At 38.6% G+C, this 60,948-nt stretch overlaps 1 protein-coding gene across 6 annotated transcripts; it reads left to right on the top strand.

Moving 5' to 3' along the window:
* The first annotated feature begins 329 nt into the window (after nt 1-329).
* Nucleotides 330-53,154, top strand: arnt (aryl hydrocarbon receptor nuclear translocator). 6 transcript variants are annotated; one of them, XM_079837964.1, is made up of 21 exons: nt 330-667; nt 9,650-9,749; nt 11,698-11,736; nt 11,846-11,893; nt 14,828-15,041; nt 16,963-17,176; nt 17,259-17,361; nt 19,693-19,758; nt 19,831-19,916; nt 20,048-20,124; nt 20,675-20,809; nt 33,522-33,596; nt 35,902-36,053; nt 40,249-40,371; nt 40,591-40,672; nt 42,423-42,462; nt 43,248-43,344; nt 44,684-44,870; nt 45,078-45,255; nt 45,338-45,483; nt 52,044-53,154. In XM_079837964.1, the coding sequence occupies exons 1-21, from the start codon at nt 649-651 to the stop codon at nt 52,128-52,130; spliced, it is 2,268 nt and encodes a 755-aa protein (XP_079694090.1). In that variant the 5' UTR covers nt 330-648; the 3' UTR covers nt 52,131-53,154. The 6 variants fall into 6 exon arrangements, with proteins under 6 accessions (XP_079694090.1, XP_079694089.1, XP_079694092.1 ...); XM_079837963.1 differs by having other exon boundaries at nt 45,075-45,255; XM_079837966.1 differs by lacking the exon at nt 40,249-40,371.
* Nucleotides 53,155-60,948: the final 7,794 nt, after the last annotated feature.

The raw sequence follows: 60,948 nt of genomic DNA, 5'->3' as shown, positions 1-60,948 counted from the left end.
TTCTTTCATCAATTTCCAGGGCTTGTTTTGTTTATTCAAAGGATTGCTCAGCTAAACAGGCTAATAAGAGACTCTTAACTGCTATTATACCCTTTAATCATAATAATGTCTAATCAAAACGTATACACAAGTATAAAACTGATCGGAGATTGAAATTTCGAAACGTTTCGAAACAGTTATGACGTAAAGAAGCCTCGTTTACTGAAATCACGTGACTTTGGCAGTTTGATTCAAAACAAAAGATTCGAACAGGGTTCGAAGCTTCACGCTCGCTCGTTTGTTTCAGAGTGGCGCGTCTGGCTCGCGCAGAGTCTCTAGTTTCCTCCTCTGACGCGCTTCTGCTGCTCACTGGAAGATTACATGCGCCATCTTGGATCTGGGGAGGTTTTTAAACAGGAAAAAGTAAAAGAACAGAAAAGAACAACAACTATTAAACATGTGGAAATCCGTCCGTTCGGGCCAGCGGTGAAAATGACACTCGGATTAAAGTCATGACATCGGTTTTAAAGTACTTTTAAAAGACTCGGACGAAGGAAAACCCCACTGGAAAAAGAAACAAACAGTGGGCAGGGAGATTTTTTTTCTCTGCAGCTGGGAAACTTGTTTTGTATTTGTTCGCTCGCAAGAGAACACCTTTACCTGTAGGATATGACATCAGCTAATCCAGGTAACGTATAAAACACGATTTGACACGGTTATGCTGTTAAATGTCTGAGTTGTGCTCGTTTTGGACCATTATAAGCAGTTGGGCTGGTTAGCTCGACTCTTGTGCTATAGCTAATAACACAAGCCGATGGAGTAAAAACTGGACTAACATTTTCCGTTCGGGTTCTTTGCTGTGAGGATAAGGGCATGTTTTTCAGTAGCAAAGAGCATCAAGATTGGTGACAGTTTGTCTGACACTTGTGGCAGTGTGTGTGTGTGTGTGTGTGTGTGTGTGTGTGTGTGTGCGCGCGCGCTTAAACTGTCATTCACACAGGCCCAAAACACTTTCACATGCTCATAATGGACTGAAGTACAGAGACATTTGTGTTGATCTGGATTCAGGTCAGTTTTGCTTATGAAGAGATTTATTGATCTGTCCTGCATATATACACTAGAACAGCATCAGAGTGTGGTAAACAGTTATGTTTTTTTTTTTTTTTTTTGTAAAAAGAACAGCAATTATTTTAAATAGGAATCTTTTGTAACAGCATAAATGCCTTGTCTTAAACTTAATGCATTCTGAATAAAATAATTTCTATCATGACAACTCTTTTTTTTAAAGCTATTTAGCACGGCTGCAGAGCAAGTACAGGAACTTGTTACTGCCAACATATGCTGATATGCTGCTGTTGAGTATGTAAGACATGATGCTGCTGCTGCACAAATACCAGTTACCAAAAAAAAAAAGGCTGAAACTATGGCTGTACAATTAATCATATTTTGTTTTCGGCTTCCAACATATTGTAATAAATGTGAAAAGCTTTCCTGTAGCTCAAACAATAGAGCGTGGCGCTAGCAACGCCAAGGTCATGGGTTCGATTCCCAGGGAAAGCAAGAACTGACAAAAATGTAAAATGTGTACCTTGAATGCAATGTAAGTCGCTTTGGATAAAAGCGTCTGCCAAATGCATAAATGTAAATGTGAAAAGACGTATGCGACAGCTTGAGCAGACTCACAAATGTGCTCTGAAAACACACATAGTGAAAATATATACTATTACATAAATTACCATTGGTTTTACAATGAACAAAACAAACAATCATAATAATAAATAAATAACAGGGTTGTTTTAGTTATTCAATGGTAACCACAAATTAACCATTATTTTGCTTAAAATCCATAGTTTAACTATATGGTATTTTTGTGGTCATACAAATGGTTATCAATACTGCATAATTTTTATAAGGGTATGTTTGTGCTATACATTATGTACAAAAAAAGCAAATCCCTACTTTAAAATGAAAAAAAATACAAACTCCGTGTTACCGCATAAGAGGAATGTTCTGCAGGAACACACACACACACACACACACACACACACACACACACACACACACACACACACACACACACACACACACACACACACTCTCTATGGACACAGTACCTGTTACTGTCATTTCTTTATCCTGTAGAAATTTCACACGCCGTTATCCCTTTACAGTTACTACTCATAAAATACTTAAATTGCATGTTGACTTTCTAAAACAAAATGTAGCGCCTATATTTAAGCTACATGAAAGTTTTTGCGTTGAATATTAATTGTCTCCCTCGCTAAAGCGTTCTGTCTGTTTGACGCGCCGGCGCTCGTTCAGTGAAGCTACTGTCAGGACCAGGACGATCTTTCGTGCAAAATGGAAATACTTGCGTGAATTAGTAACAATTACAGATGAGGATATAACTGCAGTTCTCTATATAGATCAGTGGATATAACCTGTAAAAGGAACGTTTTGCGCTGAGGCTGCTGACGCACACACACATCTGTCATGACAGGGTATGTTAAACGCTAATGCATTCGCTTGAAGCTTAAAATAAACAATTCTGAGGTTTTGGGCACTTGGATCACGTCCCTTTCCTGCATCAGCTCACTCTGTTTCCACTCCACTATTTCTAGATGCACATTTTGTCCATAAAAATGTGTTATTCACTGCTGTAATTTGACGCGACTGGTGGAAGCTTTGCGTACAGAAAGCAGACCCGACTAATCGATAATGAGAACTCCTGTGCCAGGCCAGTTCAGAAGTGCAGAGTTTACAGGTTACTCTTTTTTTTTTGAAGGCTCAAAGTAAAGTGCTCCCACACTTTGGATGACTTCGTTCGATTAGTTTTATCTTCCGCTTTTTTCTTTTTCTTTCTCGAGCTTACTCCGCTGCCGCCTGAGACGCTGTGCGGGAGGCACGTGACATAAAACGAGGCCAGCTATTGGCTATTCGCTACTTCTCCGGCTGTACTGGCTGAGTAAAACCTCCGGTGGCTCATTACTGCCACACTTGGGTCTAGGGATCGACCGATATGGATTTTTTAGTGCCGATACCGATTTTTTTTCATCAGCCTTAGCCGATGACCGATACGGGCTGCCGATATTTGGAGCCGATACTGCTTTTGCTCCCTCAATTTACAACATAAAAATGAAACAATGATCATGATGATAACAATTTAAAATTTACAATTTAAAAAAGGAACATTTATTGAACTAAAAAAAACCAATATTTAACAAATAGTAAAAACAGGTGAGGTAGAACAAGAAAAAAAAGAGTTCAGTGGTGAAAATAAATTCTGAAAATAAATATTTAAAACTATTTACAACCTAGTCATTTAATGGTTACACTCTAAAAAATGCTGGGTTAAAAATAACCCAAGTTGGGTTGAATATGGACTAACCCAGCGGTTGGGTTAAATATTTGCTTAAAACAACCCAATTGATGGGTTAGTCCATTTTCAACCCAACTTGGGTTATTTTTAACCCAGCATTTTTTAGAGTGTAGGTTCACTTTCCTTAATCTCTTGTAGAGCAACACCAGCGGTAATTCAGGAAAAAATCTCCCAATGCTCCACGTGAAACTTCAGTCTTTCGACCTTTTACCATCGTGTCAATTCTAGGGGTGCACCGATCCGATATTAGGATCGGATATCGGCCGCGATACTGACAAAATAGCTGGATCGGGGATCGGAAAAATGAACAGATCCACAAGCCGATCCAGGTGTTTTTTTCCATCGCAGCAGAACCGACGTCATTCGTCAGCTTCACGTGTGTCGCATGCTAGAAGAGACTCGGCTGTGTGGAGGAGATATTTCACGCTTGCCACGCGAACTAGTTCGCAATGTCTGCAAAGTAACTTAAATGTTTCGAGGGGAGGTGGTATTACTGCAAAGTCAGGGTTTTTCCTGCATTGAACATTTTTTGACGGCCGCCAAAGCCTAATTTGATGAGTTATTGTGATTTACGAGCGATGTAGAACAGATGCTGCGCTTGTGACTGAGTGACAGAGAGACCGATCTGAGAGCTCCTCCCCCGCGCACACTCTCTGGGTCTTCAAAATAATCAGCGTTAGCTCTCTCATATTTCACATATTAATCCAAATCAAAAGGTCGGAAGACCGAAACCATGTTGCACGTGACACATTCGGACAAATTTGTCCTTGAAAAATCGCTGGTTGTGAATTGCGCTCAAAAAACATTGCCTCTTCTCTTACCAGCTGACATAAAGCATACTTTCAATAAACGGGAGAAGTGTTTTCTTTGTGTTGACATCTTTCGCGATGTTCTTACAGACGGGATTCACACACAACGCGTCTGCTAATGTCCGATTCGTGACCTAATGACTCCTTTGAACCGAATCATTTTAACGACTGGTTAGAACAACTGATCTGTCCAACACTGAACTCATGAATCAGATTATTAATTTACTCAGAACGCAACTGAAATGAGAACACAAGTGTGCTTACCCAATTAAGCAAGAGTGGGTAGTAAGAATTATTTTTAATTATCGACAGTATTTCAGCTTATTTCTGTTGACAATGTGTAGTAAAATAAATAGGCCTAGCCTACAATCATTTAGACAGGAGTGAGGTGAAACCAGAACAAAGTTGTTAGCTAGCTGATCATTTTTATTAAATTGCATATGGCAGAAAATTAAGACTATTTGTTAATTTGTAATGCTACTTTTTAATATTGATATGATTATATACCAAAACAATGATCTGTAGTGTAAAAAATGTTTGGTAACTGTCAGATTACTATTGTATGTTTGACTGTTTTTTGTTTCCACTGCTACATTTTATTTATTTAAAGAAGTTTGATTACATTCTATTTTAGATTTGAAAGCACAATTGTTTTTTAAATAAATAAGAATTCAACACTTTACATTCATCTGTTATTTTGTCTTAGTTATGTTTAGTTAGTAAAGTCTGGTGCCTTTAGTCTCTTCAAGGAAGGTATAAGGTGGAAGATATACAGTTTATTATTAATTCAACAATAGTATCGGATCGGTATCGGGTATCGACAGATACACAAAGCCCAGGCATCGGTATCGGTATCGGGACTGAAAAAGTCGGATCGGTGCACCCCTAGTCAATTCTCAATTGATTTTGATTAATATGCGCGAGGGAGAGCAAGACAGTTTGAAGACGGCGAGAGCTGCCCTGTGGACGCCTGTCTGTAAATAATGCAGGGAAAAACATATCGGCGAACGCAGCAGCCTTGTATCGGCCGCTACACGTAAAAATCACAAATATCAGCGCGATATATCGGTCTAACACTACTTTGGTCACCGCAGATTTAAAATATGCACAAAATGAGCCGCTTAAGGCAAATAAAATTTATTTACCAACTAATCAATGACTAAATTAGTTGACAACTATTTTAATAATCGATTAAATCGATTAGTTGTTTCAGCTCTACACGGCACCCCCTTCAATGTTTGAACCATTAGGTGCACATGGTTCTCCAAGAATGGTTCGGTAGTCCTTGGCAGCGTCGCGCCCATAAAGCAAAGTAGGGAATGCTGTGATATTGCAGCCCAGACCATCACTGATCCACCTTCGTGCTTCACTCTGGGCAGCAACAGTCTGGGTGTTAAGTAGGGTTGGGCATCGTTTTGATTTGAACGATTCTGATTCCGATTCCGATTCTTAGTTTCGATTACGGTTCTTTTCGATTCTCGATTCCGATTCTTTGAGGGGTGGAGTCACAACATGTCACAGGCTCATTTCACAGAGGAAATTTGCATTTTGATTCAATAATGAGTTTTAGTTTTGGGACTTTCTCCGCTGGCATTTTCACTTGCTTTGCTGCAAAGCTGAATGGAGTTTCACATGAGTCCCGGTTTAACAATAGCATTAACAGCAGTCATATTAGGACTGCTACTAGCGTGGGCAATTTGCGTATAGCTACATTTATCTACGAGGGGGAAAAATAATTTCAGTAACGTTGTTGTTCACCACAATTCGCAATTTGGTCAAGGGCTTTGTTATTACACTACAATCACTTACCTGATTGATTATGACGAGGTGGGATAATGTTAGTTCACCCTGAAATGAAAATAAAGCCATCTTTTACTCACCCAGCTGTTGTTCAAATGCGCGTGTTCCTGTGTATGCGCACTCCAAGCCGCAGTAGCCTCGTGCAATATTGTCATGACAACCGGTACACAATATTCACTTAAGGAGGATATATTATTAGTATTATTTCTTATCATATACGTTATAGAAAAGACGAGAATCGCGTTTTTTTCTATTGAGCTTGATTTCTCAAAATGGTTATGTGTGTGTGTGTGTGTGTGTGTGTGTGTGTGCTTATCCTGTTTGCAATGACAACAGTGCGAGTTATTATAGTAGGCATGAGCTCCGGCGGCTGCTGACGGCTCATAGTGTACACAGAGGAGCGCGCTCAGAATAACGGCCGAGCTCAGTGTTTTGACTGAATAATAGGGGTGTAACGGTACACAAAACTGACGGTTCGGTACATACCTCGGTTTTGAAGTCACGGTTCGGTACGGATTCGGTACAGCAGTTTTACAAAATTGCTTTTTATTAATTTTTATTCAACAGTGGTTAAATGAGAAAAAAATGTGTCTGTCCTTAAATTAATTCAGTTCGAACTAAAAGTTTCTTAAAGATAATGCTGTAAACTATATAGGGAGCTCTTACTTACATATTGCAATGAAAGATTAACAACAGAGCCCAAACTATTAGCCTAAATTCAGTTGCTATTTATTTTTAGATATAATAATCAACAACACTCATAAGCTTCACATTAGGCAGTTTTTGCATTAACTTCTAAATCTAATTATAATAATTTTTTTCTCCAATTTGTTGTTGAAGTATAATCATTTAGTGGCTGTAATTTTCATGACAGGTTTATTTAAACATACATTAAATAAACAAGACATCACTAACAGGCTAAGTAGTAAATAATGAATATATAGGCTAATATAGTGCATGTATTCAGTGAAAGAGTTAATCTCTCTAGTGAACTCACAGCTGTGGACACTGAATGATTTCTGAGGTAAGCGTGATTCTACACGACATTGTTTACAGCTGTTTTATTGTCTTTCCGCGGTTGTAACACCGATGGAGCGATTACACAACATATGATACGTTTCAGCAAGTTTTAATGTATCCTCAACCTACCTTAAGATATTAATTTATATTTATTCTTTCTCAAGCGGCGGCGCGCCAGTGATTGCAATCATCTCTTCCTGATCGCGTTCACTCGCGCGCCGCGCGCTGCCGCTTGAAGTTGAACTGATGCGCGTCTATCAGTCACGTCATATTATAGAGCGTTAAAACTGCATTTTTCGTTTGAATTTCGTGATAAAATGGACTGAATACTCAATATGTTCGTGTGGGAACTAGGATTGAAGTGTGTTCCGCGCTTTAAACAAGCCGACTGTTAACTGTTAAAGATTGCATTCATAACCGTTCGGTACACGCGCACACCGAACCGAGAGCCCTGTACCGAAACGGTTCAATACGAATACGTGTACCGTTACACCCCTACTGAATAATACGGGTTCGTTCTCGCAAAACCTTATAGTGTGCCCCTGAACACTTTCCATATGGCACGCGTCTCCCTGTATCGTTGCGTGATACATTTGTTTATTTTTTGTAATGTTTTAGCTGATCGCCATTCACTGCCATAATATGAAGGAGCGCGTGCAGGAACAGTATTTTAAATGTCATAGGACATAGGGCACGGGGACAACATCAGGGTAAGAAAAAGAAGGCTTTATTTTCATTTCAGGGTGAACTATCCCTTTAATAGCGTTGGTTAGCGCTGGGTTGCCCGAGGAGGACAGACCTGCGCAGCATTTCAAACACGCTAAACTCGTTAATTTATACACCACATATTTGTAGTACATCCTCCCGTGCAAGAAATAAGTTTGTCATATGTGTTGCACTGTGCCGACCCAGGCTTTTTTTTTTTTTTTTAAGTGAAATAAAGCCACACTTTTGAGCGCCGCTTACCGTGCTCCATGGCTGCAACAGAACAAACGGGCGCGCCAAGCACTTCCGAAAACTTGCGCGTTTGGAACCGATGATCGGAATCGAAAACAAAATTTCTAAACGATTCCAATGGCATCGTTATTTTTTAAACGGTTCCAAGTTGGTTCTCGATGCCCGGTTCTCGATGCCCAACCCTAGTGTTAAGCCTCTTTAGGGGAAAAACAGTGAAGATGGACACATCAGAGAACAATACATATTTCACATGTCCACAGCGCAACATTTGTACTGTGGGAAACTTGGCACATTGAAAGCGACTTTTGCCATTGGCACGAGTGATCAAAGGTTTCTCTGACCGAATATTGACTCCTGACAAACATTTTTGGTGTAAACAGGAGAGTCGAGGTGTGCATAGTTTGAGTTGGGCGGCTATGGTTTTATGTTTTTTTGGATTCAATCTGGGTTAGTACTCGGACATCCCTTTCAGACAGATTCCTCTTGCATCAACAGTTACTCCTGTTGGATGTGGTTCGTCCTTCATGGAGGTATGCCCACATTACCCTGGACACCATAGCTCTCCGTACACCACAAAGACTTGCTGTCTTGGTCACAGATGAGCCAACGAGACACGCATCAACAATTTGTCCTCTTTTGAACTCCGATATGTCTCCCATGATGTTGTGTTGATTGCAATATTTTATGTACAGCTGTGCTACTGCTCTGCTAATTCAACCTTCACACTGCTCTTACTGATGGAATGCAAAATCAGTGAAGATTGGCCACCAGGTTGTGCATATAGGCGTGAAACCTCCAACACTATATTGGCCAGTGTGTCAGTTTCATTGTCCAACCCCTGTACATACAGCATCAGAGTATTTTCGGTTTCTTCCTCATCTCAAATTTAAACATGTTTTGTGGTGCATAGGATAATGTTCGATTAAGACAGGGTTTACGGGGATATACCCAAAAATATAAATTCTTCACCCTCAAGTTGTTCCACCTGTATGAGTTTCTTTGTTCTGTTGAACACAAAAGAAGATATTTTGAAGAATGTTTTTGGACACCAAACTGTTGCTGGTTCCCATTGACTTCCGTAGTATGAAAAAAATAGGTCCAGCAATTGATTATTGTATTATTGATATTTGAGCTTGATAAATGCATTCAACATTACAATGTGTGTAAAATTGACTGGATATCACAATTGTAAGGAATGTTTTTTTTTAATGCAGAAAACAAAATGGAACACGGCTTATGTTTTTAATAATTAATATGACTGTAATTAAAAAAGAACAGCATTTATTTGAAATTGAAATCTTTTGTATCTGTTTGAATGTGTTCATTGTTAAATGCATCCTGAATAAAATACAATAAAAAAACATAGCATAAACTTTTTTGGGGGGGAAAAACATATATAATATATAGGTCGAACACCCCTTATATAGTATATGTAAATACTACACGTTAACATGTCATACAATATATACCACAAAAACGTCATGGGACACAGTCATGGGACACTGGATTACCCTATTTCTTTGAAAATGCCTGGTAGATTTGAAAACTGACACACTAATTAACTAGCCTGACCAATATGTCAGTCTGTCATTTTTCTAAATATCGATGATCTGGAGATGAAGGCACAACTTTGCTTTATCTTTAACCTGTTCTTATTCTGTTTATAGTTATTAGTCTTGCTGTGTGTGTGTGTGCTGTGTTTTAGATATGCCTGAGGTCTCTTCACTGGCCATGGCCACATCAGCTGGATCTCACTCTAACAGTACCAGCATTGTGCCGAAGGCCAACAACAAGCGACAAGCCAGGTAAGTCTGACTGAGCCGTCTCTTTAAAAGATATAAAAGTAGGAATCGGTATTAAATTAGTGCTGAAATATTCAAGAGGATCATTTTGTTGTCATTTTCAGAATTGTTTTTCTTCTTTGGAGCTCAGAGAGAAATAACTTTTAGAGTGTGCAAACAAGCTTTTTTTCCATACAGTGGGATTAAACTGGCACTGTGGCCTTCAAGCTCCAAAAAGGACAGAAAGCAGCATATGCCAATGTCCTGACCACATTAGAAAGAATGATCATTTTATGGTACTTTATTATGGCATTTTTGGAGCTTGACATAGACCCTTTTCACAGACTGTGATGACGCGTTATAACGGTCATCATTATCGTAAATCCTGCAAAGTTTTTTTTTAATGTATGTACATTTATAACACTTAATACTTTGTATTAAGGTCCTTTCACACCGGGCGGGTAACGGAAAAGCGAAGCGGAAAAACGAATATTTTGTGTGCGAATAGTTCGCGTCAGAACCATTCACATCAGCCGTGACACGAATTTGCGACATCTTTGACGTTTCAGAACTCCAACATTACAAAACATTCGCGCCGACACTTCATCATCCAGTGAAGACAAGCTTTTCATTTTAGTTAAAAGACCGAAAAGAAGGTTTTGGGTGCACCCCTTTTTAAAAGAACAGCGAGTCTGAGAGTATGCTAATCTCATACAGGAGCTAAAACTTTATCATGGCCGGTTCCGCACTTACTTTCAAATGACCATGGGCCAATTTGAGGAGCTCCTCCAGAGACAGTAGAACCACATCTGACGAGACAAACACACACTTCAGGGAACCAATCGATCCGGAGCTGCTGTGTTTCCAGCTGAGTCACAATGTAAACATTTCAGTGCCACAGTCGTACTGACGGAAACACATTCGCTTTCTATAGTCGCGGACACAATAAGGTTTAGAAAAAAATCAACGCGTTTTAAGTCAAAAGGTGATGCTATCGGTGTCTGTAGCCTACAGTGGGCAAACGCAGCTGCATCTGTACAGCTGTAACTACAACTTTAGCAGTAATCTCATGAGAAATGCGATACCTGGCAAAGGTTAATGTTGATTGAATAGCTAATGACATCAACTGGACATTTCGTGACCTTTGTATCCTTGTATGTGATTGGTTTAAGCCTTTTCTGTCGCTGCGAGAGTTAAAAAAATCGACATCGAAGCTAAAAAAAATAAACATTGTTTTTCCGCCACAGCACATTCGCGTTCGGTGTGGAGGCACTCATTACACAAACAGCTGATCAAAAAATAAAACCATTGTGCAAATTATTCGCGTGTCAAAATCGCGTCCAGTGTGAAAGGACCTTAATATTACTTTTGCATCAAATTACAAAAAAACTACTTACCGCTGCTGTGAGGGTGTTTCTAATACAGCGTCTATGGGAGTGATGGTAAAAGTAACATATATTTCTCTCTTCTCACTGCCGTTATCAATCTCACTCTTATTTTTTCCCTCTTTTTGAAAGTTGTGAAATCACTATTGTGGAGTTTTTATTTTGCTATTCGAGCAAATGGGGACACAAAAATATATATTTAATGTATACTCTCATTCACCGCTATAAAAGTTAACCCAACTATGACGACTTCCGCTCTGAGAAACCCGGAAATGTGAAAAGGGTCTATTCCTCTTAACATGTTCCATAGTAGAAAGAATGTCATAGGGGTTTGGATGATGACTGTCTCTTAATATGCTTCATGTGTGAATGTGGCTCTGTTAACAGTGGCTTTCCTGAGGCTAATTCACAGGAATTACATTGTGCTTGTTTATTCAGTGTCTAAGGTTGGTTTGATTCAGTCGTCTGTTTGTTTTCCTCTGGCCGTTGATCCGTCTGTCGAGTGGAAGTGAAGAAATACGGGAATGTTTGAATGTCTTTGCAGTTGTGCAATAATTCTGACTAATGTGAATTTTCCTGGTTTCCAGCTCGGACTATGAAGACGATGAGGGAAGCAAATTGTTCAGGTTAGTCATGATCTGTGACTCAAGGGTTCGACCCGGCCTTGAACTTGTGTGTCTTGTGACTGTGTTTAACAATGTGTCTTTCTTTTCCTTCTGGCTTCTCTTTCCTCAGGTGTGATGATGATGGAGGTGGATCGAATGACAAGGAGAGATTTGCCAGGTATTTATTGATTGAAATCAGAGTGCATTAAAAAATATACAACTACGATCATCTGATCTTACGTAGATTCTCAAGAATCTCTTTAGGCAGACGATTATTGCTCAGCGTTGACTGACAATGCCTAGATGTGCTGGTGCTTTATGGGCTTTCAAAGTTTCCAAACACTCTTGCCATCAGCTATTTTTGGCCAATCAGATAGTTCTGACCCAAACTCATGCCTTTGAATGAGCCATCATTGCTAAATCAGCCAATGTTTTTAAACTTGTTCTAAATTTAAATATGTCTTCACTTATTATTTAATTGGACTGCCAAAAGTTAACGACAATTTACACAAAATTGAATGCACAATAACTTTTTATTTGCAAGATGATTACTGGATGCCTGAATTAAACATGCAATATAATTTGTCATGTCACAGGTTATGTGACAATATATGACATCATACTGCTGTTTGACACATTTAAGGCAAGACACTACAGACAAAACCATTGCTTTTTTGTATTCACTCGTCAGTTTTGGGTTATTTAGCTTTTCATTTGTCTTCTTTCAGACTAGTGGAAAGAAAGTCTGATACACATTTAAGTGTTTATTTTAGTACACTTTATCTATTGGTGTCTGTAGATTTTAATTAAAGGGTTAGTTCACCCCATCATTTTTCCATACATTTCAGAGTTCACTCTTCAGCCGGAACTCATCTTGCAGACAGCCGTACCAGAAACCAGTAATTAAAGTTTATAATATGGATATTTCCTTACAAAAATGCATCGATTCACTTCCCCCTGGAGCCGTATGGATTACTTTTATGATAGATTGGTGCACTTTTTAGGGGTTCAAAATCTATTATAATAACATTCACTCACATTATAAAGCTGGGAATAGCCAGGATATTTTTTTAAAATAACTCCATATGTGTTTGGCTAAAAGAAGAAAGTCATGGCTTGAGGGTGAGTAAATTATGAGAGAATTTTCATTTTTGGGTGAACTAACCCTTTAAAGGTGTTTTTTTTTCTTCACGCTGTACACGTTTAGCACTGCTAACAAAAGAGATGCTAACCCTGCTCCGGATCAGGCTTTCATAACCCCGGGTAAAAAAACTGTACTAATGTCCGAGGGTTAAAATGGGGTTTTAGAACGATGATAACCAGGGGTTAAGCATAGAATGAAAAGCTCTATTTTGAGAAAACAGCCTTTAATTGAAAACAGATGAAGTGTAATAAATAAACCCTAATGTGTATTTGATTTTTTTTCATTCCTCTAGTCTGAAAGAAGACAAATTAAAAGCTAAATTGCACAAAATAGTAACCAACATGCGCTTTGGACAGTAAAAAAGTAGAGAAAGTCAAATGGTGATGGAAAATGCGACAATAGGAGTGAAGAAGAGACCGTCTCATTCTTACCTTTTATAGTCTGAAAAGTCCATTCAGGATAAACTTGATACACCAAACAAATTCCTATATATATATACAGAGGGGTTTTTACAGAGGGGTTTGTTCAAATAACATTCGCCTGATTTATAATACTTTACTCCTAAAATTTTGGTGAATTTTTTTTTTTTCTGCCTGTCTAATGCATTTTCTAATGAAAATGACTATGATTACTCAGTTGGGGAAAATAGCTGTTACCACCTTTGAACTGTAATTGGTCCATGAGGATAGAACTTTGAACTTCCTTTTACCCCATGTGCCGGTATCAAATTTTCATGTTGCGATTAATTGCTGAAGCTTTTATCACAGTATACGGTATTATCACGATATTGAAATAAGTTGCAAAAAAAGTGTTGTCATACTACAACAGGTTAAATCACTTTCTTATAACAAAAGAACCAAACATTTAAATACAATAAAGCAATACACAAAAATTTATAAAGTAAACAAATATTTAAAACAGATTAAAGTGCAAAAGAATTATAAAGAACAATAGGTATGCTGAAATGTACATTTAACTAAGATTAATACATGCTTTAGAAGTATTTTTCATTGTCAGTTTGTTAATGAAGGAACTAATGTTAAATACTGGAGCCTTGTAAAGTGTGTGATTGAACAACAGTCAGAACATATTCAAACAATATCTAGGGCATGTAATTTAGTTCAGATTAAAATATAAAATGCAAGTTTGAAAATGAATAGCCTTAAGTCTTTAAGTATTATGTATTAGGTTATGTGATTACTGGGGAAACGGCTGCATTTCTGCTGTTCCGTCAGCGCCCTCTGCTGTCAAAGAATGAATGTGCACTTCAGCGTGTCTCCTCATTCTGCCATGTGCTCGGCTCATGCACGGTCTATTTACATCAGTGCGTTCCTCTTTGACGTGTTGTTCATTTTAAACGGTTGATGGGTAAAGTATTCTTAAAATTCATTCTAAAAATCGGAATAATTCGTAATAAATAATTATTCACGGTATTTTGAAGTGCCCACGATAACAATATTGTGCATGTTCATTATTGCGGTATATCGTATTACCATTTACCGGCACATGTCTACCCCAGATCTTTGCAAAGAGTATATTTGGGCTGCATACGGTTTCACTCAGTATATAATAAAAGAGTACTCAGTATACACTGTGTAGTATGCAGTAAGTTGTAATCTAGTATTTCATTTTGAAAGCAGCCCATGAGTCTGTCACTTTATTTCAGTTTCCCTTGAGCATTTCTTCTATCCCTCTCTTCTTTTCTCAGGCCGTTTGAAGAGTCTTTTTCTTTCAGCTTTCATGAGATCGTTCATACACATTTGTTTATCATGAAGATGCGAGTGTCGTCTCATTTGAGGAGCACATTGATGCAGTCTTTGTTTGCTTATTCATCCATCTCTCTTTCTCTTTCTCCTCCTCGTTTGCTTGTTGTTGCTTTCTCTCGACCTTTCTCTGTTCCTGCTCTTCTCCCCACGATTTCATGCACCGCCCATCTCTCATGCTCCTGCTCTGACCTCCTGACCCCAGGGAGAATCACAGTGAGATTGAGCGGAGGCGGAGAAATAAGATGACCGCCTACATCACAGAGCTGTCAGACATGGTGCCCACCTGCAGCGCACTGGCACGCAAACCAGACAAGCTCACCATCCTGCGCATGGCTGTGTCGCACATGAAGTCGCTCAGAGGGAGCGGCAACACCAGCACCGATGGAACCTACAAACCGTCCTTTCTCACAGACCAGGTCAGATATGAACAACAATATAGATCCCTCATTGTACATGCAAGTAAGAACCAGATGTCGGATTCACAAAATCCACACAACTGCTATTTTTCTTCTTATTTTCTTCCTTAAGGATGTTAAGAAATTTGTATTCCCAAAAATACTTCTTAAAGGGTTAGTTCTCCCAAAAATGAAAATTCTGTCATTAATTACTCGCCCTCATGTAGTTCGAGACCCGTAAGACCTCCGTTCATCTTCGGAACACAAATTAAGATATTTTAGTTGAAATCTGATGCTGAGAAAGGCTTCAGATAGGCCTCCATTGGCATTCTGTACACTTATACTCCCAAGACCGATAAAAGGCACTTAAAATGTCGTTACAAAGTCCATCTCACCACAGTGACTCTACAATAATCTTACGATGCGACGACAATAGTTTTTGTGCGCAAAAAAAATCAAAATAACACCTTTTTCCAACTTGTTACTGCCTTCCGTGTGTGCCTCCACGACGCATGCGCGAGAATATGACGCAGATCCGGCGTTCGGACACATGACCCAGAAGCGATTTGTTTACAAGCAGAGGAAGACGTGCGTATCTAAGCTGTTGAATTCTACATTGATCGTGCTTTAGGTCTCGGCGTAGTTCTCAAAATGGGGTTAGAGAGTGTGCATTTAATGGATTCCTGAACGCCGGATCTGCGTCATATTCTCGCGCATGCGTCGTGGAGGCACACACGGAAGGCAGTAACAAGTTGGATAAAGGTGTTATTTTGATTTTTTTTGCGCACAAAAACTATTGTCGTCGCATCGTAAGATTATTGTAGAGTCACTGTGGTGAGATGGACTTTGTAACGACATTTTAAGTGCCTTTTATCGGTCTTGGGAGTATAAGTGTACAGAATGCCAATGGAGGCCTGTCTGAAGCCTTTCTCAGCCGTCAGCTTTCAACAAAAATATCTTCATTTGTGTTCCGAATATGAACGGAGGTCTTACGGGTCTCGAACGACATGAGGGTGAGTAATTAATGACAGAATTTTCATTTTTGGGTGAACTAACCCTTTAAGGGGTTGTACACACAGTTGCGCTAGCGTCGTCTTGCGCACGAGACTGCGTTCAAAAAATGTGTGTTCAGGTTAAAGATAGGGTAGGCAATTTAGCTTTGAAAGCATAAGATCCCACCCTCCCTTCAGAGTGCTCTACACAAATTAGTACATAAATTGTAAATGCTAAATCCTCTTGATATCGATAGCTGATGCATTTGATAGGCAATCTCCCTATATAGCCTACACCATGGTCTATCTTTGCACTATAGGGTTTATCGCGCAACGCATTTAAATCGTAGAATACGAGAATCGTATTTCTCGACGATCGGAACGCACAGTGTGAGCACATAAATCGTGAGCTTTGTCTTTTACATCACACGCGATCTACTCGTACAGTGTGAGTAGGTAACCTTGCTGAAATCACAGTGTATGCCCAGCTTTACAGAGCCCCTAAAACAGGGGTGTCCAATCCTGCTCCTGGAGGGCCGCTGTCCTGCAAAGTTTAGCTCAAACCCCAATTAAATATACCTGAACCCGCTAATCAAGGTCTTACTAGGCGTTCTAGAAACTTCCAGGCAGGTGTGTTGAGGCAAGTAGGAGCTGAACTCTGCAGGACTGACTTTGGACACCCTGCCCTAAAGGTGAAAAATATGAGATGGGATGACATAAGAATTATGTCAATGCATTTGCGTTCCCTCACAAATGTTTTGCGCTCCCCAGAGAAAGTTTTGAAGTATGTTTTCCTCACATCTCATATTTTTCCCACCACCATGTCCCTTTAGGGGCTCTGTAAAATCCTGTAGGTAAGATGTTTAAATAATTGATTGGGTTGTTTCAAATATTAAGCATTGTTAAGGGTTTCACTGCCACCAAATATTTACATAGCTCTCTTTTTATAGGAGCTGAAGCACCTGATTTTAGAGGCAGCTGATGGTTTCCTGTTTGTTGTGTCATGTGAGACCGGACGCGTCGTTTATGTTTCGGACTCTGTCACACCGGTTCTGAACCAGGCACAATCGGATTGGCTTGGATCATCACTGTATGACCAGCTTCATCCAGACGACGCAGAAAAACTCAGAGAGCAGCTTTCCACCAGTGAGAACAACAACAGCGGTAAGAAACGGCTCGACTTCTCTAATCTTTTCTGTTGTCAGTGTTTTCCTGTTTAAATGGTCTTCCTCTTTTCTGACTTTAGGTCGGATGTTGGACATGAAAACAGGCACTGTGAAGAAAGAGGGTGGTCAGACATCTGTGAGGATGAGTATGGGTGCACGCCGCTCCTTCATCTGCAGGATGAGGTGATGCAAAGGGAGAACAGACAGACCTCTTTTAACACTATAAAGCCTACTGTATCTTATTTGAAACACACATATCTAAGGCTTCTAAATTATAAACACGATCAAAACTTTACTGAAAAAACTGTTGCATACGATCTACTACATGCCTTTTGTCGTCTGATTTATAGTTTATACAAGTAAAAGGCCTTTTACTACTTCAGCTTGTGGTTCTCTTGTCTTTTTGCTGTGAAATCTTTAATAATTTTTATAAAGTAAATGTAAGAATAACTTTTATATTGTTTGTAATATTTCAAAATGAACACTTTACTTGATTATACATGCATAATTTTTTTTATCAAATATGATAATCAGGCATTTGAGGAACGTTTATTTGTTCATCTCTCAGTCATTGTATTGCATTGCATATAGACTCACCTAAAGGATTATTATGAACACCATATTAATACTGTGTTTGACCCCCTTTCGCCTTCAGAACTGCCTTAATTCTATGTGGCATTGATTCAACAAGGTGCTGAAAGCATTCTTTAGAAATGTTGGCCCATATTGATAGGATAGCATCTTGCAGTTGATGGAGATTTGTGGGATGCACATCCAGGGCACGAAGCTCCCGTTCCACCACATCCCAAAGATGCTCTATTGGGTTGAGATCTGGTGACTGTGGGGCCATTTTAGTACAGTGAACTCACTGTCATGTTCAAGAAACCAATTTGAAATGATTGGAGCTTTGTGACATGGTGCATTATCCTGCTGGAAGTAGCCATCAGAGGATGGGTACATGGTGGTCATAAAGGGATGGACATGGTCAGAAACAATGCTCAGGTAGGCCGTGGCATTTAAACGATGCCCAATTGGCACTAAGGGGCCTAAAGTGTGCCAAGAAAACATCCCCCACACCATTACACCACCACCAGCAGCCTGCACAGTGGTAACAAGGCATGATGGATCCATGTTCTCATTCTGTTTACGCCAAATTCTGACTCTACCATCTGAATGTCTCAACAGAAATCGAGACTCATCAGACCAGGCAACATTTTTCCAGTCTTCAACTGTCCAATTTTGGTGAGCTCGTGCAAATTGTAGCCTCTTTTTCCTATTTGTTGTGGAGATGAGTGGTACCCGGTGGGGTCTTCTGCTGTTGTAGCCCATCCGCCTCAAGGTTGTGTGTGTTGTGGCTTCACAAATGCTTTGCTGCATACCTCAGTTGTAACGAGTGTTTATTTCAGTCAAAGTTGCTCTTCTATCAGCTTGAATCAGTCGGCCCATTCACCTCTGACCTCTAGCATCAACAAGGCATTTTCGCCCTCAGGACTGCCGCATACTGGATGTTTTTCCCTTTTCACACCATTCTTTGTAAACCCTAGAAATGGTTGTGCGTGAAAATCCCAGTAACTGAGCAGATTGTGAAATACTCAGACCAGCCCGTCTGGCACCAACAACCATGCCACGCTCAAAATTGCTTAAATCACCTTTCTTTCCCATTCTGACATTCAGTTTGGAGTTCAGGAGATTGTCTTGACCAGGACCACACCCCTAAATGCATTGAAGCAACTGCCATGTGATTGGTTGATTAGATAATTGCATTAATGAGAAATTGAACAGGTGTTCCTAATAATCCTTTAGGTGAGTGTAGAGTGACAACTGATATTTATTAGATTTGTTGTAAGTATCTGCTATACTGTTGTAAAGATAACATTGATTTACATTACATGCTATCAGAATACTTTTTGACCATATAAATATCAGCATTCGCACTAAATTGCATATTTTCCTCAGTTTGGGTCTCTAAATGAATGTTTTTTTCCTCCTTGACTATGAGCTCCATATTCTAACTGTATTATACTATATGAGCTATAAAAGCCTGATGTATCAAATATGACAAAACATGAAACACGTATGCTAACTTTTTTGTTATATATTTTGTCCCTTTAAAAAAAAAAAGATCTTTCTGACTATTTTTTCATATGTTAGTCTTTACAGCGATACTAGCAAACACATTTTTTGCTCCACATATTCAATTCCCATGTATACATTAGTAGTACACACCTTACCCAGTAGGTCTCAAACTCATGAAAAGGGTTTGCACAATGTCCTTAAAGTGTTTGAATTTAGCTTTTTGACTTATAAGGTCTGGAATACCTATAAAATTGGTTTATATTGAAAAGTGCTTAAAATAAATTACTCGAAATTATCATTGTTTGTTTGCATGCCAAGAAACAAGTATATTTATTTTAAGTATAAGTATTACATCTATTCACAATATAAACTAGTTTTACTGTGGTGAAAAAAACATGCACATTTTCTCACATGCTACATTGTAATGTGTGTGTTCAGATGTGGAGTGTGTCCGGTAGAGCCAGTGTCCATGAACAGACTTAACTTCCTGAGAAGCAGAAACAGGTAAGGTAGCTCTCTGTCTGTAGATCTCCTTCCACAAACAGACATATATGAAGATCATCTCTTCTTCTGCAGAAATGGATTGGGTCCTCCTAAGGACGGTGAACCGAAGTATGTGGTTGTGCACTGCACAGGCTTCATCAAATCCTGGCCTCCTGCAGGTAACACAACCCACAGCACAATACACAGGAAGTGCACAGGAAGCGCTTATTGTTCACTGATATCACCAGCGTTCAGTCAGAACACAACTGGAACTGATATTGTCCCTTTATCCTCTTTCTCTTTCTTTCAGGAGTGACTCTTTCAGAAGAGGAGGCTGATAATAATCAGGGAAATCGTTTTTGTCTAGTCGCCATTGGAAGGCTGCAGGTGCTCTTTTCCTTCCATTTTATTTCAATTTCCAATTATTTAGTTTTGAAAGAATAATTCTGGCATCATTTACTCAGAACTTAACTCATATCTTCCTAAAAAGGAGAAGTTTAGCAGACTGTTTATGCTGCTCTTTGTCTTAACTTTGAATGTAAAAGAGAAACATCAACATTCTACTTAACACCTTTGTGTTCAAAAGACGGTCATATGGGTTTGGAACAAAATGGGGTGAATAAATGATGACAGTGTTTCCATTTACCATATTTAATTAGCTTTATGTGAGTTGATCAATGTTTGTATGTGAATAAAAGCCAATAATCTGTTCAACATTGAAGAGACAGTGTTTTTATGAACGTTTTGAATCGTCAAGTCTCGGTTGTGTGGACTTTCATTGGTGGGATAGAAATCTCTCTGGTGTCATTTTTAATCTTTGTGTCTCAAAGATGAATGAAAGTATTATGGTTTGGAGTGATATGAAGGTGAGTAAATAATGACTGTAAATTAAATAATGATTTTTTTTTTCTTTCCTCTTTGACCTCTGTTCATGCAGGTCACCTGTTGCCCAGGCGATACAAACATAAATAACATCAGCGTTCCAGTGGAATTTATTTCCCGCCACAACTGCCAGGGCATGTACACCTTTGTGGATCACCGCTGTCTCGCAACAGTGGGCTACCAACCTCAGGTGAGCCTCAAAAGCCTGAGTCAGATGGATCTCAGGGCCAAAGGAAGTCCTTTCTGAAGAGCAGGATGTTAGATTCCTCTGCATTTATTGAGTATAGCTGATGAGCTTTAGGTTTCCGTTGTCTTGCTTAGTGATGCACCAACATTTCACAATTGAACATATACAAATAATAATAAATTAAAGCTGCGAGCAGCGATGACGGGCCCAAGCCGGTGGCACCGCCACGCCGGTGGCATCAGCTTAACTGTGCACGGCAGGCAATATGCATTTAAACAGGAGAATATTTTTAAATCGCTCGAATATGCCACATTTACCGCAGCAACTGGTGCCACTATCACCACAAGCCACACCCATGATGTAATTTAAATCTAGATTAATTTTAATGTCATAGGATAAAATAAATAAAAGTTATATTTTCCTGCTCAAAATTTTGTAAGTCCAGAAGGCCAGTATTTAATTCAAGGTGTTTGTAATTCTTTTTTACTTATTCACACTAAAGTGATAGTTTTTTGTGATAGTCTATGATACGAAAGGGGTAAATTATCATTCCGAGAGAGAAAGGCACACACACAAACTCACAGGGTGAGAGAGACACCCCCCCCCCCCCCCCACACACACACACACACACACACACACACCACACACACACGTGCGCGCACACAATCAAACACACACACACCCAAGGTGAGCCTGAGAGTGAGGGGGGAGGGGAAGGACTGAGAGAGAGGCAATCTGCACATTGAACAAGGTTCACAAGATTTTAACAACAAAAAGAAATAAAATCCAAATGGTGGGAGAAAGTTTTTTTTATTTCACTCTCTGAAAAAAATATGTTGAATATATTTGAAATCAATATGTGTGGTCCAATATAAAAAATAAATAGAGAAAGTCACACACACACACACACACACACACACACACACACACACACACACACACACACACACACACACACACACACACACACACACACACACACACACACACACACACACACACACACACACACACACACACACACACACACAATGATAGAGGGAGAGTGAGGGGGAGGGGAAGGACTGAGAGAAAGGCACACACACATACTCACAGGGTGAGAGAGAGCCCCCCCCCCCCCTCCACACACACACACACACACACACAGAGAGAGTGATAGAGAGGGGGAAGGGGAAAGACAGGCAGATGGCATTCCATAGACTTAATGGTTTTTATACTGTACAAACTGTAAATTCTATCCCCCTACACTACCCCTAAGCCTACATATCGCACACACACACACACACACACACACACACACACACACACTACCCCTAAACCTACCATCACAGAAAACATTCTGCATTTTTACATTTTTATTAAAACATTGTTTAGTATGCTTTTAAAGCTATTTTGATTTACGGGGACACATGAAATGTCTTCATAAACCATGATTATGTTGTAATAAACACCCCTCCAACACACCCATTTCTGAGGCTTTGCCCATTTCCACTGACTGACATCTCTGATGTGTGTGTTGAGTTTCAAGCAATTTCAAGCATGCTAAGAGCCTCAAAAACAGCCAAAAGATGATTAAACTTTGACACACTGCCATGGGAACAGTATGTAAAATATCAGGAATCCATTCGTATGTCTACATCTGCCATGTTTTGTCTTTTTACTGATGAAGTTTGAAGTAAATCGGGTGAAAACAAGACAGTGATTTAGCATTTTTGAAAGTGACACACTTCCTGCTGCCAGTTGGTGGACACACACACACACACACACACACGTTTGTTTTTGTGAAATGTGAGGACATTCCATAGGCGTAATGGTTTTTATACCGTACAAACCGTATTTTCTATCCCCCTACACTGCCCCTGCCCCTAAACCTAACCCTCACAGGAGACTGTGCAGTTCACTTTCTGTGAAAAAAACCTTGTTCTGTGTGATTTATAAGCATTTTGAAAAGTGAGGACATGGGGAACGTCCTCATATTTCACCCTCTTTTTGTAATACCTATGTCATACCCATGTCATTATACACATTTGTGTCCTGATATTTCACAAAAACATGCCCACACACACACTAACACACACACACACACACACACACACACACACACACACACACACACACACACACACACACACACACACACACACACACACACACAAACCCCTTAAAGCTATTTAATTTATGGGACACAGGAAATATTCTCATAAACCATGTTTTCATTGTAATTTGTAGTATATTTTTAAAGCTACTTGGTTACATTTTAATAATACATTATTTAGTATGTTTTTAAAGATATTTTTATTATGTGGACACATGAAATGTCCTCATTAACCACTACGTTGTAATAACAGTGTAATACCCATGTCATTATACAAATTTTCGTCCCTAATAAATCACATAAACAAGCACACACACACACACACACACACACACACACACACGTTTGTTTTTGTGAAATGTGAGGACATTCCATAGGCGTAATGGTTTTTATACCGTACAAACCGTATTTTCTATCCCCCTACACTGCCCCTGCCCCTAAACCTAACCCTCACAGGAGACTGTGCAGTTCACTTTCTGTGAAAAAAACCTTGTTCTGTGTGATTTATAAGCATTTTGAAAAGTGAGGACATGGGGAACGTCCTCATATTTCACCCTCTTTTTGTAATACCTATGTCATACCCATGTCATTATACACATTTGTGTCCTGATATTTCACAAAAACATGCCCACACACACACACACACACACACACACACACACACACACACACACACACACACACACACACACACACACACACACACACACACACACAAACCCCTTAAAGCTATTTAATTTATGGGACACAGGAAATATTCTCATAAACCATGTTTTCATTGTAATTTGTAGTATATTTTTAAAGCTACTTGGTTACATTTTAATAATACATTATTTAGTATGTTTTTAAAGATATTTTTATTATGTGGACACATGAAATGTCCTCATTAACCACTACGTTGTAATAACAGTGTAATACCCATGTCATTATACAAATTTTCGTCCCTAATAAATCACATAAACAAGCACACACACACACACACACACACACACACACACACACACACACACACACACACACACACATACACACACACACACACACGGAGAGAGAGAGTTTCAAAAATAACAACACTGCTACCTTTTAGTGAGGGGAGGGCAGACAGAGAATAAATATTCAGAAGAAATATATTAAATAAAATAAATATATTGATCTGAAAAATAGTATGATTATTTTAAAGCTATTTGGTTACATTTTAATAAAACATTGTTTTAGTATGTTTTTAAACACACACACATACACGTTGTAATACCAGTGTAATACCCATGTCATTATACAAATTTGTGTCCTCATAAATCACAAACAAGAGAGAGAGAGAGAGAGAAACAAGTTTTTTTTTTATCCTGCTTCAAAACTAATACAATGCTGCCATCTTGTGTTCATTGAGGGGAGAGCAGCAGACACAGAGAATTTCTGTTCCCCTTTTTTGTCCTTATTTAATCCCTTGCCATGGAAACACCGTTTGAGATATCCAATATCCGTTCACATTTTAGCATCTTCAGTATCTTTGTTTCATGTTGACCGAGTTTGGTGGATATTGAATAAATCGCCTACGAGGAGAACGTAAAAACTCAGACCCCGATTTAACCAAAAATTTACCTTCAAACCAAAATATCTGACTTCCTGTTGGTCGGAGCTAATGACTGTAAATTAGAAAGTTGTCCGGCTCGATGAGGTCAATATATATACTGAGTTTGGTGATTGTAGATGAAACGAAGCCCTTCACTTTTGTCAAAAGGTGGCGCTAGAGAGCCCCTCATCCCCGCCCGTTTCTGAGGCTTTGCCCATGTGTACTGACTGACATCTCTGATGTGTGTGTTGAGTTTCAAGCAGTTTCAAGCAATTTCAAGCATGCTAAGAGTAGGGTTGGGAACCGAGAACCGGTTCTTATGCAGAACCGAAACTGATTTTTGAAAAATACCAGAACCGCGCGAAATTCCTAAGTTTCGGTTCCGAAAACGGTTCTGGTGCAATGTGTGTGCGAAGCGCTGGAAGCGTATCCTTTCATAGCGAGTGACAGCCAGTGTTGCCAACTCCGTGATTTTCCCGCTTTCCCGTTTTCCACTGTTGCCGCGGGCTGTGTTTCATGTCCGCGGGTTGAAACGATTGTACAATTGTGCGGGTTTTGTTGTGAAAACCTGGCAACCCTGGCTCACCTCATCATGAATATTAATTACGTTTCCTGCCGCTTCCAGGAGTGCAACGCAGTTCAGCCTGAAAGCCCTCGCGCTACACATTTACGGTTTTGCGTCAGATATTTTCTCGTTGACCACCAGCATAGCGAAGAGAAAGTCACAAGTATGGATTCATTTCCAAAGAATGAATGATAATGAAGCAAAATGTAACACGTGAAAAGTTAATAACATGCAAAGGAGGCTGCACTAGCAATTTGACAAAACATTTGCTACAGCAGAGAGTGCCTCAGGGCTAATACCAGATTTATAGTCAAAGGCATATATATATATATATATATATATATATATATATATATATATATATATATATATATATATATATATATATATATATATTTGTCAACCGTTGAGTCACCATGGTTTAAGTAAGCGTTTAGGCACAATTAGGCTACCTTTGTAATGCTGAATTGCAATTTATTATTTACAAGTTCACTGAATAACTGAATTACTATTAAATTAATATATAACTAATTAATAAATATAACTAATAAATATAATTTATAACTTGGTTTTATTCAGAGACAGAGAGATAAAATATAATAAGACAATTTCAGAGGTGTTCATTTGAAAAAAAATGTGTTGCAAGAATGGCTTAATTAATACTGTAATATATGTACAGTACAGGACTTTTTTGACATTGCCAACCTGTAAATAAATTTTAGAGCAAGTAATAAACACAAAATGGATTGTTTGAGTTGCGTATTGTGCCTTTTTCCTTTACCACTATTTGTTTAATAATTTTAATGGAACCGGAATCGGAACCGGAATCGTTAGGCGGAACCGGAACCGGAACCGGAACCGGAAAATTTCTCACGATTCCCAACCCTAGCTAAGAGCCTCAGAACAGCCAAAAGATTATTAAACTTTGACACGTTGCCATGGCAACAGTATTTGAAATTTCAGGAATCCATTTCATACGTCTCTATCTGTCATGTTTTCACATTATACTGATGAAGTTTGAAATAAATCTGGTGAAAATAAGATGGTGATTCAAAGCATTTTTGAAAGTGACACACTTCCTGCTGCCAGTTGGTGGCGCTATAACTTTGACTCACAAAAGTCATATCCATGTGATCGGCCTCTTACAACGAACACACAGCTGAAGTTTCATCCAAACCAGTCAATGTTTGCACAAGTTATAACACACTTCCTGTTTCCCTTTTCTCGCCATAAATTCGTTGCTTCGCCACGGCCAAACCATTTGAGATATCAAAAATCCGCTCGCAATTTAGCATCCTGGATATGTTCTCTTCATGCTGACCGAGTTTGGCAATGATCGAAACAATGGCCTCGGAGGAGTATATTAAATTCCAGAGCATGCGTTTTCCGAACAACCCATAATAGCTCACTTCCTGTTGGGCTGACGCATAACTATGAGCACGAAAGTTGTTCGGCCCGATGAGGTCTAAATGTGTACCAAGTTTCATACATGTACGTGCAAGTGTGTTTGATATGTGGACCAAGTTTTCAGACCCCACTTAAGGGGGCGCTGTCGAGCCCCCCTGCCACGCCCGGGTACCAGCTTCAGCCCGGCTCTGATGGCCGCGCATTCCGACGCCTGTGCGAAGTTTCAAGAGTTTTCGAGCATGTTAAGTGCCCCAAAAGTACCCGAGAAGTCGAAAAAAAAAAAAAAAAACAAAGAATTAAAGCTGCGAGCAGCGATGACGGGCCCAAGCCGGTGGCACCGCCACCCCGGTGGTATCAGTTTAACTGTGCACGGCGGGCAATAGGCATTTAAAATGGGAAAACATAAAAGGACTATGTCAAAGTCATCTGAATTCACCACATTAACTGCAGCAGTTGGTGCTGCTATGACCACAAACCACAACAGCCACATCTATGAGATCAATTAAATTTATATGAATTTCATGTCAGATTATGTCAAAGGTCAAATTGGAATGAGTTCAGAATACCATTCGAATGCTGATGTCGTTTTATTCTAACACTTCTCTTCATGTGTTTTTGAGCTACCTTAGTTACCGTTTGTGCACCAATCTTATGCACCATAAAACATGCTTTCATTTCAATATGGGTGGTCCAATAAATTTTTTTTAATAAAAAATGTATAAATGGAGCCAAATCACAGAAACTGCAAAGATGATTTTAATATCAGTGTCAGGTAAGAGTAAGATGCGTGTCTACATTTTATGGAAGTTTATTATAAATAGCCACTTTTATAAAATCATGTGAAATTTATGTTTGAATACATTTATATTATATCAGTAAATAATTAATTTAAAGACATGTGCATCATACGTGATCTTGGCAAACACATCACATGACGTTTTTATTTCAAGTGATAGTTATTTGTGATAGCCTATATGAAAGGGTTAAATTATGATCAAGAGAGAAAGTCACACACACACACACACACACACACACACACACACACACACACACACACAATGATAGAGTGAGAGTGAGGGGGAGGGGAAGGACTGAGAGAAAGGCACACACACAAACTCACAGGGTGAGAGAGAGACCCCCCCCCCCCCCCCACACACAGATAGAGAGGGGGAAGGGGAAAGACAGGCAGATGGCATTCCATAGACTTAATGGTTTGTATACTGTACAAACTGTACATTCTATCCCCCTACACTACCCCTAAGCCTACATATCGCACACACACACACACACACACCATAGCTGTCAACCCTCCCGTTTTAGTATTTTCCCGTAAAATATCCCGTATTTTTAAGTTCTGATTGTGTTAACTCAGAACACGCAACTATCTGGTTTAGTGCCAGAAGACGCGAATGAGAAGTCGCGCGCACTGTGAGAAAATTTTCCGTGCACTCATCCAAGAGCGCGCACACGTCTCTCAGCGCGCAAATATTGAGTTCTCTTTCAAGTCTTGCTCTTGAATGGACAAACTCACGCAAAAAGTATGTCAACATATTGATGAGTATTCTAGCAGACATAGTCTGTATATGGCTTAAGTAAGCTTTATACAGTCCAGAAAAGACGACGCATATCCGAGGTCTTAAAGGGGCAGTAGCCTTTACTGCTGTCTGTTTAATGTCAAACAAAAGACAAGGGCATCACTCACTGCTCTTGATTGAATAACTTTTGTAAGTTTAATAGGATTAATCTTTAATTTATACAGTCATATATGCAATGTTATTTTACATTTGATCAATTTCTGTACCTGAAAACTAATGTTAGACGTACCTGAAAAACCTGAAAAGCATAGTTTATTTTATTAGTATCTTTGCTCAATAGTATTTATTTGTGCTGCTGCTTGTATTTAAATGATTTGTTCTTATTATTTTCTTTTGTTTTATTTGACAGTAGTCCTTTTTTCCCTGAACATAGCAAATACTGAACCGTACCGAAACGGTGAACCTTAAACCGTGATACAAACCGAACCGTGAGCAATCTGTACCGTTACACCCCTAGCGTAACGTATGATAAAATGACTGAAAAAAGGTTGGGAAACACTGGCTTAGGCTACTATCGAAGAAGAAGAAGACAGTTGCAGCCGCGGTTGGGAGGAAGAGGGAAAAAGTAGCGGGAAGTAAACTTCAAGGAGAGTATAGTAATAATAAATGATAATAAATGGAATAAATAAATAATAAATGAAAATAATAAATGTTATATTTACCCATGGCCTTCCCTGTTATACAGAAATGTAATAGTTATCAAACCTTCCTTAACTGTATAAATAATAAATGAAATATAGATGAATCATCATTAAAGCTACAATTTTCTCTGTTCCCGTTGTTCTTTGATGAACATTAATGACAGGCTGACTCCACAAAATGACTCTAATTTGCCTCTTTGAAAAATAATTATCTAATTTAACCTTATTACTATACTAATTGTAATATAAATAATACAAATATTAGAAGAAAAATATTTTAAGTGGTCATTATTGACAATAAATATTGCACAACTAGTATTTAGTACCAAAAGATCTCCTCAAAATATTCAATAAATATTATTGAACTAAAATATAGAACATTTATTTAATTGAAAAATAGTTAAGGTGTATGGTCACATTTGACCATCAATTAGTATGAGTATGACCAATTAGTATGGAATACCTGAAGGCTAAGTACAATAAAAAACATTAACATTAATGTTAACATTGTTGCATTACTCTCCATTATAAAACGATCCTGTATGGTTGATGTAATAATCAATGCACACTATGCTGTACTGTTTACCAAAACTTGCTGCAAACCCCTGTAAAGTGGAGCTGTTGTGTATCAAGCCATTCAAATGTATTGACACAGCGCTAGAAGTATTGAGATTTCTGTGAAGCACGACTGCGCGCGCCGCCGGGAGATGATAGAGCATGTCGCAACTCCGTATGGTTTTTCAACACTCTGGCTTTAACTGTTATGCCATATTAGCGCCAAAACGCTATTTATTGTTTGAATTTCGCATTAAAACTTTAAAAAATGTAAAAGCTTAGACATTGTTTAATATCAAAAGCAGGTTTGGCAATTTGGCGTGAGATTAAGTTGGGCAGCGTGAGAGCGTGAGACAGAGCCTGAAAGCGTGAGTGTCACGCCAAATGCGTGAGAGTTGGCAACCCTAGGCAAAAGAGAACTCGATGTGAGCAGGAAACTGACGCGAGTCTATCTATGCATCGTGTGTGTGTGTGTGTGTGTGTGTGTGTGTGTGTGTGTGTGTGTGTGTGTGTGTGTGTGTGTGTGTGTGTGTCAGTGTCCCTTGAATAGCTGACATGAGACGCATCCACACAGACAGGACACTGACACACACACATACACATACACACACACACAGACAGGACACACACACACACACACACACACACACACACACACAGACAGGACACTAACACACACACAGACAGGACACTGGCATACAGCGCGCTCTCTTGTGTCTTGTCGCGCTTGGAAGCATTTACATGAATAGGAGCGTGATCATGTAACGCTAAGCAAAAATGGATATAAAAACGGACGCTGTGTTATTTGCGTTAAATATTTTTAATGCGTTAAGCTTCCGTTTCACGTTGACCGAGTTTGGTGGAGATTGAATAAATCACCTACGAGGAGAACGTAAAAACTCAGACCCTGAATTATACAAATATTCATGTTCAAACAAAAACTTTCTGTGAAAAAAAGACACTTATAAACAGACACTTGTAGAAAATAATGTGAATTTTTTTTAAAAATAAATTTGAACTATGTCAGTAAATAATGAATTTAAAGACAAATGTGTCAAAAGTGATCTTTGCAAACACAGCACATGACCTTCTGTAAAGCACATGTATAGAAAACACACTCACACTCCTCTGTTTTAAAAAAAGAGTTCTGTCTGAATGAGTACATGAAATCACGGCTGTCAGATGATAAGAATTGTAACTCAAATGTGATTTAGAAAATGAGTCCTGTAGTGATATAGTGTCATAGTTCATGTCCACATTAACCACTACGTTGTAATACCAATACCCATGTCATCATACACATTTGTGTCCTCATAAATCACTTAAGCACAGAGAGAGAGAGAAAGGGAGTTTCAAAAATAATACAACACTGCCCCCTTTTGGTGATAGAGGGGAGGGCACACACACAGCCAAAAACATTATTAAACTTTGACATGTTACCATGGCAACATTATTTGAAATATCCAATATTCGTTCGCATTTTAGCATCTTCCGTATCTTTGTTTCATGTTGACCGAGTTTGGTGGAGATTGAATAAATCGCCTACGAGGAGAACGTAAAAACTCAGACCCTGAATTACATAAATATTCACCTTAAAACCAAAATATCTGACTTCCTGTTGGTCGGAGCTAATGACTGTAAATTAGAAAGTTGTCCGGCTCGAAGAGAACAATATATGTACCGAGTTTGGTGACTGAAGATAAAACTAACCCCCCCACTTTTGTCAAAAGGTGGCGCTAGAGAGGCCCTCATCCCCGCCCATTTCTGATGCTTTGCCAATGTGTACTGACTGACATCTCTGATGTGTGTGTTGAGTTTCAAGCAGTTTCAAGCAATTTCAAGCATGCTAAGAGCCTCAAAACAGCCAAAAGATTATTAAACTTTGACACGTTGCCATGGCAACAGTATTTGAAATTTCAGGAATCCATTTCATACGTCTCTATCTGTCATGTTTTCACATTATACTGATGAAGTTTGAAGTAAATGGGGTGAAAATAAGATGGTGATTCAAAGCATTTTTGAAAGTGACACACTTCCTGCTGCCAGTTGGTGGCGCTATAACTTTGACTCACAAAAGTCATATCCATGTGATCGGCCTCTTACAACGAACACACAGCTGAAGTTTCATCCAAATCAGTCAATGTTTGCTGACGTTATAACACACTTCCTGTTTCCCTTTTCTCGCCATAAATTCGTTGCTTCGCCACGGCCAAACCATTTGAGATATCAAAAATCCGCTCGCAATTTAGCATCCTGGATATGTTCACTTCATGCTGACCGAGTTTGGCGATGATCGAAACAATGGCCTCGGAGGAGTATATTAAATTCCAGAGCATGGGTTTTCCGAACAACCCATTATAGCTCACTTCCTGTTGGGCTGACGCATAACTATGAGCACGAAAGTTGTTCGGCCCGATGAGGTCTATATGTGTACCGAGTTTCATACATGTACGTGCAAGTGTGTTTGATATATGGACCAAGTTTTCAGACCCCACTTAAGGGGGCGCTGTCGAGCCCCCCTGCCACGCCCGGGTACCAGCTTCAGCCCGGCTCTGATGGCCGCGCATTCCGACGCCCGTGCGAAGTTTCAAGAGTTTTCGAGCATGTTAAGTGCCCCAAAAGTACCCGAGAAGTCGAGAAAAAAAAAAAAAAAAAAAAAAAAAAAAAACAAAGAATAATCTGAGGAAGAACAATAGGGCTCTGCGCCCTTTGGGCTTGGGCCCTAATAATCTGAGGAAGAACAATAGGGCTCTGCGCCCTTTCAGGGCTTGGGCCCTAAATATTAAATGGTTTTGGCAATCATTGACTGAAACAGTGACGTTTAATTAGCTCTTCTCCAATGGCAAGTTTTGACGGTTTCATGCTCACAACATGGATCAACTGCAACCAGAGATGTATAGTAATGAAGTAAAACTACTTCACTACTGTACTTAAGTACTAAAAGGCAGTATCTATCTGTACTTTACCAGAGTATTATTTTTTTCTCCTACTTCCACTTTTACTTCAGTATATATTTTCGATGAGTTTAATAGTTTTACTCGATGTGCTAACGATGTGCTGCATCGTTACTCGTTACAATTATAAAATCATTCCATTCCAAACCCACATTAACACTGCCAGAACGGTAGATGGCAGGTTTGATGAAGCTGGCACATCATTAAGCGAATCAAGCTATTAAGAAGACTGCACGTGCCTTTTGATCAGCTTAAAAGATGGACAAACCAAAAACACCACCTTCCACCCCTTCAACTTCAAGTGATCATGGCTGTGAGTGAGATTCACTGTCTTTAAAACAACACGAGCGTCTTGCGCTCAAATTGCTCTCTATTTGTTTACATAGTTAATGTGCACTGTGAAGTAACATATACAAACAATGAACAGCTGTATTTTTATTAACTAAGATTAACAAAGATTAATAAATACAGTAACAAATGTATTGATCATGGTTAGTTCATGTTAGTTATTAGTCTAATACATTAACTAATGTAATGTTAACAAATCAAATCATATTGCAGTGTTAAAAACACCTCTTGAAATGAGAATATAAGTGTGCTTACCCCATTTTTTTTTTTTGTAAGAGTGGTTATAGTAAGACTTAATCTTAATGAACTACAGTATTTTCAGGTTATTTATATGACATTGTGTAGAAAAATCACCTACCAACACTGTGACTGACACTGTCCTTTAGGTTAATCGTTTGAAATAATAAATGATTGTGTTAAAACTTTTGACTACTTTCTTTAATAACTACATAACACAATACTTGTACTTTTACTTTCAGTACTTGAGTAGGACATTTTAAAATAAACTACTTGCAATACTTAAGTACAAAAAATGTTGAATACTTTAGTACTTCTACTTAAGTGTGGTGCTTAAAGAGCACTTCAACTTCTACTCAAGTCACTTTTTTGATAAGGAACTTGTACTTTTACTCAAGTCTGTGTCTCTAGTACTTTATACATCTCTGACTGCAACCGGTAAACATGTCAGCCGCGTGGACGCTAGGGCTGGGTTGGCGATATCGATTTCTAGTTTTTATTTTAGTCTATTCAGTTATCTGCCATCCAATAATGCATTGTGCTTTGTTGCTTTGGACAATGAAACTAAATCTGAGCTTTCAAATTGAGCTTTCCAATTTTCTATTTAATAATGAAATTCAAATGATAAATGATTAAGTCATTCTTAAATAAACCTTATTTTCGTTTTCAGCTAAATGACAGTTTTAATTTCATTTGGGTGTTTCAGTAAAATATTAATTTCAGTCTTTTGTGTTCTTCTGTGGCACAGGAGTTACTGGGGAAGACCGTTCTGGAGTTTGCACACCCAGAAGACCAAGGCTTACTGCAAGACAGCCTTCAGCAGGTACATCAGGCTCAAATATTCAACACGTTACAAGTTATTGTAATTCATATATTGTATTTAATTTTATATAATGTGCATGGCAAGACATTTTTGCTTTTATAAAATGGCAGCAATAGCATTAGACACGCCATTGTTTAATTCATAATTACATGTATTAATAATAACAAGCAACACTATGGTGTGTACCAGGTAAATTGTCAAATTAACAAAATTCAGTTGATGTGCAGTTAAAGATGTGCATGCATTGGCCATTTGATCTGAATTGAGATCTGAACCTACTCTTTTCATAACATACTGTAGTTTTAAGGCACGTTCACACTAAGGACCATAGCTATAACGATAAAGATATAGTTCTAAACATATAAAATACTAGGGGTGTAACGATGCGTTTTAACAACGATACGATTCATATCACGATTTGAGGTTGTCGATACGGTTCAAGGACGATGTTGGTTCATTTAGAACGATACGATCCGAAACGATTCAGTGACTTGAAATCGATTCAGTAACTTTTTAGCCAAAAATTGTGTGACTGAAATAAATATCTGGATACTGGTCAGTGCAGGTGAAGTTTCCAAGATTCCTGTTGTTTCTTGTAAGGGAATCTGGTATATCAATTAATTATGGATATAAACAAACAAGTAAACAACAATTAATGGCAAATGCATTCAAATTTTATTTGAATAAAGTGCAACCAACAGTTTAGGTTGAATTAACAGGAAGTTAACCTTTTCTGCTCTCATTTTCAATATTCAATACATTTTCAATAAAAGCACAGTAAGTGCAACCAACATTTCAACAGTAGGTTAACCTGCTACTTCTGCTTTTGTTATCCAACATAATAATATTACAATATTAATATCAAAAATAAAGTGCAACTAACTTCTCTTCAGTTTTAATTAATAGTAGGTTTACCTGCTACTTTTGCTGTTGTTTTTCAACATTAAAATAATACAAATACAATATTAATATCAAAAATAAAGTGCAACCAACATTTCTTCAGGTTGAATAAACTGGCTGAACCTGCTACTACTCTCAGTTTAATAAACAAACAATATTTAACAAAAGATAAAATGTAACCAACTACTCTTCAATGACTCTACAGATTTCTTTTTCAACAATATCAACATGATCTGACCGCAGAACACTTCTCTGTGCGTTCACTATGTCGCCAGCAGTACTAAAAACTCGCTCTGCTGGCACACTGGTGTCAGGAATGCACAGGTAACAAGCAAGGGTTGAAAGTACAGGTAGCGCTTTCTCCTGGTGGCTTGATAATTTCTCGCTCGTTGGCTTCTCCTCTGCCATGCGCCATGCTATGTTTTGTTTTCTCAAGCCCCGTTCACACCGCCAGCGACACGCAGGACAAAGCGACACAATCCCATTCATTTCAATGAGCGCTGCTGCTGGTGCGTTGCGATGATGTCACAGATAGGCAGACTGAATCGAGTAACGTTTAACGCCTTTATCATTAAAAGTGCTAAGAAAAAACATCCATATAAAGTCTGACGTGCTTAAATCCAATGCGTTATTTCCTATGATCGATACAATCGATTGATTACCTTTTAAAACGATGTTAGATCGATATATGTCGTCCGGAAGGCCAACTTGCCGAGCACAGATCGATGTAGTTAGATCATAAGAAAATAAATCGATACATCGATGTAGTAGATGAATCGTTACACCCCTATAAAATACCATTCCAAATATAAAAGAATAGCTATACTATAACGATAACGGCGCAGAGAAACAATATTGCTGGATTCACTTTCAGAAAAAAAAAAATTCTAACTGTTGAACGGTAAAAGCATTGGTTCAAAAATTCTGACAGAATCCAGTCAGAATCCATCCTGCTTTAAAGAGCTTGAACATTTAAAGCTGCAGAACACAAAACTGCAGCTCATGCTTATAATAAGGATTTTGTTTACTTAATAATTATGTGCTGTAACTCGGCTTTCAGTGCTTAATTGTACTATGATTTGCAACTCATATCTATTCCCAGACTGGCAACTGTCTACTGTCCATCTAATGATTATTAACTATGTGGAATGACTGTTATGATTATGTAAATTGACTGTATATTCTGTTACTGCCTGTAAAGCATCCTTGAGCCTGGGAAAGGCGCTATATAAATTAAACTTATTATTATTATTATTATTAACATATAAATAAACAGAGCGATATTGTCTTCTGGTGTGGATGCTAACATAGTTATCCTTATAGTTTTAGTTGTAGGTGTGAATGGGCCTTAATGCTGGCCCTCAATTCTTTGTGATGTATAACTGACCTTTGACCCTTGATGTAGGTTGTGAAGCTGCGAGGTCAGGTGCTTTCGGTGATGTTCCGGTTCCAGTCTAAATCCCGTGAGTGGATCTGGATGAGAACAAGCTCATTCACCTTCCAGAATCCCTTCTCTGAAGAGATTGAATACATCATCTCCACCAACGCCAATGTCAAGTTAGTATTGAAATGCATCACCACGTAAACACAAGACCACACACACACACACACACACACACACACACACACACACACTTGAAGGTGATGAATTACACTTGTGTGAACTGTAATATTGTAACTTGTAATATTTGAGAGAGAAAAACTCGACTGCAAATAACAAATCCAACCACTGTGTGTATTAGTGGAGTTTTGCTGGCATCTAATTGGGAAAAAGTTGGCACTGCGCCCAAACAAAATCTTACTGAGAGCTCATTTTTTGAGATATCAACTTCAAATTTTGAACACAGCTTTTTTAGATTTATGGCTTTGATTTTCTAGCAGTTTTAGAGTTCAACATGTTTCATAAAATATATATTTTATAAAAAATATAATTCATAAATAATTTTCATTAACTTAAACCTCTATAACTTTTTTTGACTTCAACAATAATCTACCAAGGGTTGTCTTTAAAATGAGACCAAACTTAAGTGTGCTCCCAATATTAATTTTTTATGACAGTTTTTTTGACTGACATTTTTGTCCTCTGTGGACCTATATGTAACTTTTTTTAATTGATGCACAAGGGTTTCCAGTCATGAATTTTTACTCGTTCTTGTGAACCCAATCATGTGTCCTGCCTCGTCTTGTGAGCCAAGTGTGTATCGTCACTCCTCTACTCGCTATGATAATGCTGTATTGTGACTTAAGTGGGGAAAGATTTTTGGGGCCACTGTTTAAGGGCCGTGACATACCAAGCTGTCGGACTAGTTTATGCGCTGTGTTACACACGTTGGCTGTAGTCGGGCTCTCTCCAGATTAGGGTTGGGTACCGAAATCCGGTTCCAATATGGCACCGGTACTTATATAACCGGTATGTACCGGACCGAATCAGAACGCAGATTTCGGTTCCTCATTTCGGTGCCAAAATTCAAACGTGCTTTCGCGCTTTGGCTGAGCCAGAGACAGACGCTCAGCGCTGGTCACATCACAACTCATGACAACTATTCAGTGTTTTCAACCACATCATGTTTATTTCAGGTTTCAGACATTTAAATGCTCATAAGTAGGCTACTAGCAAAAAACACACACTGATGTCTATGAAAGCGGCAATGACAATCCTTTCAGACGGTTATAATTTGACTAACGTTACGTGTTTTATTCACATCAGATAAATGCACATTATATAGTAACTATATAGTTTACTCTATTCTTCTTCCAGTTCACTGGTCACTTACTTTCATGTATTTCGTGAGACGAGAATGATCTCAAGTGTTGTAACGTTAAATCCGACAGATCCGATTCTGAGGCGCAAACTAACATGGCGCCGCCCATTGCGCTTTATAGATCAACTAACACACATTCACTCACACATTTGAACATCAGATAGTTCGTGACACAGTTAAGAAGTTTGTGAATATTTTTAATAAAAAGAAAAAACGAAATAAACCCGATACAGCTGAGCTGTCAGCGCTATTGCGGCTGCTGTGTCATCATGTGAGAAACATGACGCGTCACCATGGAAACATTAAGGCGATGCGTTCAAAAATATTTAGCCAGAGAATATGATCATATTTCAAAATAAAGCTGAATCTCGAAGCTGGTTTGTAGCAGAGCAAGAATACAGACGACAGCTGTTATTACTGTAACTGTTTAGAGTTATATTAGGCTTGTTGTAGTTGGGTGGCTTAGGTTTTACTGTGAATTTGTAAATATGTCAATTATAATTTGTAAATAAGTAAATTGTGTTTTGTATTTATTTATATTCATACATTTAAGTATACATTAAACTTTTAATAAATGGTTCAATTTAAATAATAAATAAATAAATAAAAAGCCATTTAATGTCATCCACCTCGTTTGGTGGCCTTTTAAAAAAAAAAAAAGTATCGGTTCAGGCACCGTTTAGGCACCGGAACCGTTTTAAAAGTATCGGTTTGGCACCGGAATCGAAAAAAAACCAAACGATACCCAACCCTAGTCCAGATTCAGCATGATGAATATGCATTGGTGAGAGCGATCACTCTGTTGTTCAGTTCAGCCAACGAATCACTGCATGAGTTTTAAACAGGGTTCCCACGCTTCTTGAAAGTACTTGAAAGTTCTTGCATTTCAGACACATGGATTCAAGGCCTGGAAAGTACTTGAAAACAAACATAGGTCCTTGAAAGTGCTTGAATTAAGCATAAACTACATTTTGTTAGAGTAGCATGGTGCTATTACAAAAATTGGCCTTCATGCGCAGCCAAAGCTAGAACAAAACAGAGTTACGGGAGGAAGCTATATCAATATATTTCTGCTGTTCCATAAGCGCCATCTACTGTCAAAAGCCCTATTCAGATGGTAATTGTTTCTCGTGGGGTCGTAAGGCATTTTCATCATTGACAGGGGCTAGTCAGTGATTTTATTGTTAGTGTTTTTCTCCCACCACCCGCATAAAAATCCCAGGCCGAATTACCCACTGTTTTTAGACAAACACCAAGGACGTGTGGTAATTTAATTGCTGTCTGAATCGAGTTTTCAAGATGAGAACTTCAAAATTCCCTGTTTATATTCTTTTTGACCATTGCAGGCCACCGTACGGTTGCGCTTTGCTGTAATTTGGATGCATTTTAAAGATCTAGACTTTCATTACTGAAATGCTGGCAAGTATTTACAAGAGCAATATTTCATCAACGCTCAAAAAATTAAAAGAAGAAAAGCACGTAAACATTTGAATTGGGCCGTTATTACGGCAGCAATTATATATGTTAAATATAATATATGTGCAGGTCTTAAAAGCCTTCAAATTGATTTTTAAAAAGGTACATGTACAGGTGATTTAATAAATAATTTTGCTTATTTTTAATGCCTAACAATTAACTTGTCCATATCTTTTCATTTAATTGGAAAATTCAAGTATACAATATTTTTCAAGTATACTCTATATTTTGATGTTTTAATTAAGTAATGATTTATAAAAAAGAAAACTAAAACTACTGTGAAATAAATTTTAAAAGCAGGAATAAGAGAGCTGCAAACTGGATTTTGTAAAATTGGAAATGTTCCCAATTGGAAATTGTATTTTAGTTGTCAGTATATGACTTAGCGTTACTGCATTAATTATAGACACAGGTACAGTAGGTATTTGATATATTGGCAATAACACACCCACCTTTATCATATTATTGTGCTTGATTTAAAATAAAAGGTGCTTTAAAAAGTCCTTGAATCTGGTGTTCATGAAAGAGTGGGAACCCTGTTTAAAGCAAAAAGCGCTGAAAGCAGGCAAAGAAGTCACGACAGCACAGACGTGGTTGAGACGGATTTTTTTCGTCTCGGTTAGCTGTGTCAAGGCTTCAACACTCTCATATTGTTTTAGCCTCATGTTATTCACTTTTGTCTAATGTAGTATGACTTCATGCAATGTGTTTTTATGATCAAAGGTTAATTCCTGTTGAGGTAATCAAATCGAAATGTATCACTTTCTTGAAGGCATGTGTTTATGTCTGGGTCTTATTTCACCCCAAAATAATAAAAAAGACATACATTATATAGTTGAAGACAAAGAATATATAAATAAATATCTACCTTATATCTACCTCTTCCCCAATTCTCCTTAATGTAATGCAGAACATATATATGTATGATCTCAGTTATGTACACTACGTCTTTTATGCTCACCAAGGCTGCATTTATTTGATAAAAATACAGTTAAACAGTAATATTGAAAATATTATTACAATTTGTTTTCTATGAGAATATATATTTTTAATGTAATTTATTCCTGTGATCAAAGCTGAATTTTCAGCATCATTACTCCAGTCTCCAGTGTCACATGATCCTTCAGAAATCATACTAATATGATGGTTTGCTGCTCAATTTGTTTTTTATTAAACAAATCATGGTGCTTCATATTTTTGTGGAAACTATTATTTTTTTTGTATTATTGATGAATAGAAGGTTCAAAAGAACTTGTAAACATCTGGACATAATTATGATGAGAATTTTAGGAAATGTGCTCAATTATCCAGGAAAAAAAAAAATAACGCTTCCAAAAATATGCATATTTTTATGCAAAACATAATTTCATATTTGTTTCTTTTTTATTTTTGGGGTGAACCATGAGTCGGACATGTTTTGCCTAGATTGACCTGTGTGTGTCTGAGAGTGAGCGTGTTAATTCCGCTCAATTCTCAGTTCAATCTGACGCTCTCTCTCCACCAATCCGCGACAGTAGAAGTCCGAATCAGGATTCCCTGTCCCCCCTTTCCTCCCCGGGGGTGTCACTGACCCCTTCACTGGGGCAGAGCAGTCCTAGCTGCCCCTCCACACCCAGCCCAGGGCAAGTCACAGCCAGGTGAGAGCAGTGGGACTCTCTTTCTCCGTGTCTCTCTTCCTCCTCTCGGGTGACCCTCTTTTCATTCTGCCTGCTGTCGGTGGTAGATTAACCAGCATGCTCTCTTCCTGTAGGTAGCTGTGGTGTCCAGGGTAACCTGTGATGGGTGTGACGGTTGGCGGTGGTGGGTTTGATGGCGGTGGGACTGTACTGACATCAGTGTTGTTTTCTCTTCTGCAGGCAGATGCAGCAGCAGGCGGAGCTAGACGGAGGGATAGGTAGAGATGCAGCCTATGAAACCAATCAGGTCGCTCTTCCTCAGGTAAATCACACACTTTCATTCTGGTACTCAAACTCGGCTCCATGATGTCAGAATGTGTTGATTCAAAAAAGCCCCGACATTGAATGAATCGACTGATTAACCAACTCACAACTGATGTTGTTTTCCCACACATCAGTTGTTGGACACATGTTACTACGCGTTTTAAACTACTATGTTCAAGCACAAGAAGACAAGAAAGCAAATTCATATAATTTATGTCATAACATGATTTTGACCTGATAAGTCATGTTAAATTTTCTTTTTACCAGATCAATATGTCCCAAATGCATGATACATTCTCATATTTTCTTTTTTTTTCAACTTATAAAAGTATAGATTTTTAAGTAAGAGCCAAAATCCCAAAGACAGCCCAACATTTCATTGTAATTTCAAGCAGGCTAGTGCTATAACATTTAATTAAAAAAGGCTACACTTTTACTATTCTAGATCTAAAATGACCACTATCAGCCAATTATGCATATTAAATAAAATCTAAATAACTTAACACTATAAGTATATTGTACCTAACAATTATTTTTTAATGTAATTTATTCCTGTGATCAAAGCTGAATTTTCAGCATCATTACTCCAGTCTTATTACAGCTCAGACAACATATACTTATATATAGTTCAACATATATCACTTTTAGCAGTGTTTTATGTAACTTTAAATGGTTTCCTGTAAAATGACACCATTGTGTATTTAGACCACTGTATGTGGGTATGGGAAGCTTTTAAATTTGGGGAGGCCAAATCCAGGTGGAAATCCCCCCAAATGGTCCCAGAGCTAAGGAGGCTAATGTCTTTACTGTGACTTTTGATTAATTGAATGTGTCTTTGCTAGATAAAAGTATTAAAAAAGAACCCCAACTTTTAAATGGTAGTGTATGTCTCATTGTAGAATGTAATCTTATTCAGTCTTATTTATGCTGATTTAAATAAAAATTTGTTCTCTTTGGGATTTTGGCTTTATTATTTAGCTTAACTTAAAAATCTATACTTTTATAAGTTGAAACAAAGAAAATATGAGAATTTATCATGCATTTGGGACCGATTGCTGCCATCTGGGGAAAAGAAAATTGAACATGACTTATCAGGTCAAAATCATGTTATGACATATGATATGAATTTGCTTTCTTGTCTTCTTGTGCTTAAACATAGTAGTTTAAAACTCCTAACAAAAATGTGTGTCCAATGGACTTATTCACACGGTTATGTCAAAATGCCCATCTTCGTGAGTGTTAGGCTAATAAACATAGTCTGTTAAGTCTTAAGTGAACACAAACAGTTGAGAATTAAAACGTATTTGTGTCAGTACATTGGATTAAAGTGACAGCAGTGAATAAACCTGCTCCTGTCTGTGTCATTAATCAAACAAAAGACATTAGATGAATAAGATTAATCTATATTTAGATTAGACTATGCGGTTATATGATTACTTGATTCAATTTCTGTACCTGAAAACTATTGTTAAACCAGCCTGAAAAGCAGAGTTTATTTAATTTGTATGGTTGTTCTATTGTAGTTATTTGTGCTATTGCTCATAATTTGATTGTTTGTTTTTTCTTATTTTAATACTGACTGTTTACTTGTCTTTAACAAATAAAGAAACATGGGTCAAAAACAATAAAAACAAATAACTATGCCTATTTTATTTTATTTATTTATGAAAAATTTGTCAGGGCAAGGAAAATTGTAACCACTGGCAAACAACATAATGACTGTCAGTCTCCATCTGTGTTTCTCTCAGGTTCCAGTGCAGACTGTAGGTGTTGTCAGTGCTGATCACAGTAAGACTCCTCAAAAACACACACACACACACACACACACATTCAGAATGTAAACAAGTAAACTCCACAGAATAAGCTTCTTTTTAATGTTATTTATTATGTCTGTATTATAATTATTTTTGTCTGTATTTTGTGATTTAATACACATTAAATTAGCATCCAAAATGGTGTTTAATTAAATTAATTCATAAAACTTAAATTCATGAAACCATTTAATCAATCTTTTAAAATGTCATTAAATGAAAATATAACAATCAATATACAAAACATTGAATTTTAATTTTTATTGAGGGTTATAAAGTGCTACACAACAGAACTTGAATAGTGTATAAATGAAAATATAGATGTAAAAATATCTAAATAAAATAGTTAAATAAAATGTATGATAAATGTATACATATACGATATTGTATTATTATTATTATTATTATTATTATTATATTAGTTTAAAATGTTAATTTTACTACAAAATAATGCAATATTTATGTCATTATTTACAAGTTAAACAACTTTTACTTTTGCAAGTTTGTTGTGAAGACCTTTTGAGTTTGAGTGTGTTTCATGACAATGGCATTCTCATATGAAACGATGAAATGCTTGTGAATCATGCTTGATTATTCATGTATAATAGATGAAACTGCTAGTGGCTACATTCAGACTGCAGGCAAAAGTGGCAATTTTTTTAAATTTATTTTACTTATGTTTTTTTTTTTATGTCTAAATTGATTTCTCACCGAGCCCTAATTCAGAGTCATCTTTGACATGTCTCTGTCTGTCTCTCTCAGATTCTAAGGCCGTGTCCTCCAGTGCCTCCAGTGGACAGCAGGTTTACCCACCAGCAGCGTCTTTCCCCAGTACTGCATGTCCCACTGAGCCCTTCAGGTACCACACACACAGTCCATCATCAATGTCCTGTTGTTTGTCATAGAAATATAGATTTGCTTTCCTGCTGTTGGCATGGTCTTAAGGTAGGAACCAGAGTCCTGCATGGGTCTGATTTTGTAAATCCGCACCCGCCCGTTCCCGCAGTGCTTAAAACCGCATCCGACCCGATTTCCGACAACAGCACTAAATAAAATCCGCACCCGACCCGACCCGCTTAAAATCAGTTTAACATATCACATTATAGACATACTTACAAAAATGTTTATTGCCAGCATACAGAAGTTATTACACGGCCATTAACACAAGGACAACTTCAGCCGGGACGTTCTAAAACACTTAACGTGAAAAACGCTTAACGTGGCTTAATGTACTAATACAGTGTTATTAAGAGACCAAACTCAGGAAACATAACAAAAATACTGTTCGATAGAACTGCTTGGGCTTGGTTGGTTACCAAAGTTATCTGCGTGCTTCCTCAGCGATGAACTTCCACATTTGCGGCTATCTTTTCTTCAACTCCTCAGGATCCATCTCGACGACTGCAGTGCAGGCAGATTGCGCACGCGCGATTGTGATTCCTCTGGGAGGGCGCGCACGTGCCGCGCGGCCACAAATAAACTGATATGGATTTGAAATTATTTTATCGACTTGAAATACAGTCAAGGCATTCGTTTGTTTATGTATTTGTTTGCACGTGACTGTTTAAGACCTGTGTTTCTCCCTTGTCCGACCCGCACCCGTATCCGACACAGTAGGATGTTTTTCACCCGTTTCAGCAATATTCGTGGGTACCCGTGCAGGACTCTGGTAGGGACACACCAAACCGACACAACAGAACTAGCTCTGATGAAAGCCGACTGTTGTCGACTCGCGTCGAGGGAAAAAAGCTGCACTTAAACACACAGAGAGAACTACAGCCGACTGTCAGCTAGCATGCACGTTCTGCGCCTACGTGTAAATGAGACAACTGTCTATTTCTGCAGATATATTCGTCTATATTAGTCATTCAAAAAAAAGGGAACAGATGCTGTAGATAAACCGTAAACAAAGCAGTGTTTGCTTCCCGTTTTGAATATCAATCCTGCTGATCACTTATTCCACTCCGCCCATGTTAATATTAAATTATTTGCCCAGAGACACTCTGTAAGATGACTATTATTTTCGTGCACCCAAAAAAACCAACGCTATCCGACTAGAGCAAACAGTGCAGAACACACCGAAAAAACAAAGTCATCTAATGCTCAAAAAAGGCCTGACGTTGCCCGATGGCCGATCGTCGGCTTGCTGTGTCCCGGGCTTTACTTGCTCATCTGACTGTGCTCTTCTCTGTTCTCAGGTCAGCTGCAATGGCCCAGCAGATGGTGCCGGTGACTCATTCAGCAGGTCAGATGCTGGCGCAGATGTCCCGTCAGAGCACGCCCTCTGGAGTCACCGTCAGCAACAACAGTCCCATCCAGGCCCCGGCGGGACCCTCAGCGCCTCCTGTAGTCTGGTCTGCCACACGACCTCCCTTCAACACACAGGTAGACATTTAATGCCTATAGGGAGAGTGCGGCTGTTTACTGTATTTTTGATCAAATAAATGCAGCCTTGGTGAACATAAAGACAAAAATAATACAAAAAATCTGAATTACTCCAAACTTTTGACTGGTAATGTGTATAATCGATTCCTTCACTGTAAGTAGAGGCTTAACGCCCATTTATTGTTGTAAATACTCTTTGTCCAGCAGGTGGCAGGTCAAGTTGGTAAAAGTCAGTCATCTCCGTTTAACATGGGTGGTTTCAGCTCCGCCCCAACATCCTCCACTTCCTCTTCCTTTGGCCAGATGGGCGGAGCTTCTGCTTCAATGGCAAACACAAGTTACCAACAAATAAACAGTCACACCAACCCCTCAACTAATGGATACGGTAAATATTTTGCAGCACATTTAGAAAAATAAACGGTTGTCCCTGTTCCAGCTCTCAGTTTTACACTTGCTCTTTCGTTTAGGTGACGTTAGTCAGATGGGGGCGCAGTTCAGCTCCAGGCCAGCAGAGGCAGTAGCAGGGTGGCAGCAGTGGCAAAATCAGCCACACACGCAAGGCTCTGCAGACACACACCCGCAGTCTCAAAACAACCAGCCAGAGATGTTTCCAGTGAGTGTGAGGAACAGATCCAAGTTTAATTATTTACTGTATGCTTCCTGTATGCCACAGCTCTCAAATTGCATTCACACTTTGTCATATTCAAACATTACTCGTAAATATGCGGCAGGTCCACGTAAACATGCTGTCACATGACTTAGCCAGGGTCCCCGTGGGTCTTAAAATCAGTTTTATAAAATTTAAACTCACAAAAAAACGTATTGTTTATAATCAAAACACCTGCATTATGCATAAAAATCTTTTTTTCTGGTTATTACTGGTATTTTGGTAAACAGGACCGTCACAGGAAGAACATTATTTAACATATTCAGTACACAGATTTGCCTGGTATCGGCTCAATAATCTGTAATCTTTCTTTCTTTAAAGGCGACCATTATGCCTTTTTTCAAAGTCTTTTGTTTTCAGGCTCTACTTGAAGAGGGTTTCATGCTTGAATGTAAAAAACAAAACCAAATTTTTCACATATTTGACACTGTTGCAGCTCCTCTTAACAAGTCTGTAGTTCCTGTCTCTATGAAGCCCCTCCTTCTGAAAAGCACAATGTGCTCTGATTGATCAACCGGGAAATGTCATAACCGCGAGTTTCAACCAAGCCTGCTGCACTTAAAACTGAAGCCGACGTGTCTCAAACGCCCCCAGGTGGTTGGTTCCAGTGTAGCTCATAACCCCCGCAACTGCATCTGCGAGAGTGTGGGTGGGGTTTTGATATCGCGGCTCTACTTCCTGCTCTCTAATCTCGGTCCCAAATCTGCGCAAGATGTCCACGCCATATTCAGATGTAGGGGGCATCACTTTTCTTCAGTGGAAGGCAGTGAAGACGTGTCATCCATATTTTTGACAGTCAATGGTTTCAACACACTACTAACTCAAGCAGGCCCCGCCTCTTTATTTTGCAAATGCCTTGGGTGGGAATTATTTAAATGAGGAATATTGTGACCTCAAGACTACAATGGAGGCGTTTCAGGGAGTTCAGAAACAGTGACACTGATATAGAGAAGAACTCCCACTGGAGTGACTTTGGAACGTTGCAGACCTTTTCATGCTCAAACAGCAACATTACACATTTGACACGTACAAGGTGCTTAAAGCTACACTATGTAACTTTTCCGTCCACTAGAGGTCGCCTGTTCAAAACAAAGGTGTAGTTTGATGACGCCACGTTTGAGCGCAGAATCTTGGGACATGTGGTCTTCACCTCACAGCCGGTGGAAAAGAGTCAGGATAGGACTCGGGCAGAAATCATGTTGATGAATGCGATTATTAACATTACTGTAGTCTGAAGCAGAGCAGGGCCGAGTGTTGTGGAGCTGAGCAAGGCCGCAGGAGCGATTGAAAAGTGGGACTTTTATTATGGCATAGTCGCTGGCGGGACTTTTATTATGACACGGTCGCCGGCGCCACTTCCTCTTTTCCAGTCATGAGGTAACGCAGCTCTGTTTATCGTATTAGATATATCTGAGTGTGTTGAAAAGGAAGTTATGACGTTCGCTCGGCGGCTGCTATGACACTTGCTCACAATGCAGTGAGAGTAAAGTGTTTCACTGAATAAAACCGGAAACCGAGGGTGACGCAGATATGACTCAATCGACAGGCGACTCCCTCACACGCATAGCTCACACGTCCCGGTTCCTTGGTTAAAATAGCAATTTCTCACCATTTAAAAATAGTTGGAAAAATTTGGGATATTGTAAGTACTCAACTGAACAAAATATATAACACTGGCCTAGTGGTTTTTTGATATTTTACTGCAAAAATCTTACATAGTTCACGTTTAAAGTGCTCGAGTACTTAATTTTGTCCTTTAAGTCCTGGAAAACCCTTGAAAACAGCCACTTGAGTGGTGTAGAAAAAGTTAAAAAGCCTTTAATTCATCATGGCTTATTCTTTTAAAAACAGGTGACAAGTACACCTACGCATTGCAGCTTACAAGCCAGACGAGTGCCTTGGAAATGATTTATTGTGCTTGAATTATTGCCAGACATTATATATTTCCCTATTTCAGGGAAAAAAACAAATACAGTCTAATACAATTAACACTGCAGCCCATCTGATGTAGATGTGCCATCTCACATGGCTGAGTGTGATATTGCTCATATATTTCTAAGAATTTAATACAGCTTTTCACCTATTTTAGAATTTGATTTAATTCCATTATTATTATTGTATCAGCAAAATCTAATATCATTCTCTGCATCTAATGGAGATATGTGTTGGTGATATATATTGGTTAGGGGTGTAACGATATTCAAACCAAACTGCGATACACCACCCACAGTTCGAACCGTGATTACGTTAATATCAACCCAAACGTGCCCCGCCCCCTACCGCCCCGGCCCAGCTCTCACTTCACCTTATGCCACAGAATATTTGTTTTCTTCCTTGACATTTGATTAAATAGTAATTAGTCCACTTTTAACAACTAACAAGAGCTGTACTTTAACTAAATATACACTAACTTTCATCTTTCGAGTTCGTGTCACATGACTTGGGTGATCGCTCAAGCTGCGTGGTGGAAGGACAAAGAGAGCCAGTTTCCCCAAAATGCTACCTTGGAGTCCCAGCAACATCGTCATTTTCATAGATTGTTACAAAATAAAAAATCTCTATGCTCAGAAAACCTCTGTCCTGTTAGCCTTTATACTATGCACACTCTTTAGTTACACACACTCGTCCTATCACTCCATATATTATAAGTAGGGCTGTATCGATACACTAATCTCACGATATGATACGATACACGATATTTAGCTCACGATACGATATATCATGATATTCAGCCAACGATACGATTCAATATAATTCGATACACTTACATCATTTTCTGAAAGATTTAAAGGGGACAGAGTGATTTTGGTGACATCTTGTGAGTGTTCCATTTACTTGGATTTAAAGGGTAACTAAACCCTAAACCAACTTTTTTTAGTTAATGATCTGTAATACTGGGGCTTTATTAATGCTGTTCATTGATTTGAGTAAATGTTTTGACATTTGAGTATAAAGTGTTTTAATTCTATAAAATATGGTGTAAAACCGCCAAAGTGCTGCCCTCTTAAGGTTGAACGGTGGCTACTGCAGTTGAATTTTCCTATTGGACGTTGTTGTACATCGTGACGTAGGATGGTACCTCCAAACGGCTCACTATCTGCGCCCCTGGCACGAGCTCACCACACCCTCAGAAATGTTTCCCCCAATTACATGATGAGAACGGCTTCACTCCAGTATGAACTGTCATATTACATGAAGTGGAAACATTATGAATGAAACTCACTTGACACTTGCTTTAACATTGTAATGAAGACAATGCGGTTAAATAATGCAGTTGTCAGTACATGTCAGGCTTTTCTTGCGATATTATTGGCGCCCGTCATGTGTACAGATAATTTTCATACATGAGACGCACTTTCAAACCCTGACACGCAAGTGGTTGCCGCGAACGCAGATTAGGTCAGTTCTCTTGCGCTGCTGCTTCGCTAGTATCGTCGGTATCGGGAGTTAACACAGTTTGAGCAGCGGCTCGCATTGATAAGGCTCTGGGTTTGTGTCTACAGACAATCCACCCTCCTCCACTTCAGGTGAAGGTGGGGGAGAATGACCGCTCTGTTGCAAAGCTACTGGCGTCACTCCAGTCATTTTCCATCTTTGCGACTCGCCAGTCAGACAGCTGTCAATCAATCCGTCACAGCGGGTCTCTGGTGCACGCCCTCCGCTCAGCCCCGCCCTCGGTTCATCCCCTCTGTCTCTGCTGGGCTCGGCCCACTTTTCCAGCATTTTTCAAAATTTGCCAGTGGGTGGAGTTAAGCTCTGAGCAGGGGTTTAGTTACCCTTTAATTAATTGAACTAAAAACTAAAAACATCAATTACACAATATATGTCTCTGACTGGACAGAGAGTCTACAGCTTGCAAATGCTGGACAAAAGGAATCAAAGATGTGTTGAGAAAATTAGTTCCATTTATTGAATTCATTGAAGCTTACAAGCCTTTGAAAAGTAAATAAAGTGCAGTATTGCAATTAACAATAGAGTTTTAAAAAGTGCAGCAAGTGGCCTGTTCTGAACTGTTTCTTTGACAGCTTTTTTAGTTTGACACTGAACATATGAGGTAGCCAGTCTAGCCACCAGGAAAGTAAACATAGTACCCGTGATGGTGACATATGCTTCAGTTGTGCGCGAGGTCCAGCCGTCACACGTCACGGCAACTCTTTCCGTGATGACCAGGGAGGCTTTGACTTGTGGCCTTGTCTGATCGTACAGTCTGGGAATGCGAACCTTGGTGAGGTGTTCGTGGGTTGGAATAGGATAGCGGGGCTCCATCGCGTTCACCATGCGTCTAAAGCCGGCGTTTTCCACCACCGAATACAGTCTCAAAAAGCAGATGTGTGGGAGCACTTTGGGTTTAAAAAAAAGAAGGAAAGCGACGACTTGGACAAAAGTATCGCGGTTTGCAAGCTGTGTGACACAAACGTGAAATACTCTGGAAATGCCACCAACCTTTACCAACAAGGGATGATTCAACTCAATAAATAAAGAATTTCCAAGGCACTTGAATGGTGTAGAAAAAGTTAAAAAGCATGCAGTATTCAACCAATACCACGTGCCCTTGTCTGAGTGTACAGTCTGGGAATGCAAACCTTGGTGAGGTGTTCGCGGGTTGGAATAGGATAGCGGGGCTCCATCGTGTTCACCATGCGCCTAAAGCCGGCGTTTTCCACCACCGAATACAGTCTCAAATCCTGACAAATAAAGTAGGCAATGGACTCTTGAGCAGATGGAAACTTGTGGGAACAACCGCCATCGATGTCCGGCATGGTTTGTTTTGGGTCACGCGGCCGCAGCTTCTTGGGGTCCTCCGTTAGCATTACCTTGTTCGGGTGGTGACGTTTTAGGTGGGCTCGTAGGTTTCCAGAGTATTTCACGTTTGTGTCACACAGCTTGCAAACCGTGATGCTTTTGTCCAAGTCGTCGCTTTCCTTCTTCCTTTTAAACCCAAAGTGCTCCCACACATCTGCTTTTAAGCATGAAGGTGCTGGATTTATATCCGCCGTCATTTTCTTGAATCTCAACGCTTTGACTCTGTAACAAAGAAGAGGTAGACTTCGGTGTCTGTGAAGTTAGTAGTACGGGTAACTTGCTCTACAGCGACACTAGCGGCTGGCTGACCAAATCGCTCTTCTTGCAACGCGAACGGGGGTAAACGGGGGATTTTAATGGGACTTAAAAATCAATACTTTCTTGGCTAAAAAAATATTGATTTATATCGCAGAATCGATAAAATTGCTCAGCCTTAATTATAAGTGCGAGAGAAACTGTTGTTTCCATAACCACAAAATTCCACTTTTTGTTTATTTTTAAATTAATGTGGTGGCTAATTTATAGCATTAACAAAAACTGATATTCAATAGCTTTAACTTATAAGCCTATTTATTTATCAGTATTAGTCATATTCATACAATTTGTGTTGGTTAAGTAGCCTACAGTGGGATATTACTTGTGTGTCATCAATTATTACTCAGGTATGCTAACTGCTCTAATGAAAATGTAAAGCCAATGTATAAAGTTAAATTATTGCTGTTGTTATTTAGCCTGACAAGCCAGACCCACATCAAGATGTTGGGTCTGGGAACACACCATTGGCAGGGCTCAATCCGAGGGGCGGGATAAACGGTTGTCTTTTAAATTCCCTCTGCACGCAATAGGATTGCGCTACAACCAACCAGAGCAACGAAGAAGGTGAAGCGGAGCTAGCTGATAGATTAAACTTTCGGCAAAACTCCAAACACATCTTCCTTTCTTAAGAATGACTTCAGTGCCGTTCTTTTCTCAAAGAAAAGCTTAACTCGAAGTCTTCCAGAGTCGCGGCCAAGGCTGATTCGAAAGGCCGCTTTTCGCCAGCTTCTTTGTTTACAAGTAGCACTCGGAACAGTCATAACTCTGTCGTCATTATGTTAAGCCCCGCCCACCGACCCTATACACGATGTGATTGGCCTGACCAGAAATTAGATTTGCTGCTGCTAGCGTGCGTCTAGATTTCTTGGCTAGTTGTTATTAAGTTAAAAGTGAATCTAGTGTTATTATTGCTGCTGCCCGCCATGAATCCTGACCCACAGCAAACCGAACCGAACGCTCCAAAACCGTGACGTGAACCGAACCGTGGCATAGGTGTATCGTTACACCCCTAATATTGGTACATAAATCAAGTTCACGTGCAGTTGCCCTTTTTTGCAGTTGAATATGTGCTGTGAAAATATAAATTCATGATCTTATTTAGAGATATAAGGCCCCTTAGCGTCCAGATTAGTGGACTATTGTTCTTTTTATTATAAACACATGCTGAGTTTTGTCATCAAGCTTTTTAAAGCAGGATGGATTCTGATTGGCTCAATGTTTTTATAGTTCATCAGCTGGAAAAAAAATGTTGTGAAAGTGATTAAAACGATAATCATTCCTTTGTTTCGTTATAGTTGTGGTGAACCGGCCTCTACAGTATTCATTTTATTTGTAAATGCATTCTGCATGGTTTATTCCTTTAACATCCCTCTCTTTCTCTTCTTCAGGATGTTCTCTCCTTGTTGGATCAGACCGGCAGCTTCGGGAACGATGACTTCGGAGAGATACCCATGTTTCCTCCTTTCCCCGAGTGATCCAGCTTTTCTGTCAGTTCCTTCACTCACTGTTGCTCTCTTATGTGCCCTTTCTTACTCTTTTAACCAAATCGACGGCAGGATCGGACTGAATGGAGGCACAGGGGATCTAGAGAGAGAGAGAGAGAGAGAGATGAATGCATTGTGAGAATGGAAGTTATAAGCCATAATGTGAGGATACAGGAGGCAGACGGAAACAGCGTAGCGCACAGACAGACGGAGACGGGCGTTGTTGAAATGTGTTCACTTTGAAACCACGCACAATTGCACACTTCTAGCACAAGCGGTCCCACACTGTCTCAGCCGTACACGCACATGCTTTGATTTTTGAGTTGGCAATGAGGAGGGTAAGTTTGCCCCACACACACACGTGCGCACAAAGGCAGTCTCGTCTGTCTGTCTCTGACTGTGATTGTGTACTGATTGCACTGCCTCTTTTCTAACGCCATGTGACATTTTGATCCCGTTGATAAGATGTGTCAGAAATGCGTCCAGATCAGATGTGTTGGTCGGGTTCGTTGTCTGTAAAGCAGAAACTGTGGCATGTTTTTTCTCTCGTTTTTTGAAGAATAGGCTCCTTTTCAGTTGATGACTTGGAATTTGAATTGATTTGGCATAACAGGATGTTGAATGGGAAATGTACTCAATTGACTCAACTTTAAGTTGTTCCAAACCTGTATGAGCTTCTGTCTTCTGCTGAACACAAAAGAAAATACTTTCAACGTTGGTAACCAGACGGTTGATGGCCTCCACTGACTTCCATAGTATAGATGTTTTTCTTCATACTTTGGAAGTGTGTCTGGTTCAACTGTTTGGTTACCAACATCCTTCAAAATATCATCTTTTGTGTTCAACAGAAGAAAGAAACTCAAACAGGCCTGGAACAACATGAGGGCGAGTAAAGGATGACAGAATTTTCATTTTCGGGTGAACCATCCCTTTAAATCTCTATGCAGTTTGATTCTCAATCTTTCTGGACATACTTTGTTGTGTATGATGATAATGTATTGCAATTTGAAATGTTCTCTAAACATCCTGTCTGCTACCTCAATTCAGATTGAGCATTTAAATGTCCCGGTCCGCTGAGCTGTGGGTGTTGGTGCAGTATAACAGGCGCTGATGCAGTAGAACTCCTCGCAGATGTTTTAGTTGAAATGGTGTGTTTGGCCTGTGCCGACGATGTTTCACTCAGGCGTGTGTTTGTAAATGCAATGAAAAAGATTCAACTCAAGCAATAATGAGCAGGATCTGTGTCCTCAGCCATCTTTATTGCTATCCTAAGTATTGTTATCGCAAGGTCTTGTTTTAATATAGAAAAGAAGAACCCTATCATGCTTAATCTGGACTGTCCATGTTTTGCTGTTGGGCTCGTTTGGAAGTCGCTCTTCTGAATTGGTTTTGTTGTAATACTCCAGAACTTCTATTGGCAGGTTTGATTATGTAATTGTTCATTTTCTTCTTTTTAATTAAATGTGATGTTTGCTTTTGAATGTGGGTGTTTTTTTAGTGCTTTTAAGTACTTTTGTGCATCAAAATCAGAAAACTCTTGTCACTTTTTTCCTCAGATATGAAAGGGTTGTGTTAGAAATCATTCTTTTATCCAGATTTTCACAAAGTTGTGTACAACATATAGAAAAATAAAAAATATATATGTATGTATATGAAATATTAAAGAGAACTGTTTGGGTTTTTGTATTAAAATGCTATTATCAAAAAAATCTTTGTTGGTGCCCCTTCATTTGAACTCATTGGTCACTCTTTGACTAGTCTACACTAACACGTATATACACAGTACTGTAACCTTTTTAAATTACCGTTCTTTTAAACCTTTTTTTATGTGTTTGAAAAGCAACTGTAGTTTTAAAGCAACATTATGTACACTACTGTTCAAAAGTTTAGGGTCAGTTAAAAAAAAAAATACTTTAATTCAGCAAGAACACATTAAACTGATCAAAAGTGACAATGACATTTATTTACAGATGCTTTTGAACTTTCTATTTATCAAAGAATCCTGAAATCATTTTAAAAGAATGATATACATTAATAATAATCATAAATGTTTCTTGGGCAGCAAATCATATCAGAATGATTTCTGAAGGATCATGTGACACTGAAGACTGGAGTAATGATGCTGAAAATTCAGCTTTAAATTACAGCTGAAAATATATTCACATAGAAAACAGCTATTTTAAATTGTAAGATTTCATATTACTGGTTTTACTGTATTTGATCAAATAAATACAACCTTGTTGAGCTGAACACTCAACAGTACAAATAAAAGGTTTTTTTTTTTTGAGTAATTTTACTATTTTGATGGTCCACTTTAGACATTCTACTAACTATACGCAACTTTGCAAAAACATGTCAACTAACTCTCATTAGAGCATTAGTAGACTGTTAGGGTTCGGGTTAGTAGAATAGGTTAACATGTAGTTGCAAAGTCACTTATAGTGTGTCACGAATGTATGTTGAGGAGCATCAAAATAAAGTGTTAGCAGATTTTAAGCAGACAGTCTACTAATACTCTGACTGGTAGTTGCAAAGATACTTAGAGTTAGTAGGATGTCTGAAGTGTTGAAATAGTGTTACCAAATCTTATCAACCTTTATGCACTGCAGATCTTTTTGACGTATTGCTACCAAATTCTTGCCTGTGTAATGTTTGAACCAAAAATGTTTGAAAATGCTTTGATGTTCTGCAAATAAAAAAAAATACAATAATTATTTAAGACAAGACCCTCTAGAAACAGATTAACGGTAAGAGGTTGTGTCCTGCTTGCAATGCTCATACAATAATAGGTTCTTTATTGGCATCGATGGTCCCATGAAAAACAAAAACTTTTCATTAAAAAAAAAAAAAACACGTGCAATGTTCTTCAAAAGGTTCTTTTAAGATTAACAATATTTCAATGTTCAACTTGAATCATTCTACTAACTAGAAGTTACTTTGCAACTACATGTCAACTATCCCTCATTATATTATTATAAAGTATTTTGATGCTCCTCCAACAGACATTCTACTGACTTTGCAACTACTTCAACTTATTCTAATAACTACTTGTTTACTAACATTCTAATGAGAGTTAGTTGACACTAGGGATGCCACAATTCTCAATATAATATTGAACCGTTCGGTACGGCATTCACGGTTCAATACGCGCTTGTGAATTGCGGTTTTCTCGGTTTTGCATTGAATTAATTATTTTTCTACAAATTCTATCATTTGCCTCCATCCCAATACTGAACAATGCGACATACATTCACATCACACGTTAGTGGTAGAGTTATACTCACGGAACACTATAGTTATTCACAATCAAGAAAGTTCATTATTTGCATGCGTTTTAATGCCTTGCCGGCTCATTCGCGTGCACGGTTTTAACATGCGCTTTTCGGGGCGCGCGCACTTAACGCCTGTCAAACACGTGATTACTGGACTAAGCAGTCGTCTTACTGCGCTGATACTGTCAAATACACACAAGGTCAACATAAACACAGTCGGTTATGTCTAAAGTGAAAGTAAAATCGGCGTGTGTCTGTATATCAGATGCACGCAGGTCTTAAATTGACAGCAGCGCAGCCTATAGTGAACACGCTGTCCTTAAAGGGACAGTTCACCTCTAAAATGATGTCATTATTTACTCACTCTACTGTTGTTCCAAACCTGTATTCATTTCTCGATGACAGAATTTTCATTTTTGAGTGAACTATCCCTTTAATGTTAATACAACAACAAAAGACAAAGAGAAAATCACTCATTGCTCTAGACTGGAAAACTTTAACACAGTAGCTTTAATAAGAATCAGTGTATATTTTATAGTGAAGTTTATGTAGCGTTTTATTTTTACATTTATTCATTCAATTTCATACTTATATGCTGCTGTACAGCTCTGAGCTGCCAGTGTAAATCTTTATTTATTTTATATTATACAATACACTAGGAATGTGTAAAGTAAAGTTTTAAGTTTAAGTAAGGTTTTTCAATTCTTTTAAGTAAAATAAAGAAAGTATTGCAAGAAAAAAAAAAAGTAGTCTTTTTTCTCCTTAACCTCTTGCTGTTCCTGTCGCCTAAGAATAGAATAGCAAAAAACTGATGTGACAAGCCATCAGAACCGAACCGAAAACCGTGGTTAAAAACCGAGGTATGTATTGAACCGTGGACTAACTGTATTGTTGCATCCCTAGTTGACACGTAGTTAACAAGTTACTAATAGGCCCTGTTTACACTTAGTATTTAAGGGTTAGTTCACCCCAAAATGAACATTTAGTCATTAATTCCTTACCCTCATGTCATTCCAACCCTTTAAGACCTTTGCTCATCTTCAGGACACAAATGAAGATATTTTTGATGAAATCAGAGTGTTTTCTGATGTAGAACCCGGAGGCTCTGCACTGTGGTTACAATGTAAAGGAGGAGGTAGTGGACTGGCACAGAAGAGATTGTGTGCTAAAAAACAAACAAAAATAATGAATTTATTTGACAAGGTATCCTCGTCGCTTCATAACATTAAGGCTATGATGGAGTCACATGGACTATTTTAACGCTGTCTTTACTATCTTTCTGGGCCTTGAAAGTCGTCGGTGTTGCTGTATATGGAGGGGTCAGAAAGCTTACATTTTGTTCGATCAGATCACAAATTCGATGAGGGAGACACATTCCCGTTTACACTGGGTGTTTTAATAAATGCATAAGTGTATGGGCTTTTTCAGATCTCTCGAATGGGTTCCTACACATTTTCCATTTCAAAATTCCATACTTTTCCAGACTCAAATTTCCAAACATCTCTGTAGAGCTTCAGACCATGTGTAACATAAATGGTTCATACAGCATTATTTTCAGCATTATATTTGGTATGTAGTACAGTCATCTGTAAATGTGTTTATTTTCTCAGGGGGGTTTTTTTCTTCGTTGATTTTCTCGAAGTCACAACAATACACTGATTTAAAATTTGTAAGACACTTTTTCTTTACAAAGCCACTATGCGAGGAGGCGTGAAAGATCATGAATAATAATGGCTTTCATACCTGCAGACCTGCAAACTCCTCAGAGTAAAAAAGGTGACAGTGCCGGGGGGGGGAAATGACACATTTCTGAGCGTGACTTAAAGAGAGTGACACATTTAATATTTAAAAAATTATTTTATTTACAACACGGAAACACCTGGAACTCAAGGAAGTGTTGTGACGCATGACAAAAAATAAAAGACTGACAGTAGAGGTGTAACACAAAACTGACGGTTCGGTATGCACCTCAGTTTTGAAATCACGGTTCGGTACGAGTTCGGTACAGCAGTTTTACAAAATTGCTTTTTAGATTTAACACAGTGGTTTACTAAAGAAGAAAAAAAGTGTCTGTCCTTCAATTAATTAAATTATATCTAAAAGTGTATTGAAGATATTGCTGTAAACTATATAGGTAGCCCTTACTTGCACATTAATATGAAAGGTTAACATAATAAGAGCCCAAACTATTAGCCGTAATTCAGTTGCTATTTATTTTTAGGTATAATAATCAACACTCAAATAACACATGCAAACATGTAAACTTCACATAAGGCAGTTTTTGCATTAACTTCTAAATCTAATTATAAAATAGTTTTTTTTCTCCAATTCGTTGTTGAAATATAATAATTTATACACAGTGTCTGTCATTTTACATGACAGTAAGTTGTAATGTATCCTCATTATACCTTCATTCATGTTTATTCTTTAGTAAGAGATGATCGATCGCTGTCACAGATGATCGCAGGTGCGTCGCGCGTAGGGTTGGGTACCGAAATCCGGTTCCAATATGGCACCGGTACTTATATAACCGGTATGTACCGGACCGAGTAAGAACGCAGATTTCGGTTCCTCATTTCGGTGCCAAAATTCAAACGTGCTTTCGCGCTTTGGCTGAGCCAGAGACAGACGCTCAGCGCTCGTCACATCACAACTCATGACAACTATTCAGTGTTTTCAACCACATCATGTTTATTTCAGGTTTCAGACATTTAAATGCTCATAAGTAGGCTACTAGCAAAAAACACACACTGATGTCTATGAAAGCGGCTATGACAATCCTTTCAGACGGTTATAATTTGACTAACGTTACATGTTTTATTCACATCAGATACATGCACATTATATAGTAACTATAGCGTTTACTCTGTTCTTCTTCCAGTTCACTGGTCACTTACTTTCATGTATTTCGTGAGACGAGAATGAACTCAAGTGTTGTAAATCCGACAGATCCGATTCTGAGGCGCAAACTAACATGGCGCCGCCCATTGCGCTTTATAGATCAACTAACACACATTCACTCACACATTTGAACATCAGATAGTTCGTGACACAGTTAAGAAGTTTGTGAATATTTTGAATAAAAAGAAAAAACGAAATAAACCCGATACAGCTGAGCTGTCAGTGCTATTGCGGCTGCTGTGTCATCATGTGAGAAACATGACGCGTCGCCATGGAAACATTAAGACGATGCGTTCTAAAATATTTAGCCAGAGAATATGATCATATTTCAAAAAAGAGCTGAAGCTCGAAGCTGGTTAGTAGCAGAGCAAGAATACAGACTACTGCTGTTATTATTGTAATTAAGAGTTATATTAGGCTTGTTGTAGTTGGGTTAGGTGGCTATTAGGTTTTACTGTGAATTTGTAAATAAGTCAATTATAATTTGTAAATAAGTAAATTGTGTTTTGTATTTATTTATATTCATACATTTAAGTATACATTAAACTTTTAATAAATGGTTCAATTTAAATAAAAAATAAATAAATAAGCCATTTAATGTCATCCACCTCGTTTTGTGGCCTTTTTAAAAAAAAGTATCGGTTCAGGCACCGGAACCGTTTTAAAAGTATCGGTTTGGCACCGGAATCGAAAAAAACCCAAACGATACCCAACCCTAGTCGCGCGGCCACTTGAACTGTGATCATGAAGTGACTAGTCACGCCATATATAGAGCGTCAAAACGGCATTTATCGTTTGAATCTCGTGATAAAATGGACTGAATACTTAATATGTTCGTGTGGGAACTTGGATTGAAGTGTGTTCCGCACTTCAAACAAGCCGACTGTGAACTGTTAAAGATTGCACCGGAAACCGCTGGGTAACATTACACGCGTGCACTGAACCCCCCCCCCCCCAAAACAAAAACTCTCCGGTTCTACGCGATTCACGTAAATGACCCAATTGACCAAGAAAACGGCGATTGTCGCCGAAAAGCGACAAGTTCGCAGGTGTGTACCTGAGAGACAAAAAACCAGCATAATGAGCAGTAGAATGAGCGAGCTTCAGGTATATGACAGAGGGAGCAACAGGAGCAAAGCTCCTTGTAGTTTATTTAGACAACAAAGGCCTATTATATATTAAATGATCAAAATATTTGACTATCCATAATCACAGCCCAACGGAGCAATATCAGACTCAAATTCTGACTAGAATTGAGTATGACGACGTCAGGCTACCATAATTTATGATTTATTAAACCAATTTATTAAAAAAACAACAATTTATGAGATTAAACCCATGTTTTTACTCCAAACTTACTTTATTTGGCATCCGACCAAAAAAACAGACAGAAAATATATAATTTTACAATATTCTGCATAATTATAAAAGCTGTCGAATAACATTGCATTATAAATATAGGCCTAATCTATTATGAAAACACCCAACATGGTATAAAGAACAAAGATAAGCCATATATTGTCGCGATTGTGTGTTTATTATCTTCAAATGTGTCTATCTGCATGTTAAGCGATTTCAGAAAGCGGTTTATATCAGGGAGAATGTCACATGGTATATCTCTTCTTCATCTACCATCTATGGACTACATGTGCACGGAGCGCCCTCCGGCTGCCAGTATGAACTGAAAACACAGAATATCCAACGCTCATTATGATTACATCTGCGCATTTTGGGTAAAGACTGAATAAATAACACTTCTCTGTATAGAAATTTGACACAGACAAATGAGAATCTATCAATATGTCTCCTCATCTGCACACTTTCGAACTAAAAGCCCTGAGGGATGTTGTTTTGTCGCGAGTCTTCATGACGAGAATAGAGCCGACGCTCATATTACAATCAAAAGGTACCGACGTGGTTTTCATATTCATAACTCCTGACACATATTAACAAATTACGGTCACTATAAGACTGAGAATAGAACAGAGGTCAAAAATGGAAGCTTGAGTCTTTGATCTTTTTAATGGTGTATAGTTTGTCAAGGTAATTACTTACATCTGACAGTCATTTTGAGCTAATTTAAACAAAGAAAGCTTCAGTGTGTCCTCGCGCAGGTTTTTGCGTTTATTATTCACAGATGCTAACCGAAAAAACAGCCTACCTTACACTCAGCGGCGGAATCCGTTGCTCTCAGAAATGAACAGCTTTTCATGAGGAGGATTATTCCAGAATTATTCAACGCGTCTCAAAACAATATAGCGGAAATGTAGCGCTGCACTTGATGCATTTGTTTGAGTTGATGTGTGGAAGTTGACGCATGGATTGTCAGTATTTGAATCTCAATAGAATGCGCTCTCCGTGGGTGTGGTCACATTAGCGCAAAATGAGACGCTTGCGAACGACTGACATCCCTCTGTTTTTCAAACCCTCTGTTTTTTACATAAACACAGAATATTTGTTTTTGATTTGGTTTACATTAAAGAAACGTTGAAATGTCAGGTTTTAAACAGACATAGGTCTCGTGTGTGTGATACGTTTTCACTAAGCTAGAGTTCCTTTTATGAAGACTACCAGATTAGACATCATTGAGAGAGAGACTGCAGATCGCACATCATGTTTGTGCGAGCTGATCACGC

Source organism: Gobio gobio (assembly GCF_949357685.1).
Source record: "Gobio gobio genome assembly, chromosome: 15".
In the NCBI taxonomy this organism is placed as follows: domain Eukaryota; kingdom Metazoa; phylum Chordata; class Actinopteri; order Cypriniformes; family Gobionidae; genus Gobio; species Gobio gobio.
Note: the sequence above shows the minus strand (reverse complement) of the source record. Positions and strands in the feature narration are given on the sequence as shown.

Bases quoted from the DNA above. Each gene is read 5' to 3' on its own strand.
- arnt (XM_079837963.1), top strand. The intron at 11,737-11,845 runs GTTAGTCATGAT...CTCTTTCCTCAG, and splicing joins GAGGGAAGCAAATTGTTCAG to GTGTGATGATGATGGAGGTG. The intron at 33,597-35,901 runs GTACATCAGGCT...CCCTTGATGTAG, and splicing joins TGCAAGACAGCCTTCAGCAG to GTTGTGAAGCTGCGAGGTCA.